Source organism: Gordionus sp. m RMFG-2023, chromosome 2 (assembly GCF_954871325.1).
Source record: "Gordionus sp. m RMFG-2023 chromosome 2, tfGorSpeb1-WG-v2, whole genome shotgun sequence".
In the NCBI taxonomy this organism is placed as follows: domain Eukaryota; kingdom Metazoa; phylum Nematomorpha; class Gordioida; order Chordodea; family Parachordodidae; genus Gordionus; species Gordionus sp. m RMFG-2023.
The window spans coordinates 43,754,183-43,815,130 of NC_088776.1; the positions used below are offsets into that span (position 1 = coordinate 43,754,183).

General features: G+C 27.7%; 1 protein-coding gene and 1 long non-coding RNA gene across 3 annotated transcripts; both read right to left on the reverse strand.

Annotated features, from left to right (window-relative positions):
• Positions 1-30,816: 30,816 nt before the first annotated feature.
• LOC135924580 (acetylcholinesterase-like) lies at positions 30,817-33,693 on the reverse strand. 2 transcript variants are annotated; one of them, XM_065459654.1, is made up of 3 exons: positions 32,015-33,693; positions 31,515-31,702; positions 30,817-30,994 (listed from the first exon to the last, which is right to left on the reverse strand). In XM_065459654.1, the coding sequence occupies exons 1-3, from the start codon at positions 33,223-33,225 to the stop codon at positions 30,873-30,875; spliced, it is 1,521 nt and encodes a 506-aa protein (XP_065315726.1). In that variant the 5' UTR covers positions 33,226-33,693; the 3' UTR covers positions 30,817-30,872. The 2 variants fall into 2 exon arrangements, with proteins under 2 accessions (XP_065315726.1, XP_065315725.1); XM_065459653.1 differs by lacking the exon at positions 30,817-30,994 and adding an exon at positions 31,348-31,471 and having other exon boundaries at positions 32,015-33,358.
• A 227-nt stretch (positions 33,694-33,920) lies between these two features.
• Positions 33,921-60,004, reverse strand: LOC135925292 (uncharacterized). The gene is made up of 3 exons (XR_010571608.1): positions 59,930-60,004; positions 38,534-38,702; positions 33,921-34,084 (listed from the first exon to the last, which is right to left on the reverse strand). It is a non-coding gene; the product is annotated as an uncharacterized LOC135925292 (long non-coding RNA).
• Positions 60,005-60,948: the final 944 nt, after the last annotated feature.

A 60,948-nucleotide genomic window follows, 5' to 3' on the forward strand; every position in this document is an offset into this window, starting at 1 on the left:
AAAACTGTTAAAGTATGAAAAAATCTACAAATCTCACGCGTTTTTTTCTCATTTACATAGACGGGGATATTTTAATAAAACATTATTTTTGTTTACGATTTGCATAATGCATTTTTTTGTAAAGTAAAACTGCAACACCCTTCCACTTAAGTTAGACCCACCAATCTGCGAATAATCAATCTTCTTTTGATCTCGACTTATTCTTCTTAATTTTTGCTGTCTTCTAAGTTCTAACGAAGGCTTTGTCGCTTGAAATTTTTGAATTCTATCTGTCGCTTGTCACCCTGTGAAACGATCAGCTTTTTATCGCTGTAAGCCACTGACGAACTTGATACACGCCTGTTTTCCACTATCCACGATTGATAACGATTATCGATGACATCCAGTTTCCTTTCCTCTCTGGTTTTTTGCTAGTCTGTCTTAATCTTTTTTACAATTTATCGTAGCTTTCTTATCAAGACTAAAGTCTCGGAATAATTGGCTATTATTGGTCAGCGATTAACGATTGCAGCATAACGTCTTGACCCTCTTTTCTATCAATTTGCTTGTTTTCCCCCTTTCTCTTGTAATTGATTGGTTGTTGCCTCTAATACTTGTAATCGTATCTATCTTTCAGACTTTCGGGTCTTCTACGACAGTTTGTCCTTGCTGAAATATCGGGTTATCACATCTAATCTACTTCTACCTAAATAATCTATTTACATATCTACATTTATCTCCTCTAAACTAATTCTGCCTTTAATAAATGGCGTAAATTATACTAAATCTTAAATTTTATAATACGTAGCAAAATATAATAAATTATATAAATATATCACATTCTATCACCCCTCTCCCCTTAATGAAGCCTAGACCCATATTTTCATGAAAAATTTACTTGTATTTAGCTATTGATCTCATCTTCTTTTCAGCCATGTCTAAATTTATATCTAAAAATCCTATTCTAAAATATATATCAAAACCTATCTTTTTTTTTTTACAAAAATTATCATTGTGTATTTATTTCCTCATGTACTCTTTGACACTCAGTCTTTAAAAAACTGCTGAAATATATAAATCTCTTTTCATACATACGTTGTTGAGAAATCAATGACCTAATCATAAAAGTTTTCATACTTACGTTTATGAACAACCTCTTACTTCTAATCACTATGGTTTTCACCCCACGTCTTTGAAGAACTTATGAAATCTAATCATTATAATTTTTCGCACAACCGTTGTTGAAAACTGATATGTATATTTCTAAAGCATGTTTTTCCTTTTGTATTATTAGAATAATATTGTATGATTCTTCTTAAATCTTATTCATGATTCAAAATAAAAATCCGATCTCAAATTGAGCTCGATTGCGGCATAAATTTTCTAATGACGAAAAGCCGATTCTCTCTATGAAGATTTTTTGGTTAATCTACAACCTAATATACTAATTCACATTAATCCTTGAGGCTGTTTTATCTCTCGCAGCCCTTAAAATAAAAGTTAAACGTAAATCTTCAATAAGAATTTAATCAACTATTTCCTAACAATAAAGTTATATTCTAATCTTATTCACCGAATTTTTTAATTATTATATCTCAGCAACCTATTAGTTAAATATTAACTTTCGCAATTTATGTTTCTATTTCTTTGTCAAAGTTATTTCTAGTGATCACTTGATAATAATTCTAAAATCTAAAATATCATAGTCTTTATTAGTTTCAAAACCTTTGTCTTTAATTTTAGATTTTATATTCCTACATAAACATAATCTTAACCACATAATTTTTCCCTTTCATCTTTATTTACATATTTTTCTTACGTTCTTCTGGAATTTTTTTTTTTTTGTATTAGAATACAGTTTGACACATCTCCTTGTTGCCGGTCACAGACTGAAGGTTATTAAGGGCCGGTCTCCTCCGCTCTTCGGCACCACTGTCACAACGACAAGATTGTCATTGTGCATCAAAACCTAAATATAAAAATAGAAAACAAATATATATATAAAAAGGAAATTAATAATAATTAGGAATCACGAAATCATAAAATCAACTTTAATTCTTTATTCAAAATTATAATAGTAAACATCATAAAAAAAATAAAATAAAATTAAAAAATTAAAAGTAAATTTTAGTTAAAATAATAATCCCCTTTTCGCATCATAATTTCTCCATTATATATCCTTTTTCTTTAATCAACATTTACATAGTCTCCCTAGCGAAGAATAACAAGTTCTACATCCCACTTGTTAAAACTGTTAAAGTATGAAAAAATCTACAAATCTCACGCGTTTTTTTCTCATTTACATAGACGGGGATATTTTAATAAAACATTATTTTTGTTTACGATTTGCATAATGCATTTTTTTGTAAAGTAAAACTGCAACATATATTATTGTCGTACCATCTCTAGTTGTTATATTATATCTTAAAATAATAGTAGTTTGTAATAATATCAAAAATATATTTGTATTATATAGATTTAACTCAAATCTATTTTTCAAAGAAGAAAAATATAGCTTTCCTAAAAACACGTAAAAAGGAGAAGAAAAGATGTCTAATTTATTACATCTTTTGTGGGATGAATAATAATACGTTTGACATTAATCATATTTTAAATAAATAGATGGCGTTAAATATCTCTAAGCAAATTGTTACTTATACTAATTATCAAAAGCATTTATTAGTAAAATTTTAAAAATATTAACTGTAATATATTATATAACTGTCAGATGCGTCTATAAAAGTGGCATTTTACCTAATATTTTATAAAAAATTATATATAATAGAGGATTATAAACTACATGTCTACTTACTTTTTATAAATAAATCTTTTATACTTATTTGGATTCGGACCTTGAAAATAATTTTAGGAAGAGACATGATAATTAAATTTAAAAATCCATAATATAGTTGATTAGTGATTTTGAACTCGGCTAAAATATTAAATTATTAATTTTCAATTAATAAATGATTATAGTCAATTAAGCTTCAACTGTTAAAGCTAAATTAATATTTAGTGAGTGATATTGTTATATTTTTTAACACAGAATTTGATTGTAAGCTGACATAGTATAATTTATATATAATAATCTAATCTAATAATTAAAATAGTACATTTAATAAAAATTAAGATAGTCCTATTAATTTTTTAATAAAATTAAATCTATATATTACTCAATAGAATTATAAAAGTAATTATTCAGAGGGCAATTAAAAAAAATTATTTCAAGGAGATATTAATAAGCCATTAAAAAAATTTTTTTGCTTCAGGGTCTATTCAAATTTTTCAGGGGGCTCGAGCCCCTGCGCTCCCCCCCCCCCCTAGCGACGCCACTGATGGCAATATGTATAAAATCTTGATAGGAAAATAAGAACAAATTTTAGTATATAAGTAGATTCAAATATGTAGTCATGGATTATTTTATGTATTTTAATTTGTAAAATTCGAATTACTTATTTGGAATGAATCTTTTGATATTTTCAATTACGGCGACCATTTTTAACTAAATAAAATTCACATTTTACTATAACCAACGTGCATTAAATAAAATGTTGTTTTCTTCATTCTAAGCGACCCGCGACGAGAGTTGGGTACGATGACTAAAATGCCCACTAAATCCGGTCCACCAGTCCCATCCTTCTACAATTCCGGACCATCGAACCCCGTTGATCCCTCCCCCTCCCGGATGATTGAACAGCCAACGTTTAACCACAACTCTTTCAAGCGACTATGACAATGGGTAAGTCTATATTGGAAAAGTTTAACATAGGTGGTTGACTGATTATTCAATTTTGTAGAATTCTTGATGTTCTGTATCCCAACAAGTTCAGATATTTTTTTTAAATTGCTTTATGTAGAGGATCTATCAGATCTGCAAAATTATATAAAAATTTTTGGTAATAGCTAGCCATGCCTTAAAATGTGGACAGTTGTTCTGAATTCAATGATTCGGGTATGTCTATTATTGCTTTGATTTTGTCATCGTTAAGATGTATATCATCTTTGTCTATATCCTGTCCCAAAGTATTTTCTCTTGCATAATAAACTTTTGTTAAAATTAGGTGTTCATGCATATTTAATGATTTTTTCAAATACTTTCTTTATATCCTCCAAGTGTATCTTGTCGTTATCATCTGTAATTATTAAGTTATATATATATAATATTACATCTTTTAAATCTCCAATGTTCCTTATGTTAAGCCCGAAGTCTTGTGAACAGAATCCCTTGTGTGTAGGTATTGTAATTGTTTCTGGAGTCCTTATGAATAGGAATTTGAAGGAAAACTTTTCGAAGTCAATTTTGCTGATTTATTTACCTCTTGATAGTTTGGCAATTAAATCATTAATTTTAGGTATTAGGTAATTAAAATATTTAAGAGCTGGGTTAAACAGTGTCTTTGAAATCGATGCCTAGCCTCAAGCTCCCATTATTTTTGAAGGACAGGTGTAAATGGACTCGCCCATCTGTCATCTTTCACCGGCTTAATAATTTGGTTTTCTAACCATGTAAATTCTAAAATTATTTCGTCCATTCTTAAGTATGGTACTATCCCTATCAGGTCAATTCAGCAAAACTTTTATCGCGAAACACTTTTTCGCGAAACTTTAATGTCGTTTATCGCGAATGTCGTTTATCGCGAAGGAATTTTACAGCGAAGGTAATATCGCGAAACCAATTCCGCGAATTTTTTTTCGCGAAACATTTATAGCGAAGACAATATCGCGAACTTATTATCGCGAATTTATTTCCACGAAACCTTAACCGCGAATACTTTATAGCTAATACATTCTAGCGAAACTTTGATCGCGAACTCGTTATAGCGAATTTATTTCCGCGAAACCTAAACCGCGAATACTTTAGAGCGAATACATTTTAGCAAAACTTTGATCGCGAACTCGTTATAGCGAAACTTTAATCGCGAATCATTTATAGCGAATTTTCTACCGAATGTATTTGCGCGAAGTTATTATAGCGAGCGCATGACCGCGAAAATTGCGAATTCATTTTAAGTGAAATTGATATATTCAATATAAATTTACCAACCGAAGTTTCTTAAATCATAAATGCGAATGTTTTAAGAATATTTTATTACGTATTGTTTTTAATAAGCATGTAACCTCTATTTGATGTAATAAAAAATATATTAATCTTTCTGCTCTGACTCACTCATGGTTGTAAGTATGGAGGGGACATTTTGTGTTAAGTTTTTACCAGAATAAGTTAAGCCCCCCTCCCCCAAAAAAAAATTTAAAGTGTGCTTTATGTCATTTAAAGTAAACTAAATACGTATTTTCCAATCTAGATAAAAAAATATATTGAAAGTTAAGAATTTTTTATTGATTTTATCAGATTATTTTTAAAAATTATAGAAGATTTTACTGTTAATTAATGCCTCCTAATTACAATTTTTAGATAATGCACATCGATATAACTTTCTGATATAAAAGTAACCAATTCATTTGAATATTTTGACCTCTCCTTTTTCTTCTATTCGCATTTTAATAAATAGAAATAACTGCAAAGTTATGATTAATCAAAAATAATATTCAAAATATTCTATTGGATTAACATAAATTTGTAATATTTATGAAATAAATTATGGAAATAAATCATAAGATCTTCAGTTATTTTAGTTTTTTATTTTTGCTCATTTCACAAGTCTAAACAATTTAAAAATTAAAAAACGTAAATAGTTTTCATCATTTTTTAAAATAATACCAGTTCAATTTAAATCACAGCGTTTTTATAAAAACACCGCTAAACGCCTCTACTCAATTTGTAAGCACTTTTACTCATTTTTTCTAATAAAATGTATTTAAAAAAAATCAGGATTTTTGGATTTTTTGAAAATAAATAGAAAATGTTCCAAATCAAGAAAATAAAGATATTCCAATATCGGGAAACCAGGGCAAAATGGAGTGTTTATTTATTTACTCTTACATATTTTACCACGACAAGGGTGGGGGTAGGGGGTTGTTAAAACATTTTCTAAATTTTGAGAAGAGTATATAAATGAAGGATAATAAAAAAAAAATTATAAAAAGTGGCTATATTTTAATTATAGATTAAATAGGCGTCTTATTCAATTTTCTTATTTTGTAAATTGCAAAATTTTTTTAGCCCGACCATATCTCCCATATTCTAAGAGTGAGGTGGGATTTTAATGACTAAAAGGATAAAAAGCAGGAAAGCGCGACAACTGCAATCCTTTTATATATAAATATTGGTGAATAATTTTTTTCAAATTATAATTTATAAATTTAATTTAGAATATATCTATATTTATAAAGTCAAAATATATAAAAATTAGATCCAAATCTACATATTTATCGGAAGGAATTTATTTTATTTAAAAGTTTATTATACATGAAAATAAATTTTAACTCTTCGCAATTCATGTCAAAATTCTGCTTTACCATTAATTCGCCTCTAATAAATCAAATGAGACCGAAGAAGGATTTTTTCGCCTAATCATATTCATTAAACTCATCTCTGAGCCAGCATTTGAATGTAGAATTAAAAATAAATCTTTACATATTTTTTACGCTTATATTTACATTTTTATTTAATTCTTTCAAAATATTCTAACTTGATCGTATATTATTCAAAATCAAAGGTTTAAGCTATTTATATCTATAATTACCTTAATAGTTTGATAATTCTGAGTAATTTCTTTATATGATTCAACTTGTGTATCAGAACAGAGGAATAGACAATATTTATATATTTTAATATCAGCGCCGTTAAATTTGACGGCTGAATAGTTCTACGAACTAATTGTAAATTATATCAATATTTCTTGCTTTATTAGTACCAATTGAGTATTTAAACGAGTATATAGTAGCTCTTAAAATGAAAAAACTTTAAGTAACAAAATTTTGGCAAATCTATGATTTAAGCGACTGAAATAATTTATTCCGAATATTTTATCGATGTTCCGTATTAATTATAATTTAATTCGTTTAATAGACATTATAAAGAAAAAGTTTATTAGCAAAATAAAAAAAATTGCCTAATTTGGCATTATTGATAGATTGGAAAATAGTTGGTTTGCGCTAATATTTAATAATTCTTCAGTCATTTTTTTCACACACAAAAAGGTAACCGTACTATAAGAGAAAGAAAATCTATATCACCCATTAAAGCGTAAAATCAACCAAATTTCTGGAAGCATTTAATCTGGAACTTAAATCAATAATTGAAATTTATTACATTGATTCTTCAATTCGTTTGGTAGATAGTTTTTAACGACAAAATTAGATAAAATTGCCAGGATTGGCAACATGCGAAAACAAATATTTTTGGGTGAGCTCATACCATATGAAATGCCAGATTAGTACTTACTATTCCATCAATCAGTTTTTCTAGTCAATATACAAAAACTAGTTTTAATAAGAGAAATAGACAATAGCACACCTTTAAGTGTGTATGAACCAAAAGTTATTAGAATTTCAAAAATTTGAATCAAATTTAGATTGAACAAAGAATCTAAAGAAAGCAATTATAATAAAAAAATTAAATGAAATATCTTAAAAAAATATTACTATCATTATTTATAAAATCAACTTTTCTCCTATTTCAAAATACGAGGATTTAAAGATAAAAGGCTAACTCGATATTTTAGCCAAAAGAAAATTAAGCTTGGAAACTTTTCCGACAGATGACATAACTTGCGGCAACTATGGAAAATGTTATATCAAAATGAGATGGATTGGTTATGGTAAAATTTAAAACAATTAGGATAGCTAATTATTTTCATCAAGCGAATAGGTTGAGCTATTGTTTAATAAAAATAAATTAGATTATTTTTAATGCCTAAAAAAAATAATAATAATTTTTAAAAAAATATAACTAAAAAAAATAATGTATTTTAATTTTAGTTTTATTTTTATTATTCATGACATGACATGAAGCCACCCAAGCTCAATTACATTGTTATCAAATCAAATGAGAATATAGTATATTAAAAAAAGTTAACCAAATGCCAATATTTAAATAATTAATAACCTTAAGGAATTTTAGAGCTATAATATAACAAAATTAATTCAACCAATTTTTTTCCAAATTTTTATAGCAAGGTCATTATCGTAACTTGAACTGTGAACTCATTGGAAGAGCATCATTGAAATTAAAGGGGAAATAGTTAGTGAAATAATTATCATTATTTGAATAAAATTGGAACGGGATGAGTATTTTCTTTTTTTAATTATTTATATTTGGTAGGAGGTTAAAAGTTTTGAGAGGGTTGATATCATTTATAGATATGTATACAAGCCCTTGATTATATTCTCCGCATTCCTTTTCTCAAATTAAAATAGGAAATGGTATAGCAAGTATTATCTTATATTAATAGATCCCTTTAGGTCATATATTTTTTTTTTAATTTACATATAGAATAAATATCCTTACAAAATAAATTTCATTATAAAAAGTTTTTTAAAAAATGATTTTTTTATTTATTGAATATGTGAAGGAAAAAGTAGAGCATTGCCATATCATGTCGTCTAAACCAATAGTTTGTTTGTTAAATATATAACTGAAGTGTAAAATTTTAAAAGAATCACTGATTTGGACAAAGACTGGTTAAAAATAACCATGGAAAAAAAACATTGGACAAAAACACCCCAATATAAAAAAATTTACATGCTTTAATAAATAAAAGGAAATTGTAATCCTCGTTTTAAAAATTGCCCTTTAGTGTAATACTTGAGTATTATTTTATAATAATATTTTTCTAATAATGTTGCTCATCAAAAATGATCATATTTGTAAGGGAAAACAACTATATGACTCAAGGGCTAGGAATATGAATTTTAAAATAATTTTATAATGTATGACGAAAGGTAGTTAATTTTGAAATATTAATCGTGGGATTGATGTGGTAGAGAAAGACTGCGTCACATATAAAAGAATTTGTAAATACTCTCATAAAATCTGTATCTTGATGAATGAATCTGTATGTAGCTAGCTAAATTTTATACCAAAGACCTTCCTATATTTTTGTCACAAAAAATAATGCGAATATAAAAAATTTGAGACTATTATATAAAAACAAACAAAATTTTTATTATTGTAGATAAGAATTAAAAAAAATAAACATTCAATGTTATATTAATAGCGATTCCTTTAAGATAATATTATCTTAATCGATTTTCAAAATCAGAAACAATTGTTACTATTCTCGCATGTAGATTTTGATATTTTTTTCTGAGGGTGTTTCACCAGAATTATATTGAGCAATTTTTAACTCTGTCAACCCTTGTTGTTTTTTTAAGCCAAGAATATAAATTATAAAGTTTATTAGTAAATCTTTATACTTTTTAAATCATTTAAAAATAATAGATATATAGATAACTTGATATAAATTTACACATGTTTGGATGGTGACTTGTTAGGAGGGAACTGAAGCATCTATGCCACCCTTCAACCGCGTTGTTGGTTTTCGCTTCCCCGTTCAAAGTTGATTGGTAACAATTCCATAGTTCAATATTAAACAAAGCAGGTAGTCTGCCTCTTCCAAACGTTTTACCAATGTAAGCTTTTTCAAAAGTTTAAATTAGAGGCTAGAGTAACAATTGATTATTAGAATAAAATTCGGAGTTTATTAGTAATTCAAATGTTTCAACTACATTTAAGGGTGGCACAAATGACAAGCAAACCATCATTCTAAGTTGTATATTAAATTCCACATCTGTTTTATATTTCTGCGATATTTCTGGATATTTTTGAATATTTCGCCAAAAGGATTGGCCAAAATGGAAATAGCAACATTTGTGTTGCTAACTGAGAAACACTTCATTGAAAATCCGTTTTGGTCAATATATATATATATATGAGAGGTAAAACATTATTATTTCTAATCCCATGAATTGTATAAATTTGCGTAAATAAAGGTGGCGTCGATTTAAATGTCATCAGAAAACCAATGTTCGCATGAAGCTAAGAAGTCCAAATTTTTTCTTGTTCCAAATATGATAACACGGTCGGGAACCTAGCACACATGATAAATAAATAAGCAATTATAATAAAGTGTTTCTTATCGGGCAGCTTATCGCAATAAAAATGAAAGATTTAGTTATATTTGTTCAAAAAATTTATAGAAAATCTTATCGGACCATTATCATGAAGAATGAAATCCTCATACTTATCTGTAATTGAATATTCATGCGAGATTACCAGCTCAATAAGGCTGCTAGGATTCGGAGGTGCAAAACTGTTTGAACTCCGCGTTCGTTGAATTATACGTTTCATAAGATTCAGTGATGGTAGGTAGTGCCATTGATATGGAATCACTTAATTGAGATACGTGTTTCGCCACAATAAAGTTTGGAGTTTCCATAGTATTATTCAAAGCTTCATCCTTAATTGAATTGATTATTTTCTTGGTTTCCATTTCGATTGAATTTTCTGAATGATTGTGTATTTCTTTATTATCTTTTATCTTACCATTTTTTTTTTAAGTCGTACGGGACATTTAAATATATCTTGATTAATGCATCCATAATAATTGGTATCTAAGACTACTTTATCCAGGCGGAACAAATAATTTTTAAAGGTTAAGATCTCCTTATTTTTGCTTGATAACTTATTTTATAAGACTCCGAAATAAAGAGGAAAGAATGGCGAAAATATTTATAATTTATAACCAAAGGAATGGCACCATCCAGACGAGAAAATTTTTTATTTTAAATTTCGGCAATACTTTTTTTTAAAATAGTTATAATTTATCAAATATGTCATTAATTATTTGTTAATTTTTAGTGTAGCTATTTTTTTATTATATTTTAAAATTATTTAAGCTTCAATAAGAACCCATATCTAAATATTATATTTAAATTAATTGAAATTAATGCCGAGATATTATACTAAAATTTTTATCACGCCCCCACCCTCCCCCTTCCAAATAAACAGAAAAGATAAAAAGATATCTATAAAGATCGTAAAATAATAAGATTAAAAAATATTTTAAATTGGGGAAATCCCTTATTTCACTTAGATATAATTTATTTTTGAATTGCCATTCAAAATTGACATTCTAAACAGTAATGTTGTAGACTTTATTCATCTACACTGTTTAAAAATAGTGACTGCCAAAACCACGGTTGTGCATATGACCGGTCAATATTGTTAAAATCAAATAAATATTTTTTTATATTGAATATCATCATTTTCTTTAATATTTTTTAATCAATTTTCTTTTTGTCTAAATCTTCAATTGATTTCTGTTTTAGTAAGATTATTGACACAAATCGACCAATTTCTTTCTGAAAAAGAAGTAGATCTAGGAATTGTTAGTAATGTCACTTCTCTTAATGGCCATAGTGGTCAAAGCTAATTCCACTGCTTGAGATTGAAATCTGATTGTTTCTTATGGAAGTTACTGCTATCCCCATTTTCTATTAAACAAGCCGCTTTTATTTCTGAAATTTATGATATAACTTGAAATATTTTGATCACCACTTTGTATGCCTAATTCTTTTATTATATAACATACTTCATTAAATTCACTATGATTAATGCTCTCCTTAATATTAGGAACTCAATAAGCATTGTGATCACATTTCACATGTAATTATATCGTTTTTTCTTTTTCAAACATATTTTTATATTCAGATCTTATAGAATATTTGACCATTTGACCAGGTTAAATATTCTCCCGTTCAATTGACCAGTCAAAATCTAGTCATTTGGCTGGTCAATTGACTGACTTGCTAACCCTGGCCAAAATTATTTGATAAATTTATAAATAAGTCATCAGACAATAAATAGGAATGCTACCTAGATATCAATTTCGCCAGTAAAAATCAAGATTTAACTAATAAACTCAATGATTAATATATTGATAAAGCTGAGTTCCTTGTGCGCGATTAATATAAAATAAGAACTTCGAAGGAAAGGATAGGATAGCGAAAAAAGTGTATTTCAATAACAGATTTCATAAACCAGATCTAAGTTTATTAATCATTATATAAATTTTTTAAGGTTAAAAAAAATTACAAACTATGTGAATTAAAAAAATATTATTCAAATAATATAATTATAAAAAAATGATTCAAAATAAATTAGTCATTATTAGCAATTATCGCGATACTAAATTCTCTATAATATCTTCGCGATATATGTTTCGCGAAATAATTGTCGCTACATTGTCTTCGCGATTTGGGTTTCGCGATAATAACTTCGCTATAAAATTTTCGCGATTATTGATTCGCGATAAAAGTTTCGCGGTAATGTATTCGCATTAAAGGTTTCGCTATAAAAAATTCGCGTTATTGTATTCGCGGATTCGCTATAAAAAATTTGCGATATTTGTTTCGCGATATTGCATTTGCGAAATAGTATTCGCTATTATGGATTCGCGATAAAAGTTTCACTATAAAATCCATTCGCGATAAAAGTTTCACGAAAAAGTGTTTCTCGATAAAAGTTTCGCTGAATTGACATGGAACCACTCTTCTCGGTAGTATAATCTTTAGTTTAGCATCTGGCTTTAATCGCAGATTAACTTAAGTCTTCATGACAGGTTAATTAGTTAACTTTAATTCGCAATTAGATATCAGTTTCGCCAACTCGTCATTGTGATCAATATTTATCAGCCTATAAATCTTTGTAATATATTTTTGAAATGGTTTAATCATGTTCTTCTCAGCAGTAATATCTTGCTATTATTTACAATTAGTGCATCTAGAACTTGAGAATCACCTTCATATTCAACGTTTATTTGCGCTATACCTATCATTTGTATCGTCTTACCATCGTAAACTGATAATTATATTTTGGATTTCATTATATTTTTTATGGCTATTTTCTCATTCATATATTCTGGTAAAATTGTTATAAAATCTAAATATGTAATTAAACAAAATAATTTTTAAATATTATAATTAAGAATTTATTAAATATAAATTTAATTTTTTGGTGGAATTACAAGCACCATAAAGATGTAAAAATTAGATTTAAATGTTTATTATTGAATAATAGAAAAATCCATTTTCCTATTTTTATTAGTTCTTAAATGTGAATCCAATAAAAACTAAATAGGGAAGCATTTTATTCATATTATTATTGTCTTAAAATAAATAGCCACAGTAAATATTTAATTAGTTTAGATAAATATATACATGCAATATTTATAATTTTTATAGCGGTAATGTGTTTCTTATGGCAATATGTTTGACCGCGTTTTTTAAAATTTAAACATATAATTTTTCAGAAATATATCAAAGCATGTTTAAAAATACCTATCTTATAAATTGTAGACATTTGCTATTAACCTTTGAGCCATTTATAATTTATATTAAAAAAATCTAGGGATAAACTAATATAAATTATATTAAGTTCAAAAGTTTAAGATTTCCTGAAATTCTAGGGTAGGTATTCCAAACATAATAGAATACATTTCCGGGTAGCTCAAATTTTGGAAAAAAACGCACTCAAAATATGAAATAGTTGATACAGATATTTTTTATATAATATTAAGATACAGATATCACAATTTTGTATAGCAACTCTGGTATGTATATAATTAGATTAATTACTAACAGATAGCCCGGCAAAGAATGATGGATTTATCAGGAATTTCCCTCTATTTGATGATGGGTGCATCTAAAATTTCCCTTTTTTTATGAGTATGAATCCTAAATTTAACATTATTTTTGAATTGATTTAGAAATCTTCCATTATTTTGGTTAAATATGATAATGAAGTATACATTTAGTACCTTCAATAAGAACAAATATTTATAAAATATATTATTTTAGGTTAACGATTTCATAATATCTCAAAAATCTATTTACATGCACATTAAAAAATCTTTTCGACTGCATTATCATACAGTTGTATTTATAATTTATAATCTAAATAATTTAATCTTGCCAAATGAGGGATATTGAAATAGATAATTTAAAATTAGCTAATTTCAAATATGTTCCTAATACTTGTTTATATTGAAAGTACTATTATATATATTTCATGAATATATTTTATCAAAAATAATGGAAGATTTCTGAATCAACTCTCATCAAAAATTTCTGAACTAGTCATTTTTTGAAGGACTGTCTGCCAGTATTTTTAAGAGACCTGCAGAGGTATTGATAGCACGGGCCGACCCAGCCCGCATTTTTTTTAAGAAAAATTTTCGGCCCGACCTGGATTTTTTTTCAAAAATTTTTTCGGCCCACCCGAGTTTTATATTTTCTTATATATTATATTAAATATTTATTTTTTTTAAATTTATAAATTATTACTTATATATGTATTTTTTAAAATGTTTTGACTTTTAAACTAAATAAAATTTTAAGATTTTTAAAAAAATTATGTGGTAAATTTTTTGCATTTTTTATGGGTAAGTTTTTTTCTCTAAATTTGAAAAAAAATTCTCTTGTCAAAAATATACTTTAATACATTCAAAGTTTGCCGTGATACTTATATTTTTACCCCACTATATATAAACTTAATAGGCAGTCCTCTTTATCTCAAGTTGTGCCTTTTAAAATGGTTCACAAACCCCGACCATTTTTAAAATATAAATCGCTAAAATTTATTTAAATGCGTGCGTTTTATATACTACAAATATAATAATAATAAAACTTATTAGAAAATCATTATTATATAACTTGTTGAAATAAAAAGAAATTGCTTATATAATGTATAATACTATAAATAATATATCTCTAGAATTCCTATTTTGTATATATAACAAAATCAAGAGTAGAAAATCTCTGTTTATGATGAAAACGAACTTTTGATCTAGATTTACATTCCACTCGCGGTGTAGCACTATTTTTTATCTGTAAAGGTTTACACAAATTCTTGCAAATTTCTGTCTCATTATTTAGTGTTGACGTAGCAATTATGTTTATATTTGTGAGTATTCCATCTGCATTTGCATTGTCACACGATATAGTGCTGTTTATTGCTGTACAGTTTGTACACAAATCTTTGAAATTTCTGTAAATAAAATAAATTAGTTGGTATTTCAGGAAAGATACTACCTCAATAAAGTAATTACTTAATATATGAAAATTATAAAATATTTTTATAAATATCATTTTATGCAATTTTTACCCGTTTGGAACTGGAACTGAAATCTAAGAACCAAAATACTTAGGCGCTTCAGAATTACGGCCTTTAAAAAAATAGTCAGAACGAAACCACTTTTTATTTTCAAATTATATAATTTAGTATAAAATTCTCTCTCATGATAAAATCACTACTTTCCAAAGAAAAACAAAATGGAATGCAAATTGAACTGAACCTTTATTGAGAACTTTATCCAATAAAGTAAAGAAAAGTAGAATATAAAATATATATTTTTACATACATGAGTTTCTAGACCCATGTCAAGCTTTATTAGCTACGGAAAGAAGCAAAACCATAAATATGGAAAAACTTCCTATCATTTTGGTAAACATTTAAAAAAAAAATTATATAAATAATTTATAATGAACAAAAATTGCACTAAATTCGAATTTTAATCATCTTTATAGAATAGATAATAAAATTTAGACCATTTATTTTTGTTCCGCAATAAATTCAACATGCTATTATTTAACGAGTACCGACTGAACAGGAATACAGTTTCAGTGGCGGAACCACCATTTATCCAAGGAGGTGGGGGAGGGGGATTACATAAATTTCTTGGGAGATTTCTCTTTTGAACCCACATTTTCCTGACCTCGGCTGGGTCACCTCTCTGAAAAGTGCCCATCAAATTATTTAATATATTTCCTTTAAAATTGGCATGAAAAGTAATTCTAAAATCTATTCCAATATATAACGTTTCATTATATGAGTGCTTTAACAAGTATAGTAGATAGTATAAAAAGTAAAACTATTAACAACATGAGTTTTGACCAAAATTAAGATAATTAATTCAGTGGCGTCCTAGGAAGGGGGGGGGAGCGCCCAGGTGCTCGAGCCCCCTAAAATATTTGAATAGCCCCCTAAAGCAAATTTTTTTTTAATGGCTTCGTAATATCCCCTTGAACTAAAAATAAATTTTTTTGATTGCCCCCCCCCCCCCCCGAACTATTTCTTTTATAATTCTATTAAGTAATATATAGATTTAATTTTATTATTTAAAAATTAATAATATCTAAATCTTTATTAAATGAATACTATTTTAATTATTAGATTAGATTAATACATATAAATTATATTTTCACTATGTCAGCTTGAAATCAAATTCTATGTTAAAAATAGAATATCAATATTACTCACTAAATATTAATTTAGCATTAACAGTTGAAGCTTAATTACTTTTATTATTTAAATTATAATATAACCCTAATTAAATTAATATAATCATTTATTAATTGTAAATTAACAAATTTAATTGTAATTAGCCGATTTCAAAATCACTAATCAAATATTCATTTTTAAATTTAATTACCATACCTCTTCCTAAACATATTTTAAAGGTCCAAATAAGTATAAGAGATTTCTTTATAAAAAGTAAGTAGACATATAGTTTATAATCCTCTATTATATATAATTGATTATAAAATATTAGGAAAATGCCACTTCAGACTTATTTGACAGTTATATAATTTATTACAGTTAATATTTAATAAATTTTACTAATAAATGCTTTTGATAATAAATATAAGTAACAATTTGTATTCAATTATTTAACGCCATCTATTTATTTAAAAATATTAATATAACATCTTATTATTCATCCCACAATGGAAGTAATAAATTAGATATCTTATCTTCTCTTTTTTTATTTGTTTTTAGGAAAGGTATTTTTTTCTTCCCTAAAAAAACAGTTTTAAGTTAAATTTTTAATACGAGTATATTTTTGATATCTAGAGGTGGTGCGATAATAATATATAAAATCTTAATTGCTTTCATCATATCACACTGGTTCTTATTTTATAGTTACAAAATGTTTCATTTCTAATATGGCATCCTTGTCATGTAAATAACTCAATGCTTCAATATATTTGCATAATTTCTTCTAATTATTTATAGTGTTTTTGTTTTATCAATTTATCTAACTATATGTCATTTAAATTGAAAGATAATCTTGTAGAAATATAATATCTCACAATAATTACTTATCTAGCTTCCATCATGTGATCTAAGAGGAAGCTCTGCCCACCATATAGTTTTATGGTTTGGATTGGTCGTTTAAATTCTTTTCTTCAATAATAATTTGGTTAGGCCTATAAATTTTTCCTTATTGGTCCATTCTATAAAACCTTGTGTAAAATGGTAACAGAGAGTTATATTAGTTTCATGACCTTTTTTCAATGTAAGTTGCCAAGAATTATATAGCCTTTTGTGGTTTTTAAAAACCATTATCAATTGAGGCATATGTATGAATTAATTAACCTTTTTATCACTTGTAATTTTTTAGACACAAAATTTATTTATATCAGTGAAAATATTTTATACTGTAGTAAATCGTAAGAGGTCAATTCAGCGAATCGCGAAACACATTTTTGCGAAATTTTTATCGCTAATGTCGTTTATCGCGAAAAGTTTTTATAGCGAAGGTAAAATCGCGAAACCATTTCTGCGAATTTATTTCCGCGAAACATTTAGAGCGAAGACAATTTCGCGAAGCCATTGTTGCGAATTTATTTCCGCTAAACCTTAACCGCGAATTTATTAGAGCGAATGCATTTTAGCGAAACATTTTACGCAAACACTTTACAGCGAATTTTTTATCGCGAATATGTTTGTGAGAAGTCATTATCGCTAGCGCATTACCGCGAAACAATAAATATATTGCGAATGCATTTATTTAAAAGAAAACAACACATTATTTATTATTTGATGTTTTTTAATAAAAAATGATATGCTACTATTGTAATATTATTTTTGTTACAATTTATTAGTGATTTTCAGGCCCAAGATTTTAAGTAAAAAATATTTCTCGAAGTTCAAAAAGATTTTTGAAAATATTTTGATAAAAATTTTAAATCTTTGTAAATATTTTTTTTTGAGGAATTCTTTTGTGACATTTATTATAAATATACAATTTTTAAGTGAAATCTTTTATAGTTTTTTTATCATTTTTGTAAAATTATCTATTTCTTAAATATATTAAAAGAGGTGGGTTTTCTAAATAATTTTTTTTAAATATTTATATTCAACTTGCTAGAGATGGACAATATTTAGAATCATTAAATTTGTTTTTTATATACATTCATACATTAATTTGTTATTATTATTAAATTAACCAGGCACCACCATTTTGGATACTAAGTCGAGGACCAACAAGGCCAGATCCCGATATCATCAGCTAACTAAATTATGGTCGTCCAACCAGATATCTACGAACCTAAAAATAAGACTCTTTAAATCCCTAATTCTACCCATCTTAACATACGGGTTGGAAACATGGCAGGACACTAAAAGCAACATCAACACATCCCAGACCTTCATAAACAAGTGCTTAAGAAGAATCACTAAAACTTACTATCCATACAACACCCCAAACACAACTCTCTGGAACAGGTGCGACATCCTACCTATCAAAAGACTCATTCCTTTGAGGAGATTAGAATTACTCGGCCACTGCTTAAGCCATTCACGAGATAATATGATATTTTCGTCCATGGAGTGGACCCCGGATTATGGAAGGCGAAGAATCCCCAAATACTATTGGCTGGCAAAATGTCTGAAGGACATGGACTTGATCAATCTTACGTTTATAGATTTTCTTGCACTCAGCAAAAACAAGAAACATTTAAAGGAACATCTTCAATACATGCTTAAATATGGTTTAAACTAGAGCAGGAATCGTGGACGTATCAGACTATTTCTCACACTGCCTTATTTCCAATCTCTTATCCCCAGTCTAATGACAACTTATGTTTTGGCGCAATAGGAATTATGATTTTTGACGAAGTCAATGATAATCTTAAAACCGTGAATATTGATAATGATAACGATCTCCAGGCTCAATATAATAATGATAATAGTGAATAACATGGATTCTATAGACATTGCGTTATCTTCCAAGGATATACTTACCAAACATTAAGAAATTTTTTTTTCCCATCTCTTAAATCTAACCAGGTGTCAGGTACATTATTATTATTAATATTAGCTACAATTCTTAACACTATTTTGCCGGTAACGGAACTAATAGATCCCCTCTTTCTTACTCCTCTCTTCTTTACTATACTAGCTGACTACATAGTGGTACCGTCCACTATAATAAAACGGGTATACATCATGTATAGGATCTATATACTAGTGAATATACATGGTGCACGCTACAACTCCTGGTGGGTGATGAAATTGCACTTCGTGCAATTTCTGGCGTGGTAATGAATGAATGAAACCATTTTTAGCATTAACATTTTTAGGTTAATTGATTGTGAATTGATATAAATACATGTTAGAAAAATATAAAATTTAGTAATAAAGTATTATGTGATAAATTATTTAAAAACTTATTTGTTGCCTTCCATCAAACTTTTATGGTGGCAGTGGAAAAAGTATCAATGGACACTGGAATGGTGGAAATGGACATTGGATTACTCTAAATGAAATAAATATCAAGTTAAATATCATAATTCTGAAAGATTATAAATTCTATTGGATATCATGTAAGAAATTACAAATTAGCAATGAAATCATTCGAAATAAAATAAAAAAAAATGATATAATTATAAGCACAAATAAAAATAATTATAAAATAAAGTACATATTTGATGAACTTAAATTTTTTTTGAAATAAAATTTAATTGATATGAATTATCCTATTTGGAGTGAAGACAATATAAGGAATTATATTGACGAAGTAGAAAATTTTTTTTTAATTAATGAAGTTAGAAATAGCAGCAGATATTTAATTTATAAACTGCCTGATCATCTATATGTAAAGATGAAGGCATTTGAACCAAGAGACAGAGATTCAACTTTTGAGGAAGCTATTACAATATTGAAATTATTATGTAACTATAAAGTAAGAGCAAATATAAAAGTTGATGATACTAATATTAGAGAAAACATTAAAATTAAAGAAACTCTTATAATAAATTCAAAATGTGAAAATAATTATTGTGATGATTATAAAGACAATGAAATGACCTATAATAAATTCAAAATGTGAAAATAATTATTGTGATGATTATAAAGACAATGAAATGTCAACTAATGAAAATTTTCAGTATAATGACTTTAATAACTATGAAATTTTAAATAAAGAAAACTCTGATGATACAAATATAACAAGTAACACAAATGAAATAGATGAAATCTCTATATGGAAAACTTTAAATAAAATAGAATCCACGATTTATAGTAAAAAAAGTAATTGTAGGAACTGTGAAATCTTATTTATACTTAAGATGAAAGGATTTAAATTTAAAAATCTCTTAAAGTTTTAAGGAGGGAGAAGTTATAAAAAAAGATATGATTAATAATATATCTCATTTAAATCTTTAATTTTGACTTTATCAATGGAAAATTATTTTTTGACATATAAAAATAAACAAAAAAAATAAATAAATATAAAAAAAAAACTATATAAAACTCAATGTAAAATAAAAATAAACAAAAAATATATAAATAAAAAAAAAATGATATAAAACATTATAAATAAAAAAAAAAACTATATAAAACGCAAAATAAATAATATAAAAAATTGTATAAAACGCGACACAAATAAAAAAAAAACATTAAAACGCGATTCTTTATACATTCTTACAAATTCAATATTATTTTCTAAATGATGATTATATTCAATTGGATCGATTCTTATATTCAATTGGATCTATTCTTATGATTCCTAATTATTCTTGATTAACAATAATGATAATGATTTGAAAAATAATATAAAAAAAAATGATAATAATGACTATGGAAGGTGAACAAAAACAAATAAGCAAAGAGACGAAACGTTAATAACAAACCAACCAGGTGAAAACAAGCCAACGATAAAACGTGACAAAAGCAAGACAACGCTAAAAGATAAAAGCAAAGTGACATATGAAACGATAATAATAGTAAAAAATCAAGAACATCGGGACGATTTTTCGGCACTCAAAGAGACCTAGGCTGGATTTCTTTGGAGGGTGGAATGTTAGAGATGGACAATATTTAGAATCATTAAATTTGTTTTTTATATACATTCATACATTAATTTGTTATTATTATTAAATTAACCATTTTTAGCATTAACATTTTTAGGTTAATTGATTGTGAATTGATATAAATACATGTTAGAAAAATATAAAATTTAGTAATAAAGTATTATGTGATAAAATATTTAAAATTTATTTGTTGCCTTCCATCAAACTTTTACAACTTATTTATGTTATTTTATATGATCTTTTTAAGGAAAATAATTTAATGTGACAATTATCATATTAGTTATTTTTTAAGATTTTTGAAATTTATTGACTCAAAAGGGTAAAAATATCATTTATATTGTAAAGATGTTAAAAATTCAGTTCCTTGGAAATATGGCAATTATCATAATCGCTATTTTTAAACATATTAGATTTTTTAACGCTAATTGGCAAAAATATGTATTTTTAACATGTGAAATTATAATTTCAATTAGGATGTACCATATAAAAGCTACAATTGTCATAATCATTATTTTTAAAGTTTTTTTTACAATTTTTTGACGTAAATGGGCAAAAATATAAGTTGTTACATGTTAAAATAAAATTTCAGTGAAGATGTACCATAGATATAAGTTACAATTGTCATAATCGTTGTTTATTATGAATTTTTATGTTGAAATGGGTAAAAATATAGATGTAAACATTATTAATTAAAATTTCATGAAGATCTACCATTGAAAAGTGAGAATTGTCATAATCAAAGTTTTTTGAATTTTTTTGTTGCAAATGGGTAAAAATATAGATTGTAAACATGCTAAATTAAAATTTCATGAAGATGTACCATAGAAAAGTGACAATTGTCATAATCGTTATTTTATAACATTTTTGAATTTTTTTGACATAAATGGCTAAAATAAGTATTGCTAACATGTTTAAATAAATTTCAATGAAGATATACCATAGATAAGTTACAATTGTCATAATCGTTGTTTATTTTGAATTCTTTTGTTGTAAATGGGTAAAAATATAGATTGTAAACATGCTAAATTAAAATTTCATGAAGATGTACCTTTGAAAAGTGGCAATTGTCATATAGTTATTTTTAGAGTTTTTTGATTTTTTTTGACCAAAATGGGTTAGAATAAATATTGCTAGCATGTTTAAATAAAAATTCAGTGAAGATGTACCATAGATAATTGACAATTATCATAATCATTATTTTTAACCTTTTTTGACGTAAATTGGCCAAAATAAGTATTGATAACATATTTAAATAAAACTTCAGTGAAGATGTACCCTAGATAAGTGACAATTGTCAAAATCGTTATTTTTGAAGTTTTTTGTATATTTTTAACGCAAATGGGTAAAAATATAGATTGTAAAAATGTCAAATTAAAATTTCATGAAGATGTACCATTTAAAGGTGGCAAATGTCATAATCGCTATTTTATAACTTTTTAAAAATTTTTTGACGTAAATGGGCTAAAATAAGTATTACTAACATGTTAAAATAAAATTTCAGTGAAAATGTCATCTAGATAAGTGACAATTGTCATAATCGTTATTTTTCAAGTTTTTTTGATACAAAAGGGTAAAAATATAGATTGTAAAAATGTCAAATTAAAATTTCATGAAGATGTACCATATAAAAGTGACAATCGTCATAATCGTTATTTTTAAAAGTTTTTAATTATTTTAGAAGCAAATGGGCTAAAATATAAATTGCTAACATGTTAAAATAATATTTCAGTGAAGATGCACCCTAGATAAGTTAAGTGACAATAGCCATAATCGTTATTTTTAAAGTTTTTGAATTGTTTGATACAATTAGGCAAAAATATAAATTGTTAACATGTTAAAATAAAATTTCAGTCGAAACAAAAAAACAAATCAATATTTTCATTCTCATAATCGTTGTTCCTTTTATCCTGCTTAAAATTTTATAAAAATATGCAAAGTGATTATTAAAGATAGTTGTACCTATGTTAAATTCTAAACTTTTAAGATATGGATTCACAATCTTATTCCTTTAATTAATAAATTTTAATCCTACATTATAAAAATGTATAATCTTGCATTCACAGTTAGCAAATATTTTTGTATACTCGTGGCAAAATAGTGCTGAGTCTGAATTCATGGTAGGATTTTTATAGAAAGAACTTATATGAATATTATTTAGTAATATGATACAATCAACATCCTATAAATTTAATGTTAAGATTTTATTATGGTTAAAATGGATTACAATCTATATTTTAACCCATTTACATCAAAGAACTTTAAAAATAACGATTATAAAAATTGTAACTTTTCAATGGTATATCTTCATGAAATTTTATTTAGCATGTTTACAATCTATATTTTTACCTATTTGTAACAAAAAAATTCAAAAAAACCTTATTAACAACGACTATGACAATTGTAACTTATCTATGGTACATCTTCATTGAAATTTTATTTTAACAAGTTTACAATCTATATTTTTACCAATTTGCATCAAAAAATTTCAAAAAACTTTAAAAATAAGGATTATGACAATTGTCACTTATCTAGGGTACATCTTCCTGAAGTTTTATTAATACATGTTAACAATACTTATTTTAACCGATTTACGTCAAAAAAATTTAAAAAACTTTAAAAAATACGATTATGATAATTGTCACTTTTATATGGTGCATCTTAATTAAAATTTTAATTTAACATGTTAAAAATACATATTTTACCGTAAAAAAAATCTAATATATTTAAAAATACCGATTATGATAATTGTCATTTTTCTAAGGAACATCTACAATAACGAATATAAAAATTGTAAATAAAAATATTATTTAGAAAACCCACCTCTTTTAATATACTTAAAAAATAGATAATTTTACAAAAATGATAAAAAAATCTATAAAATATCTCACCTAAAGGATTGTTTATTTATAATAAAATTCACAAAAGAATTCCTCAAAAAAGATTTATAATTTTTATCAAAATATGTTTAAAAATCTTTTTGAACTTCAAAAAATATTTTTTGCTTATAAATTTTGGGCGTGTGAAAATCACTAATAAATTGTAACATAATATTATAGTAGCATATCCTAGAAATCCATTTTTCATTTCATTTCATTTCATTTCATAATATAATAAATAAAAAATATATATCATATAATATGTTTATTTGTTGATAAATTAAATATTAACATTAAATATAAATAAAATAAATTATTTTAATAAAAATAAAAAAATAATAATAGGCTGCGTTATATTTCGCGAAATAGTTATAATTTTCGCGATTATTGATTCGCGATAAAAATTTCGCTCTAATGTATTCGCTTTAAAGGTTTCGGGATAAGAGTTTCGCTATAAAAAATTCGCGATATTTATTTCGCTATATTGTTTTCGCGGAAAAGTATTCGCTAATGTGGATTCGCGATAAAAGTTTCGCTATAAAATTCATACGCGATAAACCACATTCGTTATAAAAGTTTGGCGAAAAAGTGTTTCGCGATAAAAGTTTCGCTGAATTGACATGGAACCGTTATAAATAGATTATGTATTAAAAACATTATTAGAAATGTCTTGTATTATTTTAATTATTTATATGCTAGTTTATTTTGTAAGTAAGATAAATGACAAAATATGAAATTCAGAATAATTGTTGCAAGTTAGCAAATCTTAAAAATGTATATTATGTTAATATAAAACCCTGCCGAAGGCACGCAAATTGGGAGGGAGGGGGGTATAGGGGGTGAAGCCTCCCATAAATATTTTTTTTAGTTGAGCCCCCTGAGATTGTAAAGGCTAGCGACGCCCCTGAATTTATTTCAATGTTTAATGCTTTATTATTTTATCCTCCTTAGTAGAACAATATAAAGGAATAAAATTATTAATAAAATTAGAAAAAATTGACCAAAATTGGCATCATGCCAGAAGAAAAATATAGGAACTAAATATTTTAGAGCTAATATTTAGTTCATGACTGGTACTAATTTATTCTCAATCAATTTTGCGAACAACAAAAAAAACCGAGTTAGAAACAAAATAAAAACTTTGAAGTCACGCTTTAGGAGTGAAATGAGTCAAGCTTTAGGAAACACTAATTTTGAAACTTATACCAAACCATTAAGTAGTGCTTAATTAGTATATTTTGTTTGGTAGATGATATGAGGGCAAAAAATGATTGATAAAATAAAAAATAATTTGCTAAATTAAGGATCATGCCAGAACTGATAATATAAAAGTTAAAATAAAATAACATCAGGTTTGTTTTAATATATGGCTATAGTTTCCTTACTAATTAATTCTTCAATCATTTTTGCCAACCATAAATAGATAACCGAATTATATGGCAAATGAAAACTATGATAACGTGTCTTAAGCGTGAAATCAGTCAAACTCCTGGAAGCATTAACTCTGAATCCTATGCCAATAATTAGTATAGTATATTTTAGTGCCTCAACTCGTTTTCTAGATAGCTTAAATAAAAATACATTATTGACAAAATAAGAAAAATTTTCCAAGATCTGCATCATGCTTGGAAAATTATAGAAGCATGATAGCTTAAATAAAAATACATTATTGACAAAATAAGAAAAATTTTCCAAGATCTGCATCATGCTTGGAAAATTATAGAAGCATAGAATATCTGGGTGTGCCAATATATAAAACCTGACTAGTACTTACTAATTCACCAATCAGTTTTTCTAGTCGATACACATAAACCTGTTATAAGCGAGTTAAAAACTATAACGGCAGCTTTAGGCTGAGACTTAAATATAGATTTAAAATTTTAATGTAAAAATCATAACTCTAAAATTATTTTACTCAATAAATTGTTGTACCAATATCATAATATTTAAATTATATACATATGATTTTGATTTCCTTTATATTTGTTGCTAATTTTGATTTTCTTTTTTTCTAAGATTAGGGTTTTTCTGCTCTAAGTATCGGCTCAGGTCACCAAAGGTCAACATGATCCTGGCTGGCACATCTAAATCCCCATTTTACTCTTTTGTCTTGTGCATATTATATTAAAAATGTTTTAGTGTTTTATATATCTATTTTTTAAAATTTCTCAGGAGATCAATTTTCCAAAAATATTTCTTGTATTTTTAACAGTGGAGACCACAATGTAATGATGCATATAAAGAATTATTCTAAATTATATCATTTTTAATGCTACACGAAAGAATATAGCATTGAAGAATTCCGTTATCGAAAAAAATGCATTTTTAAAATAGTGGAAATAGAACACTATAATACTTTGCAGACAATTTTGCAATCTCTGTTTCTCCACCATTGGTGATTCATCACTGTTTTTGATTCGCCATCATTTGCGATTAATTAGAAATTTCTAATTGTTCCCTATAACAACATAAAAGTTCTTATCAAGTTTGTTTATGGTATAAACAAGGGCAATATCTCTTTTAACCATGTTCCTGTATCATTTTTGGATTACAATATAGACCAGAAAAATCGTAAATGTAGTTTCTATAAATTTTTATTTGTTTGACCAATTTTGTGGAGACGAATCCCAATGAATAAGCGACATTTTATCAACTGAATTTTTAAACTATTTAAATATCAGCATTACCACAACACTTTTGCTCAACGTCAGAGTAATTATTTTAATTCGAAATTTAGATTCTGATCTTATTGAATATTATCATTTAAGCCAAATATCATCGAAGCTGAATTTATTCCGTAGCTTTCTCGGCACTATTTTTTATTTCTAGAATAGGTTTAATTCCAACTAGCCAGATTCCCATTAGGCCTATTTTTGTTATAAACGTTAGTAAAGGTCAGGCATAATTATCCAACAAACTTGGCGTCTATTCACCTCAACTGGCTTTTCAACGCAGCTATATGTAGCTATGTCTCAATTTTGTTCTCAACAATTCTAAAGATTGATTATTAGAAAATAAAACAAGAAATGCAAACAACGTAGTATATCGTAAGATTATATCCGATTATTCCTAACTTATATGGGTAAATGGAATCCTGGAAAACCCCGAAAAAACCCCGAAAATAAACCCCGGAAAATAAACCCCGAAAATAAACCCCAGGAAAAAACCCCGGAAAATAAACCCCCAGGAAAAACCCCGGAAAATAAACCCCCAGGAAAATAAACCCCCAGGAAAAAAAACTCCCGGTAAATAAACCCCAGGAAAAAAAACCCCCAGAATTTTTTTTCATTTTTATAGAATTTAATTAAGACCTAATAATATAGGCATATTTTTATTTGGCCTACTCTTCATAAAAAAATGCTTAAATAAGAAAAACTGATGTTTAAATTGGTACTGGGAAAAAATGCCTCAGTAAAATAACTATGTATTGTAAAAAAAATTTGCTAAAGTAAAAATACAATCTTTAAATATGATATTAAATAGACTAAATTTGACAAAATAAGAAATGTTTATTTTATTGGTAAATCATGATTATGTATATACAAATTTTATAATTTATAATAATAATTATATGGGTTGACATCGAATATTGAAGGAAATCGCTCTTATAAAATCTGGAAGGCTTCGCACCCCATCACGGTATTCTTCGCAAAGTTTCTTTAGCCGAATCTGGTTGTTAGAACTCTGCGATTTTGTTTTCGATGTCCAACTACCTATGCGCCATCTTTCAAGTTTGGTTTCATCGGCAGCCACCTCGCATTTCATTTTTTTAATGAGTACCCAGATTGATGGGTGTTTATTCCCAACCAGATTAGAAAAACGATGATTCCAACCTTCGCATTGATTATTTGTTCGTTCTTCATCTGAGAGAGTGCTCTGATTCACGTTCCAGGTTTCTGGAGGAAATCGAGGCTCAATTCGACGTGTTTGGGATTGAGAATTGCTTCTTATGACCTCCCTTGATACTCCATTGACATAATTTTTATCGAAATAATCAAGAATATCCTTACCATTGCTCGGAGTAACCGATCTCAGGAATGTCATTGCATTGCCCATATCACATAACGGAAATGCTAAGCCGTCCATCATGCCACAAAAAAAACTTAGTTTCATCGGTCCTGTATATACCACTCTGTCCTATTAAATATTAGATTCAAGGAATCATCTGTTGCGAACATTATTATGCGTTCTTCAGCTTGTGGGCCATTATCAAATAATAAAAATCGTTTTGAGTTCTGGGAGCCACAATTTGCCCAATCACCTATAATATTTAAATTTTTATGAAAATATAATTATATTTAAACTAATACCTTCAATAACTAGGTCTTCCAAATTCTCAAGATTTGAAGGGTGTTGCATTGCTTTGTGATTCCTTAGAGTTCTTTTTATAGAATCTTCTGATAACATATGCGACTGAACTCTTTGGTCTAATTTTACAATTTCCTCTGCATAAATTTGAAGAGGTTTTGCCAAAGAGTCTGCACATCGCTTCTTTATGTTAGCAATGGATTTCATTGCTACTAGTCCATCAATATTTGATGGATGATTATGAGCTGTATCAAGAACCGGGTCTTGATTATCGAGTGTTGAAAAAAGTATTGCTCGGCATTTAAAAGAAGAATATGAATAAAATATTTTTGTAAATTAAAATTTTTTTTTTGTCTTTATATACGGCATAAAGATTCAAATTATTATTGTTTAATTTTATAAATAAATACCAATTATAGCGTTTTTAATTGATAAACAATTTTTATTCTTTTGATTAAAAATACATTTTAAAACTTTTTTCCGGGGGCTTTATTTCCTAGGGGTTTTTTTCCGCGGGTTTTATTTCCTGGGGGTTTTTTTCCGGGGGTTTTATTTCCTGGGGGTTTATTTTCCGGGGGTTTTTTTTCCTGGGGGTTTATTTTCCGGGGATTTTTTTTCCGGGGGTTTTATTTCCTGGGGGTTTTTTTTTCCTGGGGGTTTATTTTCCGGGGGTTTTTTTTCCTGGGGGTTTATTTTCCGGGGATTTTTTTCCGGGGGTTTTTTTTCCAGGGGTTTTTTTTCCTATTACCGGGTAAATGATTGAACTGCCATTAACCCTGAAACTAAGATCCTGTGAAAGGCGATAGATGGCAATATATTTTTATTAGGACTTTATATCCCATTTATTTTTAAGGACACTGCCTTTATTAAAGCTTAGCAATAGGTCATATATAATATGAATAATATTTTATTAAATTTTCCAATCTCCAGCACCTATATTATACTCAACATTTTTTTAATTTTTTAAACTGTCTCCACCATTTGGGATTCCATCTCTTATTCCCTGACCAAAGGCTAGGTTAGATAGCCCTAGTAGATAGAATTTGACAAAAGATAATCTTAAAAATATTTTAGTTACATACAAATATGGCTCAATAATATTTTTTAGGGAAAAATATAATAATTAATAAATACTGTTTATTTGTTATTTTAATATTTATATGTGCAATAATAACAAAATATATGTTAGATGTTTGTACATGGGTTTTAGTAGCATTGTCTAAATACTCAAAGATCAATCTAGCAGCGATCCAGGTTGGGTTTAGGTCGTAAAAATAGACCCAGATCCGAGCACGAATCAAAAATATATACTGTGACCTCAAAATCCAATGACCCAGAATTCTAAGCTTTAAGAATTCGGTAGTATTACTAAGAAGTCGAGTTTTTGTTCATAAAGTCTGCTCGTCGTGGTCAATTTTTTCGACTCGTACTCGAGTACTTATTTCCCTTCGTGCTCAGCCAGGGTCAATTTTTAGACTCATGCTCGAGGTCGAATTAATTTTTCCGATCCCTACTCGGGCATGGAGTAGCCTTTATGGATAATTTTGACAAAGTTACCTAGTAAAAGAGAGTTCTTTATCACTGGGTAGATGTTAAACTCAAGCAAATCATGTCCGGCAAATTTGAATAAAAAAATTTATATACATGACATTAAAAAAATTGAGATTATGATTATTTTTTTAATATTTATAAAAAGTAATAATATAATGTTATATATAATAAAAATAAATATATCGTTGGGCCGATTCATGCCGCCTTTGATGATGGTGGCTGAAATGTGATTTGGCGGCCGCTGATTCGTTAAACCTCGTACTGCCTGCTGATAGTTTCATCGGCGAGTAGGTTTATATGTAATTAATGGATTGATATTTTTTATGATTCCATCTAATTATGTAGCATTAAAATAAAATATTGATTTTGAATAAGCTTATTCATATGTTTATAACGCAGTTTTATGATAAATTCAGAAATAGGCGTAGCATAGTGTCATTCGGAAATTTTTCTAATGTAAATATCATTTTTTTTAAGCTGATAAAAATTCCCCTCTACACGCCCATCACCCTCTCCTCAAAAAATGTATATTATAAACAAAATTTAAAAGAAAAATAAGTAAAAGTTAATTATACCAAAATTTCCAGGAGAAGAATTTTTAATTTAAAAAAAAGTGGAAGTACAAAATTATTTAAGTAATTATATAACACAGCGTTTGCAATAACTGAACTTAAAAACCTTTAATAAAATTTATGAGGGAACTCCACCTAATAGTGTTTTATTTCCCCCTTTAGCAAACACCTGGTAACGCCTATGTTATCGGAATGAATTTACCTGTAACTTTGTAAAAATAAATTTTTAAAAAATATTATTTAAAATTTTATAATATGGTTCTAAATACTTCATCGATATTTTTATTTGAATAAATTACTCATGTATCAAAGAATTAAAATTAAGTTTAAACATCAAAATTATAAACTATGTTCATTAATACATGTATACCCTTTATCTTAATGAATTATAAATTTTATTTCACTTAAATTAATGAGTATATATATTTTGTTAAAAAAATTATGATGATATATAATTTAAAATCGATTTATTTTTCAGACAAATGGATTATTTAAGTATAGTTATTCCCAATTTTTCTTCAGCTTTTCAAGTTATATAAAAAATTTGATGTATAAATATTAAACACAAGATGATCAAAATTGGAGACTTTTGCAATAAGGATGTGCTATTAGGAGATTTGACAAGACACGGTTGTTTTTTCAAGTTTTCTAAATAAATGTTTAAAATATTCTAATTAACTTTTTAAACTAATAATAACAACAAAGTGACTTGCACAGAGATGCCCATTTATGGGATAAGCTTGAGTTTATAAAAAAATATATTAATTTCTGGGCCTTTTTAAAAAAATAATTAGTTCTAATAATGCACACAAATTGAGCGTTTGCATTTTACCGTACTTTTTTTTAATAAAAAGTGTCCCTTGTTTAAAGGGTTTTTAAATTTTATTTTATAAAAAAATGAAGTTTGTTATTGGGAGGGACAAAAAAATGCTAGCCTTAAGTTATAAAAAAAAATATTTAAAGAAGCAAACCAGTTAGTTTTTTAAAATGGTTTCTAGCACCAAAGGGTAATTTGACCAATTTGCACAATACCATTTGAAATGCATTATTTACGTATGCAAAGCTTGGTTTGAAACGCTCAATTTGCGAGCACTATATAGCCTGCGTCTGCTGATCTTTAATAAACTATTTATAAATTCATCTCAAATATTATGTAAAAGTTAAATACCTATTTCTTGGTTAAATTGAGGTAAGTATAGTTTTTGAAATGCGCAACTTTTCATGCTTGGTCCATTATGCACATGATTGGTCGTTATACTCATATTCATGGTTAACTTTAAAAAGTTTTTCTGATATGCGGTGTATAATGGCCATTTTATATCGACGAAGCCATCATCGGGTGATATGTTGGGATTACTATTTGTTTTAAAACATTCCATATCTCCATTTAGAAATGTAACAGTATGATAAAATTAGTTTTTTAAATTAGATAGATCTAGCCAAAGTAAATTCAACCCGATTAGACTCGAATAATAAAATTCTAATAATGTATTTGATTATTCAAGTTAAGGTAACTTTTTATGATTAAATTCTCTAAATGAGTAGGGCAGTTTTTTACTAGATCTAGCTTCTTTCTTTCGTTTGATAAAAAATATGAATGTATTTAATTTAAAAAAGCAACTATATATTATGACAATAGTTTAAACATATTATATCAGATTTATTTACCCAGTGGCAGCAAAGTTAGTCCAATATCTCATCATTCTTCTGCTCAAATCTCTTTCTTCCTCCAAAAAGTCCCCATCTTTCTTAAAGGGTTCTCCGAAGACATAGGAAATTTCATCACCATGCATAACACCCATCCAAATCGGCCATGGATTTTGGCTAGACCTATGAGCAAATTGATACATGTAAACGGGAGATCCTTCAAAAGCGTAAATACTGGCAAACTCATTGACATTACACGTAAACCAGAAATCTCCAGCCATTCGATCGATAGCCTGAAGAGCATCCGTGTGGTTCAAATTTTCCCAGTCATTGTAATGAAAATACACTGCATCTTGTGCTATAGGATTGAGATGCCAGTATATGTCCTTAGCTGCAGTTGAGATGTCGGCTGTTGTCAGATAGCTTACATCTTTTCTAAGAGGTTGGAACATTTTATCTAGGTAATAAATGCTGAAGGATGTGCCCTCGTTTAAGTTGGTACCCAATAGTATGGGAGTTCTTTTAAATAGTCCTGCATCTAGCAAGCGTCGAGGATGAGAGACCAGGAATTTTCCATCTACCACTGGTACGAAAGAAAACTGCATTACTTTGTTGGTTACGAACTCTCTTTCAAGTATAATTGAATGGTTAAAGTTCCTCAGGCAATCCAATATGGCAAATATCTTATCCCGTGTTTTATAAGGGCATTTCATGGAATCGGCTAGAAGTAGACCTCTGTGAATAGCTTCTTGAGGGTTAACCAATGCCCATGGGGAAGTCGCTGACGCGCTTTGCAGAACAGCATAATTAAAATAATCCTTACTTAGAGGTGATAAAAGATGAAAAGCTACACTTGATGCCCCCGCTGATTCCCCCATCAATGTTATTTTATTGGGATCGCCACCAAAGTTTTTGGAATTTGCTTTCATCCACTTCATAGCTAGTAATTGATCCCAAAGTCCCTGATTACCGGGAGCTTCCTTGTTGCCTAGATAAAGGTACCCCAAGGAACCCAATCTGTAGTTCATTGACATGACAATAACTCTCATTTTTGAAGCCATAATACTACCATCGTACAATGGCAGAGTTATGGTACCGCTGTAATAACCACCACCGTATATCCATACTATTATTGGCAACAAGTTATTGCGATAATTTAAATTTTGATCATGAGGTACCCATAGGTTTAAGTACAAACAGTCTTCACTTAAATAAGTGTTGGCGTTCCACATAACAGATCCTGTAAAGTTCCCGAAAACTGTATCAAGTGTTTGGACGCAAGAATTTGGCAATTTAGTAGCATTGTATATATGGCTCCAGGGCTTCACTGGTAGGGGTGCTTTAAATCGTAAGATACCGACCGGGGGTTGAGCGAAAGGTATGCCTAAGTAGGTATCGACTGATAAATCCTCACGATCCGTAAGATGCGAAGGGTAAGATCGAATGCCTCTTATTTTACCAGTTGTAGTATCCGTTATTACGAATGGATTTCTATCTTTGATGTAGTATGTTTTGACCCTTTTAGTCCTTCGCGGAAATTTATAGTGTTTGTGATTATATTTTTTAGGGTATGTATTTTTAAAATGATCTAATTTAAATATATTATCAATTAACGTTGAATAAACCTTTTTATTAATATTATTGAAATCTGAATTTTTATTGGTATGTTTTAAACGACCTTTTATATTTTTATTTATATATCCATTTATTGAAACATTATCTTTTGCTAAAAGCCAATAATCGGATATTAACAAATCATCTGACTTGAATTTTCTAGAGGTCAAATCATAAATATTGGGAGACCTACTTGTAGCACAGTGCATAATATTGTAAAAGATGCAAAAAATTGGCAAGTATTTTGAAATTTCGAATGAAGGAAAACTAATTATGATAACATCCAAATATCGAGTACAATAAAATATGGATGCATATAACTTAAGCAGTATTTGTATTAAGGGAATAAAAATGTAGGTCCAATTTTTGAGATTATTCGTTATATTTTCATATGTAAAAGCTATTCCACTTTTGAATTCTTCTAACGATTTGAAACGAATTTTTAGCATCGATTTATACCCCGGGGTAGTATATTTTCTATGATTCATAATAAATAAATAAATTCATTATTAGTCATCTTATATCAATTTAAATCAAAAAATTAACGGGGAACCAAGAGACACTATTAATTCAATATTTTTTAATGAGAATAATTAATAATACAATTTTATTTTTATACAATTTATTTTGGTACTCGTAGTTTCATTATAGGTAATACAGTTTTTAATCTTTTCATTGTCTTCCTTTAATAATTTTTATATTCCTTGCCTCCGCAAATAGATGTTAAATCAAAGATTACTTAGAGTCACTAATATTTTATTTATTTATTAATAATACAAAAATAAAACAGCTATCTACATCAGATATCCACAATGGGTTGGTTTTAATCAACAAACCCATCCACTCGTTGTTTTAAAAAATGACCCACTCGCCGACTAATTGTTTTGGAAAAAATGTAAACTCGGCCGTCCATTGTTATTAGAATTTTTTGCCCTCCCGCCCGTTATTTAAAAATTTTTTTTAACTAACGCTCGTCATCTTCTTTAGATTTTTTAAAACCTTATATAAAAAAATGATTCAGATATACCGGCAAAAATATTTTATAATTTAAGAAAATATAGTGTGTGTGACCCCATTTTACCAATCATGTCACGAGACTATAAAAACACAGAATTCTCGTCATATATTATATAAATGCTTTTTGTGCATTCCATTTTATGCGAATATTTTGTTCTAAGGTCTTGGCTTCCATAGACTTATAAATCTATGAATGTTTCACATTCCCTTTTTTTAAAATATGTCAACAATTTTGCAGTTGACAAAATATTGATTATCTCGGTAGTAGTTTCCAAAATAAAATTTGGTTGAAATGTATTCCTTAGAATTGTGTTCAGCATATGGGCTAAACAATTTAGTAATATATCTAATATTTCAAAATTAAAAGGAAAATATTTATTTGATATTTTTTCATTTAGCAAAGAAGCATAGAAGCATGGAATAAAAATTAAGATGTTTTAAAAAATTTCTTCCACCGCCTTTTTTATATTAGATACTTGATATTTGTCAAATACAATTTAAAAGAAGCATATTGTGTTATGTATAAAATTATATTGCCAAATAAGTAATATAAAATTTAATTTCCAATACATTTTTATTTATGAAATAACAAAAAATGATTTCATTTTAAAAATGTACATTTATACGTCGGATAAACGATGAGAAAAATATTATATATATAATATATAAAAAGCATTGTATCATTATGGATCTATACTAAAATTATAATGAAAAAGATTTAATTTTATATGGCCTGGCACCTACTGATTTTTAAAAATTGCCTACCTACCCACCCATTGTCCAAATTTTTGTTTCGCCCATTGCAGACCTCTAATCTATATATGATATAAATTTCAAAAGCAAATAAAATATTAAATAAGAAATATAAATAAATTCGAAATCAATTTAGTTTAATTATAATTTTCTTAAATAATTATGATTCGATTGGTGGGGCATGACGATGTTCATTTAGCATTTAGTATTAACCCTACAACCCAGCGATAAAATAACTTTCTAACGGTCTATTTCTTTTTTAAAAGTGGTGCATTTTGTTTTGGTTTGCTGGTCAAGTAGATAATAGCATAATTATAATCGTTACTTAGAGGGAATGTTTTCAAGCGACTTTCGCAATATAGCGTTACCCTTTATTTTAACCAGGGTTGTGAACCCTCCTTCTAAAAAATGGGTTCGGGTTTGGGTTCAGTGAAAACTCTCTCCACCCGGTTCGGGTTCAGGATTAGGAGATCAGAAAAATAATGACTTATAATAATTAGTTAAAATAATAGAAACATCATTTTTCTTTAAAATTTATTTTAACTAATATTTCCATAAAAATGATTTATCATCATAATTATAATATATATTTAATAATATAAAAGCCGTGTACAGTGTCACAATTTATAATATATATTTAAAAATTTACGATTTTTTAAAAGCGTCTATGGGGTAATCGGCAAGAGCGTCGTTTACAAATGTGAGGAGGGTCATAGGTTCGAATCCCAGCGATGCTTTTTTCTTAATTCAAGTTTATACTTTTTTTAAATTATATTAATTTCCTTATTTTTTTAAAAAATTTTTATTATTTATAAATAATAAAAAATTTAATTTTGCTAGATGAGGGTTTTGTATATTGTTATCATGGAAACAGATTTCGGATTTGAACTTATTAAGAATGAGTCTTTTAAAATTGACTTCAAGAAATTGAAAATCAATTATTTTAGGAAGAGCATCACAGATTGTTCCATCATCAAGATACCAAATTTATACCCAAATCAAATTTAGATTTAAGATAATGGATGAGATAATGAATACCAACGTAAATTAAACGAGGGCGTTTGCCCCCTGCTGACTTTGGTCAGAATCTATGACATGTGGGCTGAATAAAGGAGTTTTAATGTTACAGTATGTCTCTAAGAATTTTGAATGAACAGGAAATTTGGGATAAAAACAATTTATGAAATGTTCACAAAATTTGTATTGAAAGCATTTTTAAAGTCTACTTTGATAATAACCATGTTAGCAGGAGGATTTTGGAATACAAATGGCATGAGCTATTTTGCCTTCTCCCTTAACACCAAATCCTAATTGATAAGTATACTTAATAAGTTAAGACCCTGAGTTTTGACCCATGGCAATTATTCTTGCTAATAATCTTCTAAATAGCCCATGGATACTACCACAGTGTTTGTGAGATAATCTGGTTTGCCCCCATAATTGATTCGAATCTATGGCAGGTCTTTTTTTAAAAGAGTATTTTGGAAGGTTTTAAAAGCATTTAAATGATTCTTTGAGAAGAATGTAGATTTTAAACGAAGTGAGAGAGCAAAAACCATTGCGTCTGGATGTGGAAAATTTCTTAAAAGAATTGATAAATATCATAACTCACAAATCATATTTTTTATATCTCATATTTTCAATAATATATTTGGTCTTTTCTCTAAAAATTTATAGAATTAGAAGGATGAATACGGATAATCTATTCCTCTAATTTGACTCTAATTCATCCATCGTCAAATGAAGGTAAAATTTATGATTTATCCATACGGAGAAAATTCTAATTCCCTGTCATTCTTGACGGGCTATCAGTTAGTATAATATAATACTACAATACATTTTAAACAATAATATTATATTTCAATTTTAAAAAAATCATTAATATCTTCTAAAATTTCGTCATTAAGTCTTCCACGTAGATCCGACAATATAAATTATAGTGATGAGAATTTCCACGTAGATCCGATAATATAAATTTTGATGAGAATGATTCATAACCTAGTAATTAATTAAGTTTAATTTAATTTATATTTTCTAAATAGGAAATATTTTATTAATGAAAATCATAAATTGCATATTTTTTAAATTATATTATTTTTAACATATTTTTCAAAATAAATAAAAGTTTAAAATAAAATGAAAACATTTTTTAAAAAGCATGGACCCTGAACCCTAAATTTTAAAAAATGGTTCTGGTTTGGTTTCAACGAAATTTTGAGGGTTCGGTTTCTCGGACCTGATTTTAATCTCCATATTCTGTATATCTATCAAGTCGATAAGTTCTGAATGTCTAATTAAAAATTGTAATGGTGTGGTAGAATTTGTATCAAAATAATTTTGAGACCTTGGAATCTTGGATCAAGTAGCTTTCTCAAAATATTTTAAATAAATATTCATTTATAAATAATAAATTTTAAATTATTTAAATCGGTAATTGGAAACCTGTGATCAAGTTTCTTTAGCACATTTTTATAAAGCAAATAATATAGGAGCTATCAAATTCATTGAAATAATAAACCTAGAAATTGTAGATTCCTTTTGGATGGAAAGAAATTCAACAGACTCTTTAAATATATTCTGTATTGTGAATGGCATGCATTATAGTGTTTTTCTTATATTCTAAAATACTAAACCTCACCTTCAGACCAGATCAAACTAATTTTATTTATTATCATTGTTCAAATTTAATTCATCCATAAATAAGAATAAAAATTGTAAATGAAAATATTAATATAATTCACATCTTAATTTAATTTTAAATTGTTGATGTGAGAAAATAAATATATAAAATACAATTAAATGGAATTTTTTTTAAAAACCCACACCCTGCCCCTAAATTTAAAATCGGCGGTGAGCTCGGCAGCCCACTGAACTTAGTGGTGGTTTCTTCTACATGGCAAATTGCCGGTAGCCGCGGCATAAGCCGGCCACGCACAGGTAATATATATAAGATTGATTTTATGTACAGTGTATAATCCGCTCGTTCTCCCGATTTAACGTTGGTTTCTGGTCCTAAAAATCTTATAATTTAGATTTTGTTTTTTTGGTTTTAACGTTTCCCACTTTTAAACGCTTTAAATCCCTTGTTCCATGAGATTTGAGAAACGTTAAAGCGGCTTATAACTGTAGCATGTTATATAGTATATAATTTTATACTTGTGTAAGAAATCAAGAGCACATCAGGTCCTTTTGATGCATTTGATTAATTTCATCGGAAGTTTTGTTATAATTAAAAGATAGGTGATTATTCTGCTTTACCTCTACATTATAATCATTTATACTTTAAGTGAATTTTCGTCATTTATTGGTTTTTATATTCCATTCCCTAAATAAATATGGGAATTATTTTGCATAAATAAAAAAATAGGTATAGAGTATCAAAGGTCGATGCGGCCCGGCACAACCAGTACGTGACAATTTTCAAAAAATATTCTTGGCTCATTTTCCATGAAGGAAAAAACCATAAATTTACCTAAACCTTAAATTATAAGCTTTAAAAAATTTTGAAAATTTCTGGCCCGACCAGTAAAAATATTTTGCACTAGTTATCTTCTAAACTCTATAAAGGATATTAAAAAAATATATTTTCTAGTTGCTTCGCTAATTACTTTTAGAAAATTTATTTTTAGGTTATTTTTAATTTATAATAAAAGAAAGTAAAATATAGTTTCTTTTATTCCAAAACATTTCTTATCATTCCTCATAAATGTCTTCTTCTTTTCAAATTGAGAGGTCGAAATAAAATTACTTTTATTTATTAAAATATATAAGTTTTATAATATAGGCTTATTAGTCATTAACATTTTTGATACTGTCAATCAATTGTAATACTTTGGTTAGTGTTCAACTTTTAAAAAAAATTTTGAAAACGAGCATTGACAAATTTCAATAGATTTCCAAAAAAAAGTTTCGAAATTTAATATTCCGAGATCGTAATTTAATATTATATAATATAATTTGTTTTATTAGGAAAAATTATGTTATTCCTTTTTTTTCTAAACAAACAATTTTAATGATATTTTAAAATGGTCGTAAAAATTTTTTTTTTAACTCCATCTAAAAAGTAAAATTAACACTCTTATTTTAAATAAAATGCGACATTTCGTTTTTAAGACCTCAATGATGGTAATAAAAATATATATAAGCTAAGGTCGCAAGATAAATATATATAAAAAAATAACTGACATAATCTTAAAAATTAAGTAATATAATCATTTATATTGTGCAACATGTTAGATTTCCCATTGGAAACGTATATTGAATGAATATAAAATATAGGAATATTTGGGTGATTTATAGTAAATCAGATCAATGGTTCAGTCCGACCTTTGTCAATGGTCCTCGGTCCCATCTTGACCGGGGCTATACTAAATCGAATCTAAAATACTAATTTTTATTTATCCGTTAATATTAATAGGATAAATTTGTGATTATATAGGTGTTTTATTCTTTTATGATAAAATTTGGCAAATATAAAATTCAACATACAAAACACAAAATTTTTATTTTTTATTGTTATAATGAACACATATTATCGCCAGGGTGGCCTAATGGGTTAGATGTATGCTTCGAAACAGAAGAACGAAGAAGGACGCAGGTTCAATCCTGGTAAGGAGCATAAAAACTTTCAAGTTTTTCTTCGATGACTGATGTGTTAAGACATATGGTAAGATGAATTTCGGAGCTTAGAGATGACACCCCGGTCACCGACAGGCCTGGAGAGCCGGGTGCTAAGGATACCTGTCCAATAAACAAAATGAAGGAAACAAATGGAAATATTCTCTCCAAGCGACGCGCAGGGTGTAGACCTCCATCCTGTGAAGAGTAAAGTAAAGGTCAAAGCAAAGAAGACAAGATTAGCAAGTTTGAATATTGGGACGCTTAAAGGTAAGACGAGAGAATTGGCATCAATGTTGAACAAGAGAAAAGTTGATATAGCGTGCATACAAGAGTCGAAATGGAAGGGACAGAAGACTTTGATGATTGGAGATGGGTATAAATTGTACTATAATGGAATTGTTAGCAATAGGAACGGTGTCGGCATCATCCTCAGTCAAGATCTAACCTCCTCAGTAGTAGAAGTCAACAGGATCTCTGATAGACTAATGAAGATAAAACTCTGCATTGGTTAATCAATACTACACATCCTTTCAGTATATGCTCCTCAAACGGGTTGCAAGGAAGAAGAGAAAGATGACTTTAGAGCTATCCTTGATGAAGCTGTAATGGAAATCCCTAAGGATGACCTAGTCATAATTGGTGGTGACTTAAATGCACATGTGGGGAAAGCAAGAGATAGCTACAAAAGGCATCATGGTAGTTTTGGATATGGAGAAAGAAATGATGAAGGAGAGCATGTACTGAAATTTGCGCAAGCCTTCGACCTTGCCTTAATCAACACCTACTATAGGAAAAAAGACAGTCATTTACGAAAGTGGTACAAGGAAAACACAGATAGATTACATGCTAATCTCTCGCAGAAGATTAAAAGATGTAATAGACTGCAAAGTCATCCCAGGAGAAGATATCGCCGCACAACACAAGCTACTAGTCATGGATTTACACATCTCTAATAAATCCACTCAAAACAAGATAAAACTGGAACCATGCATCAAATGGGACAAATTAAAAACAATGACAGATGCCTTTGCAATCAATGCAAACATTGAAACAATAGATTCCTCACAAGTCAGTGAAAAAATGTGGACAGACCTTTCATTCAGATTAATAGACACTGCCAAATCGACACTAGGCTTGACAAGGGGAGGTAATAAATCATACAAAGAACTATGGTGGTAAAATGAAAAGGTACAAACCACTATACAGGAGAAAAAAGCCCTTTATAAAATATGGTACAAATCCAAAAACCCAGATGACAAGACTAGATACAAAAAATCTAAGAGATTAGCTACAAAGGCGGTGGCTAGGGCCAAATCTATGGCATACAATGACATGTAAGAAGAACTACATACCAAAGAAGGGCAAAATAAAATATACAGATTAGCCAAACAGCGAGAAAAAAATTATAGGGATATAAACGGAGCTCCGAAAGTAATCAAGAATAAAGATGGGAAATTAATAATAAAGGAAAAAGAAATAATGAACAGATGGAAAGAATATTTTCAGGAGTTTCTCAACTTTAATCCCCACATACTACATCTAGACGAACACTACCCATGTCAAAACCTTGTACAACCTATAACAGAACAAGAAATAATCACATGTCTCAAGCATATGAAAAACAACAAAGCTAGGGGTCCAAACGATATTCCAATAGAAAGCCTTAAAGCACTAGGAGATGATGGAATACATCTCCTCACAAATCTGTACAATAAAATACTTGGAAATGAAGAGGTTACCCAAAAATGGAGGCAGAGCTATCTAGTTCCTATCTTCAAAAATAAAGGGGATCCGCACAATTGTCAAAATTACAGGGGCATAAAACTAATGTCACACTGTCTAAAACTATACGAAAAAATAATAGAAAAAAGATTAAGAGACATACTCGAAATAAGAGAGACTCAGTTTGGCTTTATGCCTGGAAGATCAACAACTGATGCTATCCACGCAATTAGGCAAATGAGTGAAAAATACAGGGAAAAGAACAAAAAGCTACACATGGTATTTCTCGATCTAGAAAAGGCCTTCGATAGAATCCCAAGAAAACTTATCTGGTGGGCGCTACGCCACAAAAAGGTTCCCGAAAAATATATAAGAATAATACAGGATATGTATATGGGCTCATACAACAATGGTCCGTAACACAACAGGTACTTCAGCAGGCTTCACAATAGTCGAAGGAGTTCATCAAGGGTCGGCTCTCAGCCCACTTCTCTTCATTACAGTAATAGATGTATTAGCAGAGTCTATACCTGAAACAGTCCTGTGGATTATGATATTTGCAGATGATATTGTGATACTTGCCGAATCCAAGGATGAAATGAAAGAAAGATTAGTGAGTTGGATAAATATCCTAGAAAAGCACGGACTAAAAGTAAATAAAGAAAAGACGGAGTATATGGTGATAGGAGGAGATGAAACAGAGAGTATTGATATAAATGAATGGCAGATATCGGCAATTGAAAGCTGCAAATATTTGGCACTATACAAACAAACGGCACAATAGAAAAAGAGATAAAGAGTAAAATTAATCAAGGGTGGTTAAAGTGGAGATCTTTATCTGGAGTGCTATTTGACAAAAGAATCCCACACAAATTAAAGGGAAAAATTTACAGTTCCATAGTACAACCAACTATTCTATATAGTTCGGAAACATGGCCAAACCAAAGAATCAAACGAGAGAAGTCTACAAACTATGGAGATGGGAATGCTGAGGATGATTGCTAGGGTAACAAGAAAGGATAAAGTGCTCAGTACAAGAATACTAAGTAGTTTAAAGGTAGTGCCCATTAAGACTAAGTTAATGGTAAACAGACTTAGGTAGTATGGGCACACAATGAGAAGGCCTATGAACTACATAGGAAATAAGGTTGAGAGTTTGGAAGTGATGGGCAAACGTAAAAGAGGAAGGCCAAAACTTCAATGGGGCCATAAAGTTAGAGCCAATATAAAGAAGTATAAATTAGATAAAAGAGATTGTATGAATAACATAAAGTGGAGAGAGATGTTGAAGGAGCTTACCACCAGAAAAGGTGAAAGCTAAAGAGAAATAAAAATAAAATAATGAACACATATGATTTACAAATGATAAATATTTTAAAAAATTAATCTTCACAAGGGGTACATAAAATAGATCATACCTAGCACAACTTGAATGTGCCCATTCAAGACATTTGGTACACTTTATCCCGTTTTCGCGTTTTTAATACTTATAACTTTTGCCACTCATTAAACCCAATTTTATTTATTTTTTATCGTTTTTAGATTTTAATAATTATTCCAATGCAATTTAATTTTTTTTTGCCCCGGGGGTAGTGAATTAGCTTAAATGGCTATATAAATTTTTCAAGATAAGCTAGAAACTTTGGATATAATTTAATCTGTAACCTAGCATTCAGCAATATGGCATATAAATTTCATAAAATTTGAATGAGTATTCTTTCCTTAAGGCAAAAAATATGATAGATGGTATGTATATAAATATGTCTTTTGCCCTAAAAATGAAAAAGTTATCGCTGGTTGTATTTTTACTCCACCTGCAGGATAGCCTCGGTCTCCCCTATTATATTTATTGTATTTTATTTTTTATTTTAAAAAATTATTTGAAAAAAAAATTGTAAGATCGTTCTATCATTAAATTTATTATTCATAGAAATACTAATAAGTAAAACTTCTGACTATTTAAAATACATCAGAAAAATGTATCCCTTGGAATAGCAACTTTTTGGAGGAGATAATGACTCAGAAAGGCGAAGGCGTTATAGCTGATACTACTCTTATTGATAGCCTGATGATGAATAGCATCAATGGCTTCTACAACCCCTAAGCTCCGGACAATTTTACTCACCTATTTTTTTTACACCGTACCCCATAAAAAGTTTGTCCCTGCCCTGATGATTTAACCCTCCTCTCCTCTCTTGAAATTAGTTTTGACCCCTAAATTACTAAAATACACTGCCACTGAAATCCCAAATATTATTACTGGTACAAAATCAAAATGAATAAATTTAATGAAAATTGTATAATAATAAAAGACTGAGTACTTAATAGAATAATTACATATCAAAGATAAATTTTATTTTATAGCAAATATTCACAATTATCAAGAAGAAGGGGGGCGGGGGTCAATATTGACAATGGCAAGTTTTTATCTAAAATCCCGTGCCTCTATTGTTTTAAAAAAAAATTACCCATCCGCCATTAGTTTAGGGGATAATTAACCCGCCCATTATTTAAAAATTTTTAGCATGGTTGCCCATGGTTTTATTATTAGTCAGTCTGAAATGATTTTTGGAAAAAAATTCCTCGCTTACCTAACTCACCCATAAAAAATAAAAATTCTTCCAAAAAATAAATTTTTACCAAATAATTGTTTAAGAAAATAAAAATTAAATTATGATATTTATGAGATAGAATTTTTTTTAGAAAATACAAAATGAAAGCGTACATGATAAATGAATCAATTGAAATAAAGACACTTATTTTTGATTATGGCATGGCAAGCAAGAAGATATAAAAATTTTGCTAAAGAAAAATTTAAAGCAGACATGATTATGACAAATGAAACTATGCACAGTGGGCAAGCATTAATTATTATTTTCAAAAAAAAGAAATACAAAATGTAATTCATAAAAAAACAATAACATACCAAATGAACTGTGTTTATCCTAGGACATGTATGGAAATAGACTCCACACTAATTGTCCGAAGGACATTCACACCAGCCTCTTCAGTAAATTCCAAAAAGGACGGTCTACAAGACATAATAATCTTGAAAACTAACAAAAGTTAACATATCATTAATTCTAGAAACCACAGGTCTGATAAGCTAATGACATGATGGAGTATCTCATATTCCATGGGATTTGAGCCGGCCTCTTGCCTGGATTTGTAGAATCAATCAACAACTGCCGTTCAACTGAAATTGCGAAAAACAAAATATAAATTTTCTTTACCTTTAAACCATATCTTCCCACTGCCTTTCTGGTAATAGAAATATGCCGACCAAAGAATGCCCATTAAATAATCTTACATTTATAGATATCTTATTACGCGTTTCGTATGCAAAATTAAAATAAGCAATATAAGAGTAAATATTTATAAGAAAAAAACGATACCACAGTATTTATATGTCCTGTCTTTTCAATTTCGACCACAGTCATGGCGGGAGGACCGTGATCTTCACGAATTGTGAATGAATATCAAAGTTACTTAGAAAATTTTTTGTTATTAATCGTAGCTGCGAAAGCAGGGCATTAGAACCTGAACCCTCAATATTTTACTGAACCCAAATCCTTTTTAAAATTTAGGGTTCAGGGTTCAATATATTTTTTTAAAAAATATTAAATTTTATTTATTTTTCGAAAGGATTCTAAAGTTTTCAGAATAGGCTTGAAAAATATATAACTACGCTGAACAATTCAGATCGGCAAAAATCACGACAAACAAACAATAAGCGAACTTTTTTTGGAATTCTTTATTAATTAAATTTCAAAAATTCACCCAACATAAGCATAATATATATTCGATACAATACAATGCAATTATAATCTTATAAAATATATTTTTCCCAGAAGTAGGTATACTAATGAAAATTCCTTAATATATACAAACATCTTGAAAGTGGGAAACCCCGCCAAAATAAAGACAAATGTTATATAAATAAAATATAGATCGATTGCACTCTACCAATAATCCAAAAAAATTATATTTTTTAATAATTTATTGAAAGTCGGGGAAAGAAAATCCTCGAAGGAATATTATTTTTTGCTAAAAATATCAACATATTTGTTATTAGTTTTTAATTAACTTATGGATTAAAATTAATGTCATATGATATGAATAGAAAGAAATATGATTATTAACATTAATAAATATTCTAGTAAAGTATTATTTTTAAAATATAATATAAAAGCGTCTTTAATTGCTAAAAATTAAAGTTTAGTTATAATATTATCATTTATATATATCCGAACAATCAGTGGCATAGCCAAGATTTTCCAATGGGGAGGGGGGGGTTCTATAAAAATTTCTTGTATATTATTGATTTTTCCGTGGTCTTTACATAATTTCCATCAAAGATGGTTAAAATCAAGCCCTAATTCTAAATAAAATATTGCAATGTTTTGTGATTTATTAGTCTGACTTTAACCAGTATAGTACCCAATATAAAATTTTTTATTAGTAACAAGATTTTGCAACCTTAAGATTAAAAAGTGACTGGAAGCAATTATGCAGTAAATTTTATCAATGTTTAGATTATATAATGGTATATTAATTTAATTTGTATGGTAGAAAGTATACAGAAAAAAAGAAAATTGCCAAAATAGATATAGTGCTAAAATGGGAAATAGAAAAAACTATATCGGGTGTGCGCCAATATTTAATTCCTGACTAGTACTTTCAATTCCTCACTCAAATATCTGAACCACGAAAAGAAACTGAGTTATAGACAAAATAGAAACTATGACGTCACGCTCTAAGCGTGAAATGAGCTATATTTTGGTAACACTAATTCTATAACTTATTACTAAACCATTAAGTAGGGCTTTATTAGTATATTTTATTGCTTGTTTCTCTTTCGTTTGGTAGTTGGTTTAAAGAGAAGACTTATTGGTAAAAAATAAAGAATTGTCAAAATTAGCATCATGCCAGAAAGGAGAATATAGAAGTTCTATTCGATACTGTCTTATTAATTCTCTAATCAATTTCGCCAGCCATTTAAAAAATAAACGAGAATCAAAAACCTATGATATCACGTCTTAAAGCGTAAAGTTAGCCAAACATCTGAAAGCATAATCTCGGAACTTTATGTCAATAATTAGTGCGTATTTCATACCTCTACTGCGTCAACCCGTTTGGGCAAAATAAAAAAAATCGTCAAAATTGGCATCATGTTAGAAGAAAAATTAGAATCAATGAACATTATGTAATGCATGATTAGGACTTAGTACTTCATCGATTAGTTTTTTTCAGCCAATAGATAAAAATCAGTTATAAGCGAAATAAAAATTACGGTAAGTCATAGGCTGATCTTAAATATCGAATTTTAAATTATCAAAAATCAATTTATTCTGAATACATCAAGGTTTCTCATTCCCAAATTCATGGCACAAAGGTTTAGCTTTGAAAATCTATTAGCGATCTGGATGCTTTGACAATATTTTTTCTAACTAAAACATTTAGTTGTTTAAAAAACGACTCAAATTGTGCCGTTGAACAACACTAAGTTTATATACTTATCAAGTTATAAATTAAATTTACAGTTGAAAGGGTAATCCAAATGAATTGGTATTGCCTCCATTATTTATTAGTATATTATTAAACAAAATAAAGATTTGGCATATAATCTTTTTCCCCTTATTATAACAAATAACAATGCCCATAAAATGTAGTACGGTTGAATAAAACTGATCATGGGGCAATTAGAAGCTTTATTCATTTCCGTGTATTATTTTATTCATCAAAATAATATGGAACTAAAAACTAATCAAATTTAGCACACAGTATCATACTTTATTTCCTTATATTAAGTATAGAATATTTATTAAAATATTCTAAGGCCCTGTCATGGTTCGTCCTATTTTTGAAACTAATTTTCTTTTACACCAGTCTATTCAGATTTTGAACTAAAATTGTGTACCAAATCTAAATAGCCTCTTTCTTTTTATTCTCTTTAGAGGATGTTATATAGAAAGCTAAATAGATTTCTGTTTAGAAATAACGCGAGTAAGGATGAGAGACCTTCATGGGCCTTAATTTTTTGTTCAAGCCCGGCCCAGACTCGCAGTAAAAAAATTCGACCCGACCCGGCTCATGTTTAGTATTCAAAAAAATTCCCAAATCTGGCTCAAATAATTTATTAAGTTAGCAACTTTTTTAAACAAAAATTTAAGTTAAAATTTTTTTAAGCCCAAGCCATTAAAAACAGATAAAAAATCCAGGCCCGCTAGAAAATATATTATAGGCCCATACCCGCCCCATGATTGGGTATGGGTTACAGGCCGGTCCGGCCCATGAAGGTCTCTGGTCAGGACACGGTTTAATTATAATAAATATTTAAATAATTGGATCAAAAGCAATTGGATTTTAATATTAATATTGGTAGTGTAGATTGTGAGTAAAGATTCATAAAATTTTAAAATATTTTATAAAATATATAACCTTGTTATTTTTATTTTATAAAAATTTATAGGCTTAATTTTTGTCATTCCTCTTCTTATCATGCCATATAATATAACTATTGGAAAATGAAGATCATAGACCTGTAGAGTTCGAATTTTTAGACATGACTCAGATATTTTTTTTATTTTAAGCCTCGCCAGGCCTGGGTTAAAAAATAAAATTTGGTTACCATTATTAATGTTAGACATGTATCTTGATCATTTTGCGGGAGACTCTGATTTTTTAAATTTCATCATTTTTAAACGCAAAAAGAAAATTTAAAAATGGGCAAATATATGAATAGTTTTTCTATAATAAGGCCAACCAGGGTTTAATTTTTGTATAAGGTTGATCCAACCCATTTTTTTTAAATCACATAATTTTACGGCGGCTTGTTGTGTGTAAGGCCTACAGGTCTTTGATTTAATTGATTATAAATTATTCAATAATTTAGGAATATAATATTCCTATTTTTAGTTAACTTTAGCATTTATCGTAAACGAATATCGATGGCTAGAGCTTGAGCCCTAAACAAAAAATATTGGGTCGGGCTTAAAAATAATTAAAAATTTTGGGCTGGGCTTGGGTAAAGTAAAATTGAATTTGCAGGGTTCTAACTTCTCAATCACAGTTAGCGCGAATTGGCAGCGAAGTATACAATATGAGATAATTATCTATACTTAGCCGCGAATTCACGTTAACTTTGAATGAGAGGTAATGAGGAGAATAAATGGCATGGTATTTTATTTTTGGAAAATGTAAGATCTAATTTTGTCATAATTATTTACGAGGTCATGTGATTATATTGTATGAGAAATTGAATAGATTTCTTTATAATATTTATTTTTTTTTAAAAAATCTTTATAGTTCTTTAAGCAATAAAATCGAATAATGTGATAAAAGAAGTACCTAAAATATTCCAATCAATATTTTATGACACAATTTTATTTTATTTTTACAAATTTTAATACCACAAGAAAAAGTGTAATTTTTTAAAATTAATTTTTATGTGACCTTTCTAAAAAAAAAAATTGCAAAATGATTGTCATAAGTTATTTTAAAATTGGAATTGAAAGCAATACGAAATAAGACTTGGTCATCTTCCTTACTTCCTTCCTTCCTTCCTTCCTTCCTTCCTTCCTTCCTTCCTTCCTTCCTTCCTTCCTTCCTTCCTTCCTTCCTTCCTTCCTTTTATTTTCTCTCCCTTCATTGCCTATTTTATTTAGTTTTAAGTTCTTCACTTCCCTTCTTTCTTTTCCTCTCTCATTTATATTTTTATTTTTCCTATTGACACACCCAAATATTCATTTTTTTTTGAACATTAATTTCTATTTTTGAAAGCTTTAGCTAAAAAAAAATTAACTTGGCATGCTCGATAAATATAATATGTATTCCATTGGGATTTACAAAAGGAAAAATAATCATTATAAAACTATTTTGATAAAGAGTATATAATATAAAATATAAAAATTATTAAAGGAGGCTAATATAAAAATATTGAAATGTCTGAATCTAGTATATATTTTCTTATTAGGATTTTGTCCTTAAGAACAAAATTTTATTGAATGTAATCCTTTTAAATATAAATCACTAAATGTTACTGCCTTGCTGTGATATCATTGGCGTGCGCAGCGGGCCCCAAAGCTAAAAAATGCAGATGCCGGATATATTTTTTAAAAATATTATTGTTTATATTAATTTATATTTGTTAATATTTATTTGTATCTCATATTAATATATATTTAATTACATTTATTATCACATTCATAAGTTATTTTATCAATTAATTTCGATTTCAAGTTTTCCGGTGTAATATTAACTTATTATTTTCAAATTTTTAGTGGCGTAATATTTATCTACCATTTTCAAATTTCTAGTCAAATAATAATTATTTCTGAAACTTCTGGTCCAACAGGGAAAAAGAAATTGCAACCTTGTCCAACGAAATAGAGTCTCTGCCATCAAGCAGTAACAGCTTTTAAGGAGTTAGAAGAGCCAATTATTTGCTATTACTGAAATATCACAATGGCCTGAAAGAAATATTTCCTCAGCAAGAAAATTATTGGATTCAATGCTTATTCCAAATATTATTTCTCATTAGAATGTATTATTTAATTATACAACTATTTTAAGTATTACTTTTCAAAAACATGACATTGACTTGATTAAGAAGATGAAAATAGCGGAGAGCATTTTATCAGAACTCAAGGAAATTAGGGCTAATGTTGATGAAGAATTTCATATTTTATATTTTATTGTTGAGTCAAAAGCAAAGCTATACATGTTTAATATTTGTCTCCCTCGACTTGTAGCAAGGCAAGCTCATCGTTAAAACATTAATATAGGATCGAAGATTTTATTTTAGATACAGATACATTTATAATATAACCCAAATAAATGAATTTCTAATTCATCATGCAGCACTTACTAATCTGCAAATATTACTTCCACAAAAGCCTTCCCAACCTTTTTCAGATGGTGATAGAAAAAAAAATATTTGTTAGATTTTGATTATGAAGATGTTAAAGTATATTATGATGCCTTACTAGCTGAATAACTATGTTTATAAGATTAACTATGGTTGATATAGTCCCAAAAAATGCTATGGATGCTCTGCATTATTTCAAACACATTTTAGATTAAATTCCCAATGTATTAAAAGGATTTATAAACTCTTCCCATTAGTAAACGAATGAGAGAACATTCTCTTTTTTAAGAAGAATAACAGAGGCCTGCAGAAGTACCATTTGCAGGGCACGGCCCGGATTTTTTTTAAAGATCTTTTACGGCCCGGCCGGCTTTTTTTAAAAAAATTTTTAGGCCCGGCTCGGCTTTTTTTAAAAAATTTTCAGGCCTGGCCCGGCTTTTTTTAAAATAAAATTTTCAGACCCGGCCCGGATTTTTTTAAAATAAATTATATTTATTTTTAATTTTTATTGCTAATAATAACGATTTCAAATATAGCTGTTTAAAAAAATACAGCCCGGCCTGGGTGTTTTTTTAAAAATAATTCAGACCCGGCTTGGGTGTTTTTTTAAAAAAATTCGGGCCTTAAAAAATTTTGGGCCCGGCCCGGTATTTAAAAAAATTAAAATACTGTGCGGCCCAGGGGCCAGGCCTGCAGGTCTCTAAAAAACATACCAAGAAGTACAACATCTGAAAATAGATTGAAAGGTTTGGATCTTTTGAATATTCATAGGCATTTGACGACAAGCAAGGATGAGATAATTGAAAAATTAGCTCAATCCCAACGAAGATTGGATTTTACATTGTAAATATATAACATACAAAATACAATTATTCCTAAGAAACTTTTTGTGTAAAGACTCAAAAAATTCAAATTTCTATTTTGGGACATTTAAGTGATTCTTTACATATAAATTTTATTATAATTCACATTAATTTAAAATTGTGTATTCGGAATAGTTATTAGTCCTAATAAATTTATGCCTGATATTTTTAAAAAACGATAATAATTCTTAAAAAATTTTATTATTCCCCCCCCCCAGACCAAATTCCTGCGTACGCGCTTGTGTGATATTATTCTCTTATTTATTATTTGAAAGATAATGATTTAAGTTTGTTATGATATATATACCAGAGACCTTTAGGCGTAACCCAAACCCCGATCCGGCCGTAAAATAATTTAAGAAAATGGGGCTTTTTTTACTAAATTTTATTTGGCAAATGTTTAAAATAAATTATTAATTCTAATATTTATGCAAAAAAATTAATAAAAAAAATTGAGAATAATGTTTTAGATAAGAAATTTTGCCGCCCCGCCGCCGATATAAATTGCTGACGCGAAAAATGAGGAGCCGCCGATCGCCAATAGTTTTTAAAACAAAACGCAGTGGCCAATTTTTAATCTGGTCTAAGTATAACTAATCTACGTAATGTTCAGACAATTTTGTCGTCAAAATTTGAACTACTCTTTATTAATATTAATTTATCAGAGCTTCGAAAATATAGGGGTTCTGTTAGTTTCGGTTTTTAGTTTAAACTTTTATAAAGGTTTTGTTCCATTTCAGTTTTTATTGTTTATATCGGTTCGGTTTGGTTTAGAATTTATAACGGTTCTTTTCGATTCGTTCCGGTTTTACAAATATTTATATTTTTACTCCTTCTTTAATTTAATCATGAAGATTATTTTTTATAATTAACTAATAATTTGCCTAATCTCTATTAAATTGAGTATATAAAGTAAGACCAATAAATTTTGTATTGATTGGATTTGAAAATATTAGCGATTTAATTGAAAAAAAAAATTTAATTGAACGAATTTAAATTGCCCCCAAGGAAAATTAAAATATCAATTACATAATTTAAATTAATTATGTTAAAAACCGTTATGAATTGGTTTAAACCGATTTAAAAATATTTATAATAGTTCGGGGTTCGGTTATGGTTTAGGTTCAGAAAATTATAACGGTTCGTTTAGGTTTCGTGGTTCGGTTTGAAGCCCTTTGTATTTATTTAATATATATATATATCAGAGAGCGACCTGCAGTGGTACCATTTGCACGGTCCGTCCCGGATTTTTTTTTAAAAAATTTTTCGGCCCGGCCCAGGTTTATATTTTCAGGCCTGATTCGGATTTTTTTTTAAATATATTTTATTTATTTTTAATTTTCATAGCTAATAATGGTTTAATTTTTTGGTTTTAGAATATACGGCCAGACCCGAGTATATTTTAAATAAATTAAAATATATACAAAAATTCGTATAGAATATGAATGTATACTCAATTGCTCATTGTATTTTATTTGGATAGATTTAATATTATCTAGATCAGAGTTGTTACGGTAGAATTTCTTTAAATAAAATAATGAGCTAAGATAGATTATTTACCAAAACAATTTCGGTCAATACACGCATCGACTAATTGAATCAGTCAATATACATGTATTGATTTTTACACGTATTGACTGTAACATATTACATATATATGCCAAATATATTGTTAGAAAAATTTTAATATATTCGAATTTTTAATCAAATAAATCCTATTACACAACAGAGACCGGGGTTATATAGCAGGTGAGATTTTTTATTTTAAAAAGTAAAATGTCATTACCTTTTAATCTTTAAAACTAATTGTCTCAAATTTGGTTAAAATTGTATTTCTATACATATTATTATCTACCATATGTTAATGTAGTAGAATTGATCAATTTTCGCACTTTTCATAAAATTTTCTATTGTATTTACTTAAGGCTAAAAGTATACTCATTTAAATTTTATCAAATTTATGAGAGATATTCCTAATCTTTAAGCTACCAATTGACTGAATCTCAGAGTTTCTAGCTTATATAGATATATAGAAGAGGTAATAGTCACTTAAGCTAACTCATTCCTCCTAAGGCTATATGGCAAAGAATAAAATAGCGAATTTGTGAAGGAAAAATTTCCTAGGGCAACGAAATCACAAAATAATATTTAAAATGGGTTTTCTGCTTGTAGAATCTACCCACTAACCATAATATTTTTTACAGATTTCAATTATTTTGTAATGATAGTAAACATGAACCCATTTTAGCTGTCATTATTCCTATTGATACCCAAAGCTTTAATTTAAGAACAGATTATGGTCATGGGTCTAAGACAACTTAATATCTAATCATGATAGTGATATTGAAATATGATTAAATTACTATAATATTCATTTTTGTAGTTAATGACCAAGCGCATAGCCAAAAAATTTCTACCTGGGATGGGATAATTTTTTTATAAATTATTTTTAATGGATTATTAAAAATCTATTAGAATGTATCATCATGAAATTTATATGAACCAATCATATTTTCAAAATGACAAATACGAACACAATGAAAAACAAAAAATGTGGAAAATACAAGATATTCAAAAGCGAATATAATATTGTTAAAAAATATTATAGCTACATAACCAGGTATGTAAATAACAGTTAAATATAGAATTAACCCTTTATATGAGGATTTAAAAAGTTGATCAAAATGTCTTTCATAAATGGAAATTTAATATTCTTTGCGATTGCACTAATTTTTCAATAATTTGTTTTGTAATTGAAGATTAAATCTCTATCTATATTAATCCATTCAAACGATTTTCGGATGTCGTACTTCTGAGATAGGTGATTGTTCTCCATAATGAAGATAAGTTTCATTCATTGATACTTGTTTGTTTTGGCATATACAGTGATTTTAAAAATTACAAAATATATTTTATAGTATGCCATCACGTTTCTTGGAGGATTATTTATTAAACTTAATCTTTCATATCGGGTAATAGTATTTTTAAGGCAGAACCATTTGCTGAATCACAAATCGTACATTGATTTGATTCAAAAATATATCCAAAAGTGGAATATAACGGTTATTCTATAGTAATCCCCCAGATTGAGCCCAGGTTAATATTGAAACGATTGTTCTCTGAGGTGCAAGTCGAGACTTGCGATTCTCAAAATAGATCTCATAAAAATATTTGGTAGATAATATTCTTAGTTTTCTAAGTCGTTATATAATAACATTCGTGTAACTACATCTAAATCCATATCATTTTTTTTTTAATATAGCATTAAATTGTTGTACAATCAAATAATTTATTAATATATCCGAATGAGAAGAAAAAATCGGCTGTCCTATTGAACCTAATAATGTATCAGCTTCAGGTGCAATATCTGAGGCATTCTGATATTTCTCCAAGGGTAATCAAAACATGTTCTAGATCCAAAACGCTGTGACATCTCTATATTGAAGGCTCCATCGTGTCGGGCAGGATTTTTGCAGTTTTTCTTCTTGTAGCACAAAAAGTCTTAAAAATAATTATATTTATTTAATTACTAACCTCCCGATGATCTTAATTCTTCATTATCTATCTTTTTAGATTCTTCATTTTGTTCAATAGATATAATTTACAATCATTTCAGATTATAAACATAAATAATAAGTTATTATCATAATGAGTTTGGGTTATATATATTTTATATAAAATTATAGTAATTTTAGGTTTTAGTTCATTAAAATTTTCTTATATCCATCAGTGTTTAATGTTTAAAAAATATAATAAAATATGCTTCAGATTCGTGGAAAAAAATATTACTAGGAGATCGGGTATTGTTATCACAGGCAGATAATTTTTATCAAATAATTTTAAACCTAATAAACTTTGATATCTGAAATTTAAATTATAAATATATTTTAATATTACGCCTCAATGGTTCTAAAAATGTCTTGCAAAAATATTCATAAAAAGTTTTAAATGCATTTAACATGTCAAAAGTAACTTTTAAATTTTACATTTTTACAAATAAATTTTTCCATAAAAGTTACTCAGACTAGGTATCAATCCTAAATGATAAAATATATTCTCACTTTTATCATGTATAAAAATATTGACAATATTTATGGTAATTTATTATCTTGATAGGATAAATATAAAGACCTGGGACTGGTTTTGGAGTGCGTATAAATTTTAAGCAAATTAATTTAATCCCATAAAATAAAAAAAATTCCAGAAGAGCAAAACACCCGCCTAGTGTTGTTAATTTGCTTTGTCTTACCCCGTGGTTTATACTTATGGTTTAGACACGGGTTCTGATAAACGAAAACTAAGAAAAAATAAATCTCATTTACTAATTTTAAATTAAATCTTATTATACATTCTAATTATAAAGATTCTCATTTTCTTGGGGTGCTTTTGATTGGAATTTTGACCTATCCATTTTTTTCTCTTCCAGACTATGTTAAATTGATTTATATATATATTAGTTTCTATATTATATAGTTAACAACCCTCTTCAAAACTTTTGTGGGGTTTATAGGATTACAATACAACTTAAAAAAAATTTCTTAGTTATAATATCGAGAATTAATTATTTCTTGAACATATTATTTTTTAAAATTTGCCATAACATAATTATACTTAACACTCAGCATATATTTTTTTTATATTTTTGAATTATTAATTATTATTTTTCAGTGTTGTGATGATTTAATAAACATGTTGATTAAATTAAAAATAAAACCGATTGAGATAAAAATATATTGTTTGTAAAAATAATTAAAATAACACATTTACTTTTAAAAACTTGAAGTTGAAAGAAAATGTTGAGAAAAACGTTATTTTAAAAACTTCCTATAATTTAACTTTAATTAAAATTAATTCTTTTTAAGTTTTACCACTATTTTAATTTAAATTTCTTTAAACCAAATAGCCGTTAAAAAATCGGCTAGACCAAGTTTTTAGCCTAAAATCACTCTGGCTTCGGAGTCTTTCTTAGAAAAATAGAGGCTCAAATTTTCAAGAAATTAATATAAATTAAAACGCCTTAAAGTTAACGGATTTTCTTCGGCAAGCGCCTGAAGATTGAGTCAAGTAAACCTTTATTTAGCCATAATCCAATTATAGCAATTACACAAACTATATAAAAAGTGTAAATTGATTTTATATATTTTGACTTCAGAATAGGCAGGAGAAAAAGATGCTTTTTTATAAACCCCCCCCCCCTAAATAAAAACGAATCCAAAAGTATTCTAAATATCCCATTCAAGCTCCATCTTGTCGAATTTAGGAACTAATGCTATCAAATGTACTTGTCCAAGATACATTTCTAAAATTATTTAAAAAATCAATACTAAAAAATAGCGATGAAATCAAACAAATCGGGCTAGAAAGTTCGCACCTAATTCTGAACTAGGATGGGGCATAGCGATACTAATTTATTAAGCCTGAGAATTAGGGTTAGGGTTAACCACGTTTTAAGAATATTTCCATGGCCCATCGACCGGTCTGTTGTTTTGAATCCTTTTTTTAATACTGGAAATTATTTTAAAACTCAAAGAAAAATGATTTATATATTGATTTAAAAATTTTTTAAAAAAGAAAATAATTTCTAATATTAAATTATAGGAAAATTTAAATTGTTACTAGATATTTAAAATTCAGATGTGTTATTTAGCTGAACCCCGGGTCTAAACCGCGGATCTGAACTCCGGGTCTGTGGTCGGGGTTCGTGCTCAGAGCTGGTTTAGTCGATTTTTAGACCCCGGGTCTGGGTTTTACATAACCAACCAATTAATAACATTACACCCGCCATTAGGCCTATTCAAAAAAGATTCGAATAGAATAATGACGAATACGAATAATAAATTGTCTCAATAAGAATAATCATTTATATTCGAATAAAACGAATTATTCGGAATGTTTAATCAATTGTTTTTAATAAAATCTAACATTTGTCATTTCTAATTGATAACTTCCAATCTGACAGGTAATGTGATTATAGAAAGATTAGCACAGATTTAAAATTTTCTGGAGTGGAAATTGGAGGAATATTTGAACTTTTTATTTACCCGTATTTTTTGAATCTCATGACAAGTCAATATCAATTTTATGACAAATTATGTTAAAAAATTACACAAACCAAAGTAATATATTAAAATATAATACATTTTCACAATAAATTTTTGTTAGCTACCTTAATTATGAAGAGAATAATTCTGGTGAAATAATTATGCTTGATCTTAAAGTTCACAAAATTTCCACAAAAAATAGCGATTATATACGATCAATACAGACAGAAAAGGCTGCTTGATTGCAAGAGCATTATAAAATTTAAAAGCAAAACATCATTCCAACTTATTAATAATTACAATAGGTTCCATTCACACCTCAGATATGAGTTGTCTTGTAGTAAAATTGTTTAAAGCCTAAGTCATCAATTTCTTTATTTAACAAAAATTAATTTAAATAATACACCTTTATAAACTGTTATTACTAAAGATTTTATAAATGATGTTGATTGTTCTGTAAAATCAATATGCTCTAACGCTCTTAAATTGCATATATACATTTGCAGAAAAAGAACAGTTGATAACAGAAATAATACCCAAAAATAAAAGTCAGATTAATTTTTCATCTGATATCTGGACCAACCCAACACAGGTTCCTTTTCTAGAGCTAACAGCCCATTTTATTGATAATAACATAATTTTGAATGTTCTTTCGATAAGTGAAACAATTAAATTAATAAAAATTTTAATTTTGTTTATAACTTGATCACTTATTTTTTATCATCAGAAAATAATCTTTTATGTTAAAAATTAAATTTGCAATAAAAAATTATTTTATTTCGAAAATTTCAATTATTCGAATCGAATACGAATAGTAGATTTAATACTCGTACGAATACGATAAATCGAATATGAATAATGTACTATTCGATTCGAATTGGTTTTTGATTATGCCTATGCCATATACCCTCTCCATACTTATCCCTTTGAGGTCATTCCCATTAATAATTGATTAGTACACCCCCCCCCGTCCTAGTGTTAGTTAGAGGACCCTGACAAATATTGAATTAATTGACAAAATGCCATATATATAAGCAAAATAAAAATATATTTCAGATTGTTTTAATATAAAAGAGTTGGAATTAAAAATAAATTTCATTAATTTGTTTTTATAAAAAATATTGAAAAACTAAATTTATTAAAATTATAAACCTTTGTAATTAAAAATAATATTCAACTTCAAAATATACATAAAAAATTTTATATCCCTTTATAGCTATTTAATTTGAAAATTATAATTTATTTTTTAGAAAATTAATTAAGTGAGGTCTATTCTATAACTAAAGAAATAGGGGAGGGGGGGTTAGCTTTTTTTCCTTAGCAAATCTACAGTTTTCGTAACTACCATTTCAAGCTAATAAAAATTTTACCTTTCCCCCTCTTCCGGAAAAATAACCATACAAAAGTCTTTCCCTCTAGTTGTGCAAAATCGCTCCATTTGAGCCCATTTTCTGTGACTAAGCCTTGAGATTTCGCTAATGATGTTTCAAACCTTAGTTCAATCTAAGAGCACAATCTTCAAACTTAAGTAATATTTTTCTGGGTAAAATAATGAATTATCCGTTTTTAAAAATGGAGCGATTTTGCATTACTATTTCCCTCCATTTTACAATAATCCTGGATATTTATGCCTATAAATAATGTTCTTAAATCTGAATAGCTTTATATTCTGTTTATGATATAATCTAAAATGTGAATAGATTTATGTTTTAAAAAAATCGAGCTAGGACACATAGTTTCCAATATTTTTTAGAAAAACTAAAGTTTCACTTGACATGTTATTCTTTAAAAAATTTAAAGGTCGAGTATGGTGGTTTTAAACAAAGTTGACTATAGCCCCAGGGTTATCTTTACCCAGTCCCCCCCCCCTATCTACAACATAAGTAAATAAGCATTTAAGATCATTTTAAAGAAACTTTAAACATATTAAGCTTAATGGGTTAAATTAATATCATTTCCTAATTATAATTATAACTAGAATTCAAATTTAGGCTCATTGATTCAATTTATATAATATTTACTCGAATTAGGTCTAGAAAATTCGCACCCTAAAACAATAAGTATAGTTATTAGCTACTTTAGAAAAAAATTTGTATACGATATAGAAGACCCTATTCAAAAACGAAATAGATAAAATCGACACAAGTAAAAAAAAAATAGTTTTTTAATTCAATTAAATGATCAGCCATTTATTCCAACCGAATAATTTTTATTCACATTCGAATATTGATTCGATGTATTCGAAACGTCAAATATAATTATTAGAAACGAAACGAATTGAATATGAAATTCGATGAATGAAAATAAGAAGGAAAAGAACTATTGAAAATTATAACTCATTTAGAACTTTTCTTAGTTTTTACTTAGAATTATATGTATTTTTATTGTAAATATTATATAAAAATAATTTAAGATAAAGATATTTATAAAAGTTTACTTTGAACGTAGAAATTATGGGAAGAATATTGTATTCACTAATAGCAGATTTATTTACAAGCAAGACATACATTACAGTGGAGGTTATATAATATTATTTTTTCAAATTTTAATATATTCTAAATAAAAATTCATATAATCAAAATACAAGTTTAATTAAACTTTTAAAAATAACCGTAAATTATATTTTGCTTAAATCATGAGTAAAATATAATTTTTTTTAATTAACAATGTTATTTACTCCATCAATCCTTCTGTTTCAAACAAGAAAGAACCATGTTTTCTTAAATAAAATTATAAAAAGGGAATATTAAAAAATAAAATATATCTATATCATATTCAATAAAATAAATAGATTTATATAAAAATATTTATTATTATTAAATTTTTATTTTTTGTACAAACAAATTTATAAAGTAAACGATAAAGCCATTCATTCATTTATTATCTACCACTCCAAAATGAATTTTCGTTATTTACATTTATAAACCAATTATATATAATTAATCAAAAGAAATAACCAAACTTCAAATATAATAAAAAAAACAATAAAATATTGGAAAAAAACAAACAAATAATTGATCAAATTATTTTTCCTAATAATATTTCGGACACGGACATAATATTAAAAAAAAGATTATTATCTTATCAATTTATTTTGCCAATTTATACAAATCATAAAAGTCGAGCAGGATGGATAATTATGATTTCTTTTTCTAAAAAAAAAAGCATTTTACATACCAAGTGGATAAAAAAAATATATATTTTCTAAAGCATGTTATTGATTAAAAATTAACACTCAAAAATAAAAATAAATATTTCTCCCAAATGAAAAGAAAAACACGCAAAATATATAAATTGGCTTCTCTTGAAGCAAAGGAAGTTTTTTTGGCCAATTTAATAAAATAATATATTTTTTAAAGTCTCTGTACAATATAAAATTTAATTTTTTTAAAAAAAAATTAACAGAACTTTTTCTCAGAGGATATATATATTTTTATACTATTATTATTGATTATT

What these genes read in the sequence shown, in the direction of transcription:
- LOC135924580 (XM_065459654.1), bottom strand. Translation starts at nt 33,225, where the DNA reads ATGTGGAACGCCAACACTTATTTAAGTGAAGACTGTTTGTACTTAAAC. An exon ending in ACTAACTTTGCTGCCACTGG is followed by an intron (nt 31,703 to 32,014) that starts GTAAATAAATCT and finishes TAAAACAAATAG; the next exon opens with TAATCCCAACATATCACCCG. An exon ending in TCAATTTAACCAAGAAATAG is followed by an intron (nt 30,995 to 31,514) that starts GTATTTAACTTT and finishes ACATTTATTTAG; the next exon opens with AAAACTTGAAAAAACAACCG.